Below are 72,089 nucleotides of genomic sequence, written 5' to 3' on the forward strand. Positions count from 1 at the left end.
GCGGCAGACAGCATACACTTTTTACACAATGGCAGACAGCGTGCCCTCGTTACACATAGCGGCAGACAGCGTGCCCTCGTTACACATAGCGGCAGACAGCGTGCACTTTTTACACATTACAGCAGACAGCGTCCCCATTTTACACATTACGGCAGACAGCGTCCCCATTTTACACATTACGGCAGACACCATACACTTTTACACATAACGGCAGATAGCGTGCCCTTTTTACACATTACGGCAGGCAGATTCTACCTTTTTACACATAGCGGCAGGCAGATTCCCCATTTTTATACATAGCGGCAGGCAGATTCCCCATTTTTATACATAGCGGCAGGCAGATTCCCCATTTTTACACATTGCGGCAGGCAGATTCCCCATTTTTACATTGCGGCAGGCAGATTCCCCATTTTTACACATTGCGGCAGGCAGATTCCCCATTTTTACATTGCGGCAGGCAGATTCCCCATTTTTACACATTGCGGCAGGCAGATTCCCCATTTTTACATTGCGGCAGGCAGATTCCCCATTTTTTACATTGCGGCAGGCAGATTCCCCATTTTTTACATTGCGGCAGGCAGATTCCCCATTTTTATACATAGCGGCAGGCAGTCCCCCCTGTTTACACATTGCGGCAGGCAGTCCCAACAAATAAAAAAAGAAAGAGACAGAAAGAAAGAAAGAAAGAAAGAAAGAAAGAAAGAAAGAAAGAAAGAAAGAAAGAAAGAAAGAAAGAAAGAAAGAAAGAAAGAAAGAAGAATTATACTTACCCTCTCTGTTGGCTCAGGCTCCTCGGTGCAGCTTCCCGGGCAGTAGAGAAGAAGAAGGAGGAGGGAGGTGAAGGAGGGAGCCGCAGCAGCGCTGTGTTACTGGTGGAGGCGCTGCTGCTGCTGCCGCCCCTCTGCTTCCCTATAGGCTGTTCTCAGAGACAGCCTATAGTGAAGCAGAGGAGCAGCAGCAGCAGCGCCTCCACCAGTAACAAAGCGCTGCTGCGGCTCTCTCCTTCACTGAGAGACTGTGACCTGTTTGTATATGAGGGAGGGAGGGACGGACCCTCCTCCCTCCTTCGTGTGCGGGTGGCCAGAATCGTTCCTTATGACGGGCGGGTCACGGGAGCGCTGGTGTGCGGCTGCGGCATGACATACAATGAGTCATTGTGACTCATTCATGTAATGCCGGCCGGCGGCTGTGGGCCCTTGAGTGCGGCGGGGCCCCAGTGCAATGCACTGCCTGCCCCGCCAGTAGTTCCGCCCCTGGCAGTTGGGCAAAACCATGTGCACTGCAGGGGGGGGGGGGACAGATATAACATTTGCAGAGAGAGTTAAGGGCCCCATACACTATTGCGACATGTCGGACCCACATGTCGCAGGCGATCACCCCAGCAGCCTCCCGGGCGGCAGGATCGCATAAGATACATTGTATGCGGTCCTTTTGCTTACAATGTATCTTGTGCGATCCCAGCCATGCCTGCGGGTCCGACATATCACGAGTACAGCACATTCAATCTAGGGGATCCGATCCGATGCTCACGGGACAGTGCATCGGATCGGATGTAAAACACATCCAAAATGCCCGATTTCATCCAATATATCGGCCCTAATGGCCGAAATCGGATGAAATTGGGCATTATCATTCTTGTGTATGGGGCTCTTTAGCATACCTCCCAACTTTCTCCTTGGCTAAATTGGGACTCGAAAAAGGGGGCGTGGTCTCGCTTGTGATGGACGTGGCCTTGCTTGAGTGGGTGTGGGCGTGGCCTTGTGAAACTGGTCATTTTTCTGCCTTTTGGGGGCGTGCCCAGCGCTCACCGAGCAGCAGGGCAGTCCCCGCTCCCGTCCTAGCAGTGAATACATGCCGTGCGCGTGCGCACAGCATGTATTCAGTGATCACCGGCTGCTTTGCAGAGCAGAGCAGCAGGTGATCAAAGGCTCTCCCAACTGCCCCCCCCCCCCCCCCCCGCCCGCGGGACACTGCTGCCCGCGGGTGGGGCAGCGGGACAAGGTCCGAATATCGGGAATGTCCTACTGAAAGCAGGACAGTTGGGAGGTATGCCTCTAGATTTGGGTGGGTTATATTGTTTCTGTGCAGGGTAAATACTGGCTGCTTTATTTTTACACTGCAATTTAGCTGTCAGTTTGAACACACCCCACCCAAATCTAATGGGCCCTACACATATCACGATGCGCCGCCGAGGTGCCCGGCGGCCGATACGGCCGACGAGCGACCCGGCGGCGGGGGGGCAGTGACGGGGGGAGTGAAGTTTCTTCACTCCCCCCGTCACGCGGCTGCATTGAAGTGCAGGCAAATATGGACGAGATCGTCCATATTGGCCTGCATGCACAGCCGACGGGAGACCAGCGATGAACGAGCGCGGGGACGCGCATCGTTCATCGCTGGAGTCTCCACACTGAAAGATATGAACGAGTTCTCGTTCATTTATGAACGAGATCGTTCATATCTTTCAGAAAATCGGCCAGTGTGTAGGGCCTATAACTCTCTCTGCACATGTTATATCTGCTCTCTCTTTCCTCCCCTCCCCCCGCAGTGCACATGGTTTTGCCCAACTTCTAATTTACTGCTACGATCAACTTTGAATTAGGCCCTTAGTACATCACATCCCTAGAATAAATGAGAGCATGATGATGGCTCCCCAGTGAGAAGCACTGCACATACTCCTGACGGCCCGCAGAGGGCGCAAGAGGCCTGTTAGTTGTAGCCGCCATTAAACAAAAGGATCCAGATAGAGGAGAGAGCTGAGATCAGGGCGCAGAGCTAGGACAGGCCGAAGCCTGAGCAAAGGAAAAGATCGGGAGAAAGATCGGAGCAGAGCAACGCAGGAGGCCGGGTACAGGAGCGCGGGTTCCGGACGGGGGAGCAGGATACAGTTGGCAGTGAAGATCTATCGTCTGCAGGCCGTGGCTTGGGGTGACGGAGCCTTGGCTGACCAGCAGGAAAGGCTGGGACTGGAAGCACCGAGCCCGGGTTTAAAATCAAGATAGACCAGGGCCAGAGTGGGATATGATGTTTCCTCAAAGCAGCAGCCGCCATTCGGTGAGAACAGGCCCAACATACGTGTCCGTGTGTCCATGTGCCTGTGTGCTTACACAAGCCTGCGTGTGTCTGTAATGTGTATGTGTATATAATATGTGTATTAGACTATATTAATTTAGAATGGGGGTATATGTGTCTCGATTGTAGCGAGATTGACTGTATGTTCCATATGTTGGTGGTCATGTGTCTATATATAGTTGTATATGTTGGTGTGCCTATGTCTGTTTAGCTGTGCATGTAGCTGTGCCAGTTGTGCATATTGGTGCACGTATCTGTATATAGGGCCTAAATCAAAGTTATGTGTAAACCCAATGTTTATATACAGCGCTGGTGTTTTTGGATATGCGCAGAAGTAGCACTGCCCCTGTGCAGGTTTGGGACTGTAATGCCACTCGCAGTGCCCCAAATGGTCCAGTGCGATTGACACGCTGCTTGCGCATAAGGGCGGTGATGGGAAGTGGTACAGAAATGGGGGCGGGCGCGTTGCACCACCGTTTCTCTATCGTCCTAGTGGATGCTGGGGTTCCTGAAAGGACCATGGGGAAATAGCGGCTCCGCAGGAGACAGGGCACAAAAGTAAAGCTTTCCGATCAGGTGGTGTGCACTGGCTCCTCCCCCTATGACCCTCCTCCAAGCCAGTTAGATTTTTGTGCCCGGCCGAGAAGGGTGCAATCTAGGTGGCTCTCCTAAAGAGCTGCTTAGAAAAGTTTAGCTTAGGTTTTTTATTTTACAGTGAGTCCTGCTGGCAACAGGATCACTGCAACGAGGGACTTAGGGGAGAAGAAGTGAACTCACCTGCGTGCAGGATGGATTGGCTTCTTGGCTACTGGACATCAGCTCCAGAGGGACGATCACAGGTACAGCCTGGATGGTCACCGGAGCCTTGCCGCCGGCCCCCTTGCAGATGCTGAAGTAAGAAGAGGTCCAGAATCGTCGGCAGAAGACTCCTCAGTCTTCTAAAGGTAGCGCACAGCACTGCAGCTGTGCGCCATTTTCCTCTCAGCACACTTCACACGGCAGTCACTGAGGGTGCAGGGCGCTGGGAGGGGGGCGCCCTGGGAGGCAAATGAATACCTATTTTGGCTAAAAATACCTCACATATAGCCTCCGGAGGCTATATGGAGATATTTAACCCCTGCCAGAATCCGTTAAGAGCGGGAGACGAGGCCGCCGAAAAAGGGGCGGGGCCTATCTCCTCAGCACACAGCGCCATTTTCCCTCACAGAAAGGCTGGAGGGAAGGCTCCCAGGCTCTCCCCTGCACTGCACTACAGAAACAGGGTTAAAACAGAGAGGGGGGGCACTAATTTGGCGTTAGAAATATATAAAAAAGATGCTATAAGGGAAAACACTTATATAAGGTTGTCCCTATATAATTATAGCGTTTTTGGTGTGTGCTGGTAAACTCTCCCTCTGTCTCTCCAAAGGGCTAGTGGGTCCTGTCCTCTATCAGAGCATTCCCTGTGTGTGTGCTGTGTGTCGGTACGTGTGTGTCGACATGTATGAGGACGATGTTGGTGAGGAGGCGGAGCAATTGCCTGTAATGGTGATGTCACTCTCTAGGGAGTCGACACCGGAATGGATGGCTTATTTAGGGAATTACGTGATAATGTCAACACGCTGCAAGGTCGGTTGACGACGTGAGACGGCCGACAAACAATTAGTACCGGTCCAGACGTCTCAAAAACACCGTCAGGGGTTTTAAAACGCCCGTTTACTTTAGTCGGTCGACACAGACACAGACAGGGACACTGAATCCAGTGTCGACGGTGAATAAACAAACGTATTCCTTATTAGGGCCACACGTTAAAGGCAATGAAGGGGGTGTTACATATTTCTGATACTACAAGTACCACAAAAGAGGGTATTATGTGGGATGTGAAAAAACTACCGTAGTTTTTCCTGAATCAGATAAATTAAATAAAGTGTGTGATGATGCGTGGGTTCCCCCCGATAGAAAATTATGGGCGGTATACCCTTTCCCGCCAGAAGTTAGGGCGCGTTGGGAAACACCCCTTAGGGTGGATAAGGCGCTCACACGCTTATCAAAACAAGTGGCGGTACCGTCTATAGATAGGGCCGTCCTCAAGGACCAGCTGACAGGAGGCTGGAAAATATCATAAAAAGTATATACACACATACTGGTGTTATACTGCGACCAGCGATCGCCTCAGCCTGGATGTGCAGAGCTGGGGTGGCTTGGTCGGATTCCCTGACTAAAAATATTGATACCCTTGACAGGGACAGTATTTTATTGACTATAGAGCATTTAAAGGATGCATTTCTATATATGCGAGATGCACAGAGGGATATTTGCACTCTGGCATCAAGAGTAAATGCGATGTCCATATCTGCCAGAAGATGTTATGGACACGACAGTGGTCAGGTGATGCAGATTCCAAACGGCACAAAGGTGTATTGCCGTATAAAGGAAGAGGAGTTATTTGGGGTCGGTCCATCGGACCTGGTGGCCACGGCAACTGCTGGAAAATCCGCCGTTTTTACCCTAAGTCACATCTCTGCAGAAAAAGACACCGTCTTTTCAGCCTCAGTCCTTTCGTCCCTATAAGATCATATCTGCCCAGGGATAGAGGAAAGGGAAGAAGACTGCAGCAGGCAGCCCATTCCCAGGAACAGAAGCGTTCCACCGCTTCTGACAAGTTCTCAGCATGGCGCTGAGACCGTACAGGACCCCTGGATCCTACAAGTAGTATCCCAGGGGTACAGATTGGAATGTCGAGACGTTTCCCCTTCGCAGGCTCCTGAAGTCTGCTTTACCAAGGTCTCCCTCCGACAAGGAGGCAGTATGGGAAAAAAATTCACAAGCTGTATTCCCAGCAGGTGATAATTAAATTACCCCTCCTACTACAAGAAAAGGGGTATTATTCCACACTATATTGTGGTACTGAAGCCAGAAGGCTAGGTGAGACTTATTCTAAAAAAATTTTTTTGAACACTTACAAAGGTTCAAATCAAGATGGAGTCACTCAGAGCAGTGATAACGAACCAGGAAGAAGGGGACTATATAGTGTCCCGGGACATCAGGGATGCTTACCTCTATGTCCCAAATTTGCCCTTCTCACTAAGGGTACCTCAGGTTCGTGGTGCAGAACTGTCACTATCAGTTTCAGACGCTGCCGTTTGGATTGTCCACGGCACCCCGGGTCTTTACCAAGGTAATGGCCGAAATGATGATTCTTCTTCGAAGAAAAGGCGTCTTAATTATCCCTTACTTGGACGATCTCCTGATAAGGGCATAGTCCAGGGAACAGTTGGAGGTCGGAGTAGCACTATCTCGGATACTGCTACAACAGCACGGGTGGATTCTAAATATTCCAAAATCGCAGCTGATCCCGACGACACGTCTGCTGTGCCTAGGGATGATTCTGGACACAGTCCAGAAAAAGGTGTTTCTCCCGGAAGAGAAAGCCAGGGAGTTATCCGAGCTAGTCAGGAACCTCCTAAAAACAGTGCATCATTGCACAAGGGTCCTGGTAAAAATGGTGGCTTCCTACGAAGCAATTCCATTCGGCAGATTTCACGCAAGAACTTTTCAGTGGGATCTGCTGGACAAATGGTCCGGATCGCATCTTCAGATGCATCAGCGGATAACCCTATATCCAAGGACAAGGGTGTCTCTCCTGTGGTGGTTATAGAGTGCTCATCTTCTAGAGGGCCGCAGATTCGGCATTCAGGATTGGATGCTGGTGACCACGGAGCCCAGCCCGAGAGGCTGGGGAGCAGTCACACAAGGAAAAAATTTCCAGGGAGTGTGATCAAGTCTGGAGACTTTTCTCCACATAAATATACTGGAGCTAAGGGTAAATTTATAATGCTCTAAGCTTAGCAAGACCTCTGCTTCAAGGTCAGCCGGTATTGATCCAGTGGGAAAAAAAAACATCACGGCAGTCGCCCACGTAAACAGACAGGGCGACACAAGAAGCAGGAGGGCAATGGCAAAAACTGCAAGGACTTTTCGCTGGGCGGAAAATCATGTGATAGCACTGTCAGCAGTGTTTCATCCCGGGAATGGAAACTGGGAAGCAGACTTCCTCAGCAGGCACGACCTCCACCCGGGAGAGTGGAAACTTCATCGGGAAGTTTTTTCCACATGATTGTAAACCGTTGGGAAATACCAAAGGTGGACATGATGGCGTCCCGTCTGAACAAAAAACGGGACAGGTATTGCGCCAGGTCAAGAGACCCTCAGGCAATAGCTGTGGACGTTCTGGTAACACCGTGGGTGTACCAGTCGGTGTATGTGTTCCCTCCTCTGCTTCTCATACCTAAGGTGCTGAGAATTATAAGACGTAGAGGAGTAAGAACTATACTCATGGCTCCGGATTGGCCAAGAAGGACTTGGTACCCGGAACTTCAAGAGATGCTTACAGAGGTCTTATGGCCTCTGCCGCTAAGAAGGGACTTGCTTCAGCAAGTACCATGTCTGTTCCAAGACTTACCGCAGCTGCGTTTGTCGGCATGGCGGTGGAAAGCCGGATCCTAAGGGAAAAAGGCATTCCGGAAGAGGTCATTCCTACCCTTGTCAAAGCCAGAAAGGAGGTGACCGCACAACATTATCACCACATGTGGCGAAAATATGTTGCGTGGTGTGAGGCCAGGAAGGCCCCACAAAGAAATTTCAACTCTGTCGTTTCCTGCATTTCCTGCAAACAGGAGTGTCTATGGGCCTCAAATTGGGGTCCATTAAGGTTCAAATTTCGGCCCTGTCGATTTTCTTCCAGAAAGAATTGGCTTCAGTTCCTGAAGTCCAGAAGTTTGTCAAGGGAGTATTGCATATACAACCCCCTTTTTGTGCCTCCAGTGGCACTGTGGGATCTCAACGTAGTTCTGGGATTCCTCAAATCACATTGGTTTAAAACCAGTCAAATCTGTGGATTTGAAGCATCTCACATGAAAAGTGACCATGCTCTTGGCCCTGGCCTGGACCAGGCGAGTGTCAAATTGGTGGTTTTTTCTCAAAAAAGCCCATATCTGTTTGTCCATTCGGACAGGGCAGAGCTGCGGACTCGTCCCCAGTTCTCTCCCTAAGGTGGTGTCAGTGTTTCACCTGAACCAGCTTATTGTGGTGCCTTGCACCTACTAGGGACTTGGAGGACTCCAAGTTGCTAGATGTTGTCAGGGCCCTGAAAATATGTTCCAGGACGGCTGGAGTCAGGAAAACTGACTTGCTGTTATCCTGTATGCACCCAACAAACTGGGTGCTCTTGCTTCTAAGCAGACTATTGCTAGTTGGATGTGTAATACAATTCAGCTTGCACATTCTGTGGCAGGCCTGCCACAGCCAAAATATGTAAATGCCCATTCCACAAGGAAGGTGGGCTCATCTTGGGCGGCTGCCCGAGGGGTCTCGGCTTTACAACTTTGCCGAGCAGCTACTTGGTCAGGGGCAAACACGTTTGCTAAATTCTACAAATTTGATACCCTGGCTAAGGAGGACCTGGAGTTCTCTCATTCGGTGCTGCAGAGTCATCCGCACTCTCCCGCCCGTTTGGGAGCTTTGGTATAATCCCCATGGTCCTTTCAGGAACCCCAGCATCCACTAGGACGATAGAGAAAATAAGAATTTACTTACCGATAATTCTATTTCTCGGAGTCCGTAGTGGATGCTGGGCGCCCATCCCAAGTGCGGATTATCTGCAATACTTGTACATAGTTACAAAAATCGGGTTATTATTGTTGTGAGCCATCTTTTCAGAGGCTCCGCTGTTATCATACTGTTAACTGGGTTTAGATCACAAGTTGTACGGTGTGATTGGTGTGGCTGGTATGAGTCTTACCCGGGATTCAAAATTCCTCCCTTATTGTGTACGCTCGTCCGGGCACAGTACCTAACTGGCTTGGAGGAGGGTCATAGGGGGAGGAGCCAGTGCACACCACCTGATCGGAAAGCTTTACTTTTGTGCCCTGTCTCCTGCGGAGCCGCTATTTCCCCATGGTCCTTTCAGGAACCCCAGCATCCACTACGGACTCCGAGAAATAGAATTATCGGTAAGTAAATTCTTATTTTTTCTCTTATGTCCTAGAGGATACTGGGGTCCACATTAGTACCATGGGGTATAGACGGGTCCACTAGGAGCCATGGGCACTTTAATACCCCTTTCACACCAGAAATGCAGGGACAAAACCCGGGAATTCTGTCACGGGCTCATGCAGGGACATTCCCGGGTTGGCACCATTCACACCAGCATTTTTTGCCGAGACATCCCGGGTCTGCACCATTCATACTGAACCCGGGATGGCCTGTATTTTCTGAAAATGGGCGTCTCAGAAAAACCACAAGACCAGGAAGTGCCCTGAAGAGCCAATCAGCATCAGCAGAGGCAACCCGGGAAGGTGGGACATGTCCCTGCACCATTCACACTGTCCAGGGTCCAATGACGATCCCGGGACCAACCCTGGTCGATTGCAGGGTTGAAATGCAGGGACAGAAATCCCGGGTTTTTGTCCCTGTACCCTTTCACACCAAGAAATTTCCCGGGTTGATGCGCGTTCATGTGTTTTAACCCGGGAAATTTATGGCTGTGTGAAAGGGGTATAAGAAATTGAGAGTGTGGGCTGGCTCCTCCCTCTATGCCCCTCCTACTAGACTCAGTTTAGGCGGAGTCGGTCATGCTTGGGAAGCTCCTGAAAAGTTTTTTCTGCATTTTATTTTTTATTGTTTTCAGGCAGGTGTGCCCTGCACCAGACTGCCTGCTTCGTGGGACTTGAGCTCCTGAGGGTCCTATTCGCAAGCCCCACATAGCGAGCGTACAGACCCGCAGCACGCTGCCACCCCTAACAGAGCCAGAAGTCAGAAGAGTGGTGAGTAGGTGGCTGGCTGTAATGGCGGCACAAGGGTAGGAGCGCAGCGCTGACATGCAGGTTGCGCTCCAGGCATCAGAGACACTGTAGTGATCGCTGTGAGGGGCGAGCTGAAGCCTCTACTGATACCCACACTGGCAGTGCACTACAGGGGTTTTAACCCACTGTAGAACAGAATAATTACCTCAGCCAGTATAAAAAACCTGGGAAGACCGCGCGCCATTAAGGGGGCAGGGCTTCACTCTGAGCGGATCCAGCAGCTCACCAGCGCCATTTCCCTCTGCAGCTATACATAGGCAGATTGACAGGGAAGCACAGCTCCTCCACAAGGACTCCAGAACACCTCAGCGGTACCAGGGGGTCATAGCGGGTGGGGTGTGAAGCAATATTTGGTGTACTAAGCCCTATTAAGGGTACTTAGTTTGTAACCCAGCTAAACTTATTATTTAGCTATAGGGGCGCTGTGTAGTTGGCTCCGTTATACTATGTCTCCCTAGGAGGGCTCTGTGTGGGTTAACTGTGTTTTTAATCTATTTCCGGTGTGTGTGTGTGTGTGTGTGTGTGTGTGTGTGTGTGTGTGTGTGTGTGTTCTTTCACATTTACTATGTCTAAGGAGTGTGTATCATGCACAGCAGAGTGTTTTTCTCAATCTGGGGGATCACTGCTGTGTACTCAGGATAGTACAAATTCTCAGGCTAGTGGATCTGAACCAGTATGGCTAGATTCATTAAAAGGGGTGATTTCAATTATTTTGAATAAATTATCCCGAAATGAGAAGGAGACGCAATGCTTAAGGCAATCTGTAGATGACCTGATCAATAGAGATTCAGTGGTCATTCCAGCGTCTCAGACCCCTGCCATTTGTCCACAGAAGCGTACTCTTATTTTAGTGTGAAAAAGAAATCCTCAGCTACTTTACCTACATCTAAGGAATTAAGGAGCAGATGTGTTAACCTGGAGAAGGCATAAGGAAGTGATAAACCAGTGATATGTGCAAGGTGATAAAGGCACCAGCCAATCAGCTCCATTATGTAAATTAACAGTTAACTGATTGGCTGGTGCCTTTATCACCTTGCACATATCACTGGTTTATCACTTCCTTATGCCTTCTCCAGGTTAAAACATCTGCCCCTAAATTCCCTATTTGAAGTAATTTGGGTAAATCATAACAAGAAGTTTCAGGTCCCAAAATGGTTACTCACATCCTTCCCGTTTCCTCAGGATGATAGGTAAAAATGGGAAAACCCACCGATACTTGACGCATCGGTTTCTAGGCTGTCTCATAAGATAGTTTTACCTGTTCTGGGGCAGCTTCCTTGAAGGATGCTGCAGACCGCAAGATTGAGACCATTCTCAAATCTCTGTACACAGATGCGGGGGTGGCCCAGAGACACACTATAGCTTGAGCATGGATCTCTAGGGCCATTGGTCAGGTAATCTAATTGAAAGGCTAGATTCCTTATCCAGGGGGTAGATAATTTTACTCCTAAAACATATACAGGATACTGCTAACTTTATGGTGGAGGCCATAAAGGAAATTGGTTTACTCAATGCACGCACCACTGCCATGGCAGTGTCAGCACGCATGGGCTTGTGGCTACACCAGTGGACTGCGGACGCGGATTCCGGGATAGGCGTGGAAAGCCTACCTTTCACAGGTGAAGCCCTTTTTGGAGATGAACTTGATACGTGGATATCCAAGGCTACGGCGGGTTAAGTCTACATACTTTCCTTCCGCAGCTCCCCTGGCTAGAAAATCCTGCACTGCTCCAACTCTGCAGTCCTTTCGGACAGCAAAGTTTAAAAACAAAACCAAAGGTTCTTCTACAGCCTTCAAAGGCAATAGAGGTAAACCCAGAAAACCAGCAGCTGCAGGTTCACGGGAAGATAACCCCAGTTCTGCTTCCTCTAAGCCTTCAGCATGACGATGGTCCGCATTGCCTGGAAGACAGGCAGGTGGGAGCCCGTTTGAGATTCTTCAGTCACATATGGGTAACGTCACGCCAGGATCAGTGGGGCAAAGATCTTATAGCCCAGGGTTACAGACTGGAGTTTCAGGAACTCCCACCTCACAGATTCTCCAAATCAGGCTTACCAGCTTCTCAAGAAGCAAGTATGAATTTATAGGAAGCAATTAAAAAACAGGTACAGACTCAGGTCATTGTTTCAGTTCCACTTCAACTGCAAAACCAGTGTTATTATTCCAACCTGTTTGTAGTTCCGAAACCGGGCGGTTCGGTAAGACCCATTTTAAATCTCAAGTCGTTGAAACCATTCTTACGGGTGTTCAAGTAGGAGTCTCTGAGAGCGGTGATCTCGGGTCTGGAAGAGGAGGAATTCTTGGTGTCTCTGTATATCAAGGGTGCATACCTTCATATTCCGATTTGGCCGCCTCATCGGGCTTATCTAAGGTTTGCCTTACAGGACTGTCACTACCAGTTCCAGGCCCTGCCATTTGGCCTCTCTACGGCACCGAGGGTGTTCACCAAGGTAATGGCAGAAATTGTTTCTCCTCAGCAAACAGGGAGTGAACATAATACCGTACCAGGACGATCTGATAAAAGCTCCATCCAGGGAGAGGTTGTTAGTCAACATTGCCCTCTCAACCCGACTACTCCAGGATCACGGGTGGATTCTGAACCTACCAAAATCTCATCTGGAAGCAACATGGAGGCTTCCGTTCCTGGGGATGATACTGAATACGGAGGCACGGAAGGTATTCCTTCCATTGGAAAAGGCATTGGTGATACAGTCAATAGTGCGGGATGTTCTGAGACAAACCAGGATATCGGTGCATCTATGCATTCGCCTTCTGGGAAATATGGTAGTCGCTTACAAGGCGCTGCAGTACGGAAGGTTTCACGCAAGGCCCTTCCAGCAGGATCTGTTGGACAAATGGTCTGGATCGCATCTTCACATGCACCAGAGGATCCGTCTGCTTTTGGCGACATGCACCAGAGGATCCGTCTGTCGCCAAAAGCCAGTGTTTCTCTTCTGTGGTGGCTTTAGACTTCTCACCTGACTGAGGGCCGACGGTTCGGGATTCAAAATTGGATTCTGCTAATCACAGATGCAAGCCTCAAAGGTTGGGGAGCAGTCACCCAGGGGGAACAGTTCCAAGGAAAATGGTCAAGTCAGGAAGCCATTCTTCCAACCAACATTCTGGAACTAAGGGACATATACAATGCCCTTCTACAGGCATTGCATCTTCTTCAAGATCAAGCCATTCAGGTTCAGTCGGACAATGTGACGGCAGTAAAGTACGTAAACCGACAAGGCGGAACGAAGAGCAGGGCAGCAATGTTAGAGGTAACTGATTCTCCTCTGGGCAGAAAGACATGCTGTGGCGTTGTCTGCGATCTTCATTCCGGGAGTAGACAACTGGGAAGCAGACACGACCTCCACCCAGGAGAGTGAGGCCTTCACATGCAGGTGTTCAGGTGCTTGACATGTCGGTGGGGAATGCCACAAATCGACACGATGTCCTCTTATCTCAACAAGAAGCTCAAGCGGTATTGTTCCAGATTGAGGGACCCACAAGCAGTGGCGGCTGCCCGAGGGGTCTCGGCATTACAGTTGTGCCGAGCAGCTACTTGGTCGGGGACAAACACCTTTGCAAAGTTCTATAGGTTTGATACCCTGGCTGAGGAGGACCTCCTGTTTGCTCAATCGGTGCTGCAGAGTCATCACTCTCCCGCCCGTTTGGAAGCTTTGGTATAATCCCCATGGTCCTTACGGAGTCCCAGCATCCTCAAGGACGTTAGAGAAAATAAGATTTTACTTACCGGTAAATCTATTTCTCGTAGTCCGTAGAGGATGCTGGGCGCCCGTCCCAAGTGCGGACTTCTTCTACATGACTTGTATATAGTTATTGCTTACGTAAGGGTTATGTTATAGTTTTCGGTGATACCGTGGCTATGTTGTTTTTCATACTGTTAACTGGGTAAGTTTATCTTAAGTTATACGGTGTGATTGGTGTGGCTGGTATGAATCTCGCCCTTAGATTTACAAAAATCCTTCCTCGTACTGTCCATCTCCTCTGGGCCCAGTTTCCCTAACTGAGGTCTGGAGGAGGGGCATAGAGGGAGGAGCCAGTGCACACCCTGAATCCAAAGCTTTCTTAAAGTGCCCTATCTCCTGCGGAGCCCGTCTATTCCCCATGGTCCTTACGGAGTCCCCAGCATCCTCTACGGACTACGAGAAATAGATTTACCGGTAAGTAAAATCTTATTTTAGAAATACATAGGGGCTTATGATGCAGTGAAACAGTTTTCTGTGCACATTTTTCCTCAGTAGTTTCCACCCCTTTTGCTACCAGCCCTGCATCAGGCCTGTACTGTGTAAAATAAATATGTTGTAAGTATGTCATACTGTTACTATTAATCACTTAATCAGCTTTTCCCATCTTTAATAAATGTATCTTAACACAAGCTCACTTCTTGGAGCCTTCATTTATTTGCAATAAAACTGTTGCCCTTGTGATGTACTGAGGTATACATATGCTCCAGGTTTGGATCACATCGGGTCAGGTTATTTCCATTCCTTGTCACAACAGCGCAATAACAGTGGTACACAGATATGAAGGGAATTGTGCATTGTCTGAAATCTCATCTCTCCTCCCCAGGGCTCCTCTCACCTGCCCCAGCAACTCAAGTTCACAACCTCCGATTCCTGTGATAGGATTAAAGATGAGTTCCAGCTGCTTCAGGCACAATATCACAGGTAGGAAGAGCACATGTATAACCATTAAAATAGCACTTTTCCTTACACACTTCTCTCCGCCACCGCCTGATTAGCTGTTCCTCATACGGTCGGTCACTGTATGGCATTCTGCCTGCACATTCACCAGACCCACAATGTTCTGTTAATCCTCCTGCATCCTGTTTGGCAGTCCATTTTTATATTCATTGTCCTGAACTTTCCACACAGAGTTGTCACCTCGTCCGTATCCTGGCTTGCAGCCATGTTTCTGCTTCTGTAATGAACTATCCTATGGAACTGTCAATGCCTGTCCCTCTGATACTACTGTATCGATCTTACTGTAACGTAGCAAAGAGATGTTTCTGTTTCTTGGTAGTCCTTTAGCGTTTACATGGTTTAAGATGTATTTTTGCCATTACTTTGTGTCTTTTAATCAACATGGATCCTGAAGATCGCATAACGTTATTAATGCTACAACGTTTCAGGTATGCAGCACTATAGTTCTGTGGGTATGGGACTCAGAGTTGACAGTGTGTAGGTCGACACCCATTAGGTCGACAGTTGCTAGGTCGACACAAGAAATAGGTCGACATGAATAAGGTCAACATGAAAAAATTTCGATGTGAGTTTTTCATGTGTGGGTTTTTTTTTTCTCTTGTTTTCTTTGTAAAGTGACCGTGTACCCCAACTAGTGCACAGTGTCCCCTCGCTCCGCTCGCCACAGGTTACTGTTTCCAGTCGTCCATGTGGATCGTAAAGTATGAAAAAGTTCAAAAAAAGGGAAAAACGCATGTCGACCTATTCACTGTCGACCAATGGGTGTTGACCCAGAGTCCGGATACCAGTTCTGTACTAGAGACGGTCAGACTAGAATGATACAAGGATGCTCTCTGGGTTAATGAACCCTAGCACAACCTCCAGTGTTGAGAATGTTACAGGATTTCAAGCACAAGTATTATTATTATTTTTTTTTAAGCAAAAATTTATTGATTATAAACTAAACGATTATTTTTTATATTGTTAAAAACCTATTCCAGTTTATGCAGAATCACACATGCCCAGTAATCAAGGCTACTACCCCAACAGTATAAAGTATATCTAATAAATTCTCATACACACAAAAATAAAGTTTTAAAATGACATTTCGGTGCCACATTATAGAGCATGTGATCCCCTATAGCAGCAGCCTGACATGCCAGCGGTACCGACCTCTTCTAGTACATTATTTATGTTTTTCAGTCTTAAGCTGGAATGTGACAAGTTGGCCAGTGAGAAATCGGAGATGCAGCGGCACTATGTCATGGTAAGTTCTTGGAAGGAAAAGCAATCCTCCGTTTGCATGACCAACACCTTCCCTTCCCAGTATGCAGTGTGACCAAAGTGCAGGATTCATTACTGTCTGTGACTGCAATATAATAACTTGAATGTGCTCTGCTATATTGAGCTAATGAAAATGATCTGCAAAGGAAATATTACTGCATCTATCTCTTTTTGACTGGCCATTTAAGAGGTCCATCTAATGTAGGTTTTATGCCAGAACACCCAACAATAAAGCACATCTGAAATGTTGTTGTGTCACATCTGTATGGCTGCTGCCAGCAAGCTATTGTCATTGTGAGGCTGAAGTGATGATACCACAACAGATTATTATGGCAGAGGAACATTGGCCCTCATTCCGAGTTGATCGCTCGCTAGCTACTTTTAGCAGCCGTGCAAATGCATAGTCGCCGCCCACGGTGGAGTGTATTTTCATTTTGTAGGAGTGCAAAAGCCTGTGCAGCAGAGCGCCTGCAAACACATTTTGTGCAGAACAAGACCAGCCCTGTAGTTACTTATCCTGTGCGATGATTGCTGCGACAAGTGACATGATAATGACATCAGATACACGCCAGGCCACGCCTGCGTTTTCCCAAACACTCCCAGAAAACGGTCAGTTGACACCCAGAAACTACCACTTCCTGTCAATCTCCTTGCGTCCGCCAGTGCGACTGAAAGTGTTGCTAGAACCTGTGCAAAACCAAGGTGCTCGTTGTACCCCACGCGTGCGCATTGCAGTGCATGTGCAGATTTGCCGTTTTTTTAACTGATCGCTACGTAGCGAACAACGGCAGCTAGCGATCAACTAGGAATGACCCCCATAGTACACTAACAGCTACGCAGGAGCCGTGACCCGGTAAACCATATGATTTTCTTTATGGTGCTTCTTGCCAAGTGAAATAAGAGCACACCTATGTTTCATTATAGTCTACCTCAAAGTATTTCTACCTTGAATGGATAACTGTGCATTCATAAGTAGCAGACATGTGAGTATGGGGTCATTGGAAATGATAGCTTCTACTTTTAGGTCTGTTTACATGTGGTATTCTTGTAGTAAAAATGGGATTAGTAGCTGTCACGTCGGCAGTTCCCCTGGCTGTGGACAAATGGGGCTGCACAGTGCCCTATGTGGCTGAGCCTCTGGCTGTTAAAAATGTGTTTCAGGCGCCATTTGCACAATTTTAATATACCTTTGTGCCTAATTAAGAACCAGATTCTCACTCAAGGGTCTTTCCTAATGCCAGGAGTTTTGTCATCAGTTTAGGAGACCTCCCTTATTTTATCCCTTTGGAGAAGCTCTTGACTCCCTCGGTTCAGGACAATTAGGTTTTTAATTCTGTCTCCCAAGATTTGGCTGCAGATGGTTAAGCAGCCAGCAATGCTCCTACTCCATATTAACCCCTGAGGGCAATTACACAAACCTTCCTGTTTGTATTTCGGCTAATGATCTTTCCCTCCTAAAATGCATCTCAGGGGACCATAGTGCCTGGAAGTATAAACAAACAGAGCTTGTGTATAAGCGGTCTGTTTCTGGTTACCTTTTCCGATCCGCCTATGCCACTAGGTGAAAAACGTGTGTGGTATGCTGGGATGGAAGGGGTTCTGCTAGATAGCTAAATCCTTTCCAAGATTTGGAAGCAGGAAAAACTGGAGTTTGAGTAGTGCAGAGTTGTCTGCCAAAAAATAAATCCACCTCCCTCCTGACCTCTTCCAGCCCCCCTTCTTCCCCCCTCTCAGCAGGTCTTCTGGCTTATCCCTCTGTTGTGGGGTTATGCCATTCATTCACTCTTCCAGACAGCTGCTTGTTACAGGATGAGGAGGGGAGAGGGTTAGGGCAGAGTGTAAATCTGCCTAAAAATCTTTCTGGGACTTGTAAGACAAAGAGGTCAGACACTTGGGAGGAGGTGAGGGGGGCAGCTTCCCAGACAGAGGAGAAAATGGATTTGTTATTTAACCGTTTCAGGCCCACAAGTGGCATATGCACATAGTTAATGACAAATTCTGTCATTTCATTTTATTGTAAACTGGACTTCTAGATTAAAAAAAAAAGAAATAAAATTTTACATATAACGTTTATATACTTTGTTCTGCCTTGCCTCTATTTTCTGTGGCTTTGTTTAAAAGCAAATTATAGCGCTCCACACACCCTTTAATGACACATTAGACCAGGGGTATTCACATTCCTGTCATGTAGTAGTAGCACTTTGGTTTATAGCAGGAACCCTCCAGCTGTTGTGGAACTAAACATTCCAGCATGTCCTCCCATTGTTTTAGCATGCCCTAATAGTGGCAAGGCATGTTGGGATGTGTAGATCCACAACAGCTGGAGCGTTCCTGCTATAGACCAAAGTGCTACTACTATAGGACAGGAATGTGAAATAAGGCAGATGTACATGTCGATGCTTACGTGATGCTTAATATGACACAGATGTGTCCTTACACATGTTTTGCACCCTATGGCGCAACTCGCGGTTAGCGATTCCCATGCTGTGTACTTTTTCCTCAGTTTTGCATCTTAGTACACATATAAGGGTTCATTCCGGTGCGGTCCTTCCTGTGCTATCATGTGCAAAGTACCAGGGTTCGGTACTTTACGCATGCGCAGGACCCATTCTGTGCGTGCAGGAACAGTTCCTGCGGCGTCGGACAGAGGCAGACTGACAGTCTGATGCCTTAGAGGGACAGGGAGGGTGCTGCGACGGCCTCCGTTTATGAAACCTGGCCTTCGTGACAGGTAACTTGCGCAGCACGATAGGTGCTGTACACTGCCCAGTCTCCTAGGACGCAGCTCTGATCATTACTGCAGCAGGAAGCGTCTCCGTGTAATAAGACGCCTCCTACTGCATTAAAGCGTAATGGTGTACGTCACAGGTCACTCATATAAAACCTGTCTTTTGCCTTTTAATACAGACTGCGTGCTTTTTCCTCACTTATGCTTCTTACTTTTTGTAAAGTGTAATAAGTACTTAGGGTTAATATTTTTGCTTTTTCCTCCATTGTGTGTCTTAAGGGGCATACACATGATGCGATTCTACCTACGTGGCAGATTTGCACTAAAGCGATTTCCCTTCATCGCCCCAGAGCCAAAATCCACTGATATTGCATACCTCCCAACATGACCTCTCCAGGAGGGACACAATGCTCTGCTTCTGGACTTTCCTCTTAATGTATGATTGCCAGCACCTGTATTGAACAGGTTACTGGATAAGAAAGGTGTTTTAGCACAGGTGATGGCAATCATACATTATACACACTGTGAATTATTATTTTCTCTAACGTCCTAGTGGATGCTGGGGACTCCGAAAGGACCATGGGGAATAGCGGCTCCGCAGGAGACTGGGCACATCTAAAGAAAGCTTTAGGACTAACTGGTGTGCACTGGCTCCTCCCCCTATGACCCTCCTCCAAGCCTCCGTTAGATTTCTGTGCCCGACGAGAAGGGTGCACACTAGGGGCTCTCCTGAGCTTCTTAGTGAAAGTTTTAGTTTAGGTTTGTTATTTTCAGTGAGACCTGCTGGCAACAGGCTCACTGCATCGAGGGACTAAGGGGAGAAGAAGCGAACTCACCTGCGTGCAGAGTGGATTGGGCTTCTTGGCTACTGGACATTAGCTCCAGAGGGACGATCACAGGCCCAGCCATGGATGGGTCCCGGAGCCGCGCCGCCGGCCCCCTTACAGATGCTGAAGCAAGAAGAGGTCCATAAATCGGCGGCAGAAGACTTTCCTGTCTTCATAAGGTAGCGCACAGCACTGCAGCTGTGCGCCATTGCTCTCAGCACACTTCACACTCCGGTCACTGAGGGTGCAGGGCGCTGGGGGGGCGCCCTGAGACGCAATAAAACATACCTTACATGGCAAAAAATACATCACATATAGCTCCTGGGCTATATGGATGCATTTAACCCCTGCCAGAATATACAAAAAACGGGATATAAGGCCGCCGTAAAGGGGGCGGAGCCTATCTCCTCAGCACACTGGCGCCATTTTCCCTCACAGCTCAGTTGGAGGGAAGCTCCCTGCTCTTCCCTGCAGTCACTACACTACAGAAAAAAGAGAGGGGGGCACTAATTAGGCGCAGTATTAAAACATACAGCAGCTATAAGGGGAAAAACACTTATATAAGGTTATCCCTGTATATATGTAGCGCTCTGGTGTGTGCTGGCATACTCTCCCTCTGTCTCCCCAAAGGGCTAGTGGGGTCCTGTCCTCTATCAGAGCATTCTCTGTGTGTGTGCTGTGTGTCGGTACGTTTGTGTCGACATGTATGAGGAGAAAAATGATGTGGAGACGGAGCAGAGTGTCTGTAACAGTGATGTCACCCCCTAGGGGGTCGACACCTGAGTGGATGTACTGTTGAAAATTACGTGACAGTGTCAGCTCTATATAAAAAAACAGTGGTTGACATGAGACAGCCGGCTACTCAGCTTGTGCCTGTCCAGACGTCTCATAGGCCGTCAGGGGCTCTAAAGCTGCCGTTACCTCAGATGGCAGACGCCGACACGGATACTGACTCCTGTGTCGACGGTGAAGAGACAACCGTGATTTCCAGTAGGGCCACACGTTACATGATTGAGACAATGGAAAATGTTTTTATACATTTCCGATAATACGAGTACCACCAAAAAGGGGTATTATGTTCGGTGAGGGAAAAACTACCTGTAGTTTTCCTGAATCTGAGAAATAAAATGAGGTGTGTGATGATGCGTGGGTTTCCCCCCGATAACAAATTTCTTAAGTATTGGCTGCATACCCTTTCCCGCCAGAGGTTAGGGTGCGTTGGGAAACACCCCCTAGGGGGGATAAGGCGCTCACACGCTTGTAAGAACAAGGGCTCTACCCTCTCATGAGATGGCCGCCCTTAAGGATCCTGCTGATAGAAAGCAGGAGGGTATCCAAAAAGGTATTTACACACATACTGGTGTTATACTGCGACCAGCTATCGCCTCAGCCTGGAGGTGCAGTGCTGGGTTGGCATGGTCGGATTCCCTGACTGGAAATATTGATATCCTAGATAAGGATAGTATATTATTGCCTATAGAGCATTTAAAAGATGCATTTCTATATATGCATGATGCACAGCGGAATAATTGCCGACTGGCATCAAGTATAACTGCGTTGTCCAAGTCTACCAGTAAAATGGTCAGGTGATGCGGATTCCAAACGGCATTTGGAAGTATTGCCTTTGAAAAGGACATTTGGGGTCATTTAGACCTGGTAGCCACGGCAACAGCTGGGAAATCCACGTTGGTACCCCAGGTCGCCTCTCAAAATAAGACGCCGTATTATCAGGCGCAGTCCTTTTTTGGCAAGCGGACAAAAGGTTCCTCTTTTCTGCTCGTGACAGAGGGAGAGGAAAAAGGCTGTAGAGATCAGCCAGTTCCCAGGCACGGTGGGGGCCCGTTCTCAATGAATTTCAGTGCGCAGTGGGCTCACTCGCAAGTAGACCCCTGGATCCTTCAGGTAATATCTCAGGGGTACATATTGGAATTCGAGACGTCTCCCCCTCGCCGTTTCCAAAAGTCGGCTTTACCGACGTCTCCCTCTGACAGGGAGGCAGTTTTGGAAGCCATTCACAAGCTGTATTCCCAGCAGGTGATAATCGAGGTACCCCTCCTGCAACAGGGAACGGGGTATTATTCCACACTATTGTGGTACCGAAGCCAGACGGCTCGGTGAGACCGATTCTAAATCTAAAATCTTTGAACACTTACATACAGAGGTTCAAATTCAAGATTGAGTCACTCAGAGCAGTGATTGCGAACCTGGAAGAAGGGGACTACATGATGTCTCGGGACATCAAGGATGCTTACCTTCATGTCAAAATTTACCCTTCTCACCAAGGGTACCTCAGGTTATGGTACAGAACTGTCACTATCAGTTCAGACGCTGCCGTAGGGATGGTCCACGGCACCCCGGGTCTTTACCAAGGTAATGGACGAAATGATATCCCTTAGAAGGAAGGGAATTTTAGTTATCCCTTACTTGGACGATTCCCTGATACGGGTAAGATCCAGGGAACAGTTGGAGGTCGGTGTAGCACTATCTCAGGTAGTGTTGCGGCAGCACGATTGGATTCTCAATACTCCAAAATCGCAGCTGGTTCCGACGACTTGTCCTCTGTTTCCTAGGGATGATCCTGGACACAGTCCAGAAAAAAGGTGTTTCTCCCGGAAGAGAAAGCCAGGGAGTTATCCGAGCTAATCAGGAACCTCCTAAAACCGAACCAAGTCTCAGTGCTTCAATGCACAAGGGTTCTGGGTAAAAATGGTGGCTTACTACGAAGCAATCCCATTCGTTAGATTCCACGCAAGAACTTTCCAGTGGAACCTACTGGACAAATGGTCCGGGTCGCATTTTCAGATGCATCAGCGGATAACCCTGTCGCCAAGGACAAGGGTATCCATCCTGTAGTGGTTGCAGAGTGCTCATCTTCTAGAGGGCCGCAGATTCGGCATTCAGGACTGGGTCCTGGTGACCACGGATGCCAGCCTGCGAGGCTGGGGAGCAGTCACACAGGGAAGGAATATCCAGGGCTTAGGGTCAAGCCTGGATACATCACTTCACATAAATATCCTGAAGCTAAGGGCCATTTACAATGCTCTAAGCTTAGCGAGACCTCTGCTTCAAGGTCAGCCGGTGTTGATCCAGTCGGACAACATCATGGCAGTCACCCACGTAAACAGACAGGGTGGCACAAGAAGCAGGAGGGCAATGGCAGAAGCTGCAAGGATTCTTCGCTGGGCGGAAAATCATGTGATAGCACTGTCAGCAGTATTCATTCCGGAAGTGGACAACTGGGAAGCAGACTTCCTCAGCACGACCTCCACCCGGGAGAGTGGGGACTTCACCCAGAAGTCGTCCATATGATTAAAAAACTCGACAGGTATTGCGCCAGGTCAAGAGACCCTCAGGCAATAGTTGTAGACGCTCTGGTAACACAGTGGGTGTACCAGTCAGTGTATGTGTTCCCTCCTCTGCCTCTCATACCCAAGGTACTGAGATTGATAAGATGGAGAGGAGAAAGCACTATATTCGTGGCTCCGGATTGGCCAAGAAGGACTTGGTAACCGGAACTTCAAGAGAGGCTCACGGAGGATCCGTGGCCTCTACCTCTAAGAAGGGACCTGCTCCAGCAAGGACCCTGTCTGTTCCAAGACTTACCGCGGCTGCGTTTGACAGCATGCCGGTTGAACACCGGATCCTGAAGGAAAAAAGGCACTCCGGATGAAGTTATCCATATCCTGATCTAAAGCCAGGAAGGATGTAACCGCAAAAACATTTTCTCTATCGTCCTAGTGGATGCTGGGGTTCCTGAAAGGACCATGGGGAATAGCGGCTCCGCAGGAGACAGGGCACAAAAAGTAAAGCTTTTCCAGATCAGGTGGTGTGCACTGGCTCCTCCCCCTATGACCCTCCTCCAGACTCCAGTTAGATTTTTGTGCCCGGCCGAGAAGGGTGCAATCTAGGTGGCTCTCCTAAAGAGCTGCTTAGAAAAAGTTTAGCTAGGTTTTTTATTTTACAGTGATTCCTGCTGGCGACAGGATCACTGCAGCGAGGGACTGAGGGGAGAAGGAGTCAACTCACCTGCGTGCAGGATGGATTGGCTTCTTGGCTACTGGACATCAAGCTCCAGAGGGACGATCACAGGTACAGCCTGGATGGTCACCGGAGCCGCGCCGCCGGCCCCCTTGCAGATGCTGAAGTCAGAAGAGGTCCAGAATCGGCGGCTGAAGACTCCTGCAGTCTTCTAAAGGTAGCGCACAGCACTGCAGCTGTGCGCCATTTTCCTCTCAGCACACTTCACACGGCAGTCACTGAGGGTGCAGGGCGCTGGGAGGGGGGCGCCCTGGGAGGCAAATGTAACCTATATAAAGGCTAAAAATACCTCACATATAGCCCCCAGAGGCTATATGGAGATATTTAACCCCTGCCTGATTTCTCTAAATAGCGGGAGACGAGCCCGCCAGAAAAGGGGCGGGGCCTATCTCCTCAGCACACGGCGCCATTTTCCTTACACAGCTCCGCTGGTCAGGACGGCTCCCAAGTCTCTCCCCTGCACTGCACTACAGAAACAGGGTAAAACAGAGAGGGGGGGCAAATTTATGGCGATATTTTGATATAACAAAGCAGCTATAAGGGAGCACTTATAATAAGGCTATCCCTGATATATATATATATATATATATATATATATATAGCGCTTTTGGTGTGTGCTGGCAAACTCTCCCTCTGTCTCCCCAAAGGGCTAGTGGGTCCTGTCTTCGTTAGGAGCATTCCCTGTGTGTCTGCTGTGTGTCGGTACGTGTGTGTCGACATGTATGAGGACGATATTGGCGTGGAGGCGGAGCAATTGCCAAATATGAGGATGTCACCCCCTAGGGAGTCGACATCAGAATGGATGCCTTTATTTATGGAACTACGGGATAGTGTCAACACGCTAAAGCAGTCGTTTGACGACATGAGACGGCCGGACAATCAATTAGTGCCTGTCCAGGCGACTCAAACACCGTCAGGGGCTGTGAAACGCCCTTTGCCTCAGTCGGTCGACACAGACCCAGACACAGGCGATGACTCCAGTGGTGACGGTGACGAATCAACCGTATTTTCCAGTAGGGCCACACGTTATATGATTTTGGCAATGAAGGAGGCGTTACATTTAGCTGATACTATAGGTACCACCAAACAGGGTATTATGTGGGGTGTGAAAAAACTACCTATAGTTTTTCCTGAATCAGAAGAACTAAATGACGTGTGTAATGAAGCGTGGGTTGCCCCTGATAAAAAGCTGATAATTTCAAAGAAATTACTGGCATTATACCCTTTCCCGCCAGAGGTTAGGGAGCGCTGGGAAACACCTCCTAGGGTGGACAAGGCGCTAACACGCTTATCTAAACAAGTGGCGTTACCCTCTCCTGAGACGGCCGCACTTAAAGATCCATCAGATAGGAGGATGGAAAATATCCAAAAAAGTATATACACACATGCAGGTGTTATACTACGACCAGCTATAGCGACTGCCTGGATGTGCAGTGCTGGGGTAGTTTGGTCAGAGTCCCTGATTGAAAATATTGATACCCTGGACAGGGACAATATTTTACTGTCGTTAGAACAAATAAAGGATGCATTTCTTTATATGCGTGATGCACAGAGGGATATCTGCACACTGGCATCACGGGTAAGTGCTATGTCCATTTCGGCCAGAAGAGCTTTATGGACGCGACAGTGGACAGGCGATGCGGATTCAAAACGGCATATGGAAGTTTTGCAGTATAAAGGGGAGGAGTTATTTGGAGTCGGTCTATCAGATTTGGTGGCCACGGCTACAGCCGGGAAATCCACCTTTCTACCTCAAGTCACTCCCCAACAGAAAAAGGCACCGACCTTTCAACCGCAGCCCTTTCGTTCCTTTAAAAATAAGAGAGCAAAGGGCTATTCATATCTGCCACGAGGCAGAGGTCGAGGGAAGAGACAGCAACAGGCAGCTCCTTCCCAGGATCAGAAGCCCTCCCCGGCTTCTACAAAAGCCTCAGCATGACGCTGGGGCTGCTCAAGCGGACTCGGGGACGGTGGGGGGTCGTCTCAAAAATTACAGCGCGCAGTGGGCTCACTCGCAAGTAGATTCCTGGATCCTGCAGATAATATCTCAGGGGTACAGGTTGGAATTAGAGACAGATCCACCTCGCCGTTTCCTGAAGTCTGCTTTACCAACGTCCCCCTCCGAAAGGGAGACGGTTTTGGAAGCCATTCACAAGCTGTACTCTCAGCAGGTGATAGTCAAGGTACCTCTTCTGCAACAAGGGAAGGGGTATTATTCCACTCTTTTTGTGGTACCGAAGCCGGATGGCTCGGTAAGGCCTATTCTAAATCTGAAGTCCTTGAACCTGTACATAAAGAAGTTCAAGTTCAAGATGGAGTCACTCAGAGCAGTGATAGCGAACCTGGAAGAGGGGGACTTTATGGTATCCTTGGACATCAAGGATGCGTATCTCCACGTTCCAATTTACCCCTCACACCAGGGGTACCTCAGGTTCGTTGTACAAAACTGTCACTATCAGTTTCAGACGCTGCCGTTCGGATTGTCCACGGCACCTCGGGTCTTTACAAAGGTAATGGCCGAGATGATAATTCTTCTTCGAAGAAAAGGCGTATTAATTATCCCATACTTGGACGATCTCCTAATAAGGGCAAGGTCCAGAGAACAGCTAGAGAGGGGATTAGCACTGTCTCAAGAAGTGCTAAAACAGCACGGCTGGATTCTGAATATTCCAAAATCCCAGTTAATGCCGACAACTCGTCTGCTGTTCCTAGGGATGATTCTGGACACGGTTCAGAAAAAGGTTTTTCTCCCGGAGGAAAAAGCCAAGGAGTTATCCGAGCTTGTCAGGAACCTCCTAAAACCAGGAAAGGTGTCTGTACATCAATGCACAAGAGTCCTGGGAAAAATGGTGGCTTCTTACGAAGCAATTCCATTCGGCAGATTCCACGCAAGAATTTTCCAAAGGGATCTGTTGGACAAATGGTCAGGGTCGCATCTTCAGATGCACCTACGGATAACCCTGTCTCCAAGGACAAGGGTGTCTCTTCTGTGGTGGTTGCAGAGTCCTCATCTATTGGAGGGCCGCAGATTCGGCATACAGGATTGGATCCTGGTGACCACGGACGCCAGCCTGAGAGGCTGGGGAGCAGTCACACAAGGAAGAAACTTCCAGGGAGTATGGACGAGCCTGGAAACGTCTCTTCACATAAACATTCTGGAACTAAGAGCAATATACAATGCTCTAAGCCAGGCAGAACCTCTGCTTCAAGGAAAACCGGTGTTGATCCAGTCGGACAACATCACGGCAGTCGCCCATGTGAACAGACAGGGCGGCACAAGAAGCAGGAGTGCAATGGCAGAAGCTGCAAGGATTCTTCGCTGGGCAGAGAATCATGTGATAGCACTGTCAGCAGTGTTCATCCCGGGAGTGGACAACTGGGAAGCAGACTTCCTCAGCAGACACGATCTTCACCCGGGAGAGTGGGGACTTCATCCAGAAGTCTTCCACATGCTGGTAACCCGTTGGGAAAGACCAATGGTGGACATGATGGCGTCTCGCCTCAACAAAAAACTGGACAGGTATTGCGCCAGGTCAAGAGATCCGCAGGCAATAGCTGTGGACGCGCTGGTAACGCCTTGGGTGTACCAGTCGGTGTATGTGTTTCCTCCTCTGCCTCTCATACCAAAAGTATTGAGAATTATACGGCAAAGAGGCGTGAGAACGATACTAGTGGTCCCGGATTGGCCAAGAAGGACTTGGTACCCGGAACTTCAAGAGATGATCACGGAAGATCCGTGGCCTCTACCTCTAAGGAGGGACTTGCTTCAGCAGGGTCCCTGTCTGTTTCAAGACTTACCGCGGCTGCGTTTGACGGCATGGCGGTTGAACGCCGGATCCTAAAGGAAAAAGGCATGCCGGAAGAAGTCATTCCTACTTTGATTAAAGCAAGGAAGGAAGGAACCGTGCAACATTATCACCGAATTTGGCGAAAATATGTTGCGTGGTGCGAAGATCGGAGTGCTCCGACGGAGGAATTTCAACTGGGTCGATTCCTACATTTCCTGCAATCAGGATTGTCTATGGGTCTCAAATTGGGATCTATTAAGGTTCAAATTTCGGCCCTGTCGATTTTCTTTCAAAAAGAATTGGCTTCAGTCCCTGAAGTCCAGACCTTTGTTAAAGGAGTGCTGCATATACAGCCTCCTGTGGTGCCTCCAGTGGCACCGTGGGATCTCAATGTGGTTTTGGACTTCCTAAAATCTCATTGGTTTGAACCACTAAAAAAGGTGGATTTGAAATATCTCACATGGAAAGTGACCATGCTTCTAGCCCTGGCTTCGGCCAGGAGAGTGTCAGAACTGGCAGCTTTATCTTACAAAAGCCCATATCTGATTTTCCATTCGGACAGGGCAGAACTGCGGACTCGTCCGCATTTTCTCCCTAAGGTGGTGTCAGCATTTCATCTGAACCAGCCTATTGTTGTGCCTGCGGCTACAAGTGACTTGGAGGACTCCAAGTTACTGGACGTTGTCAGAGCATTAAAAATATATATTGCAAGGACAGCTGGAGTCAGAAAATCTGACTCGTTGTTTATATTGTATGCACCCAACAAGATGGGTGCTCCTGCGTCTAAGCAGACGATTGCTCGTTGGATCTGTAGCACAATCCAACTTGCACATTCTGTGGCAGGCCTGCCACAGCCTAAATCTGTAAAGGCCCACTCCACAAGGAAGGTGGGCTCATCGTGGGCGGCTGCCCGAGGGGTCTCGGCATTACAACTCTGCCGAGCAGCTACGTGGTCAGGGGAGAACACGTTTGTAAAATTTTACAAATTTGATACTCTGGCTAAGGAGGACCTGGAGTTCTCTCATTCGGTGCTGCAGAGTCATCCGCACTCTCCCGCCCGTTTGGGAGCTTTGGTATAATCCCCATGGTCCTTTCAGGAACCCCAGCATCCACTAGGACGATAGAGAAAATAAGATTTTACTTACCGATAAATCTATTTCTCGGAGTCCGTAGTGGATGCTGGGCGCCCATCCCAAGTGCGGATTATCTGCAATAATTGTACATAGTTATTGTTAACTAATTCGGGTTATTGTTGAAGGAAGCCATCTTTCAGAGGCTCCTTTTGTTATCATACTGTTAACTGGGTTTAGATCACAAGTTGTACGGTGTGATTGGTGTGGCTGGTATGAGTCTTACCCGGGATTCAAAATCCTCCCTTATTGTGTACGCTCGTCCGGGCACAGTACCTAACTGGAGTCTGGAGGAGGGTCATAGGGGGAGGAGCCAGTGCACACCACCTGATCTGGAAAAGCTTTACTTTTTGTGCCCTGTCTCCTGCGGAGCCGCTATTCCCCATGGTCCTTTCAGGAACCCCAGCATCCACTACGGACTCCGAGAAATAGATTTATCGGTAAGTAAAATCTTATTATCACCGCAATTGGCGAAAATATGTTGCGTAGTGCGAGGCCAGTAAGGCCCGACGGAGGAAATTCAACTGGGTCGATTCCTACATTTCCTGCAAACAGGAGTGTCTATGGGCCTGAAATTGGGGTCCATTAAGGTTCAGATTTCGGCGCTGTCAATTTTCTTCCAAAAAAGAACTAGCTTCAGTCCCTGAAGTTTAGACGTTTGTAAAAGGGGTACTGCATATACAGCCTCCTTTTGTGCCTCCAGTGGCAATTTGGGATCTCAATGTAGTTTGGTTTCCAAAAGTCACATTGGTTTGAACCACTTAAATCTGTGGAGTTAAACTATCTCACATGGAAAGTGGTCATGCTGTTGGCCCTGGCCTGGGCCAGGCGCGTGTCAGAATTGGCGGCTTTATCCTGTAAAAGCCCTTATCTGATTTTACATTCGGACAGGGCGGAATTGAGGACTCGTCCTCAGTTTCTCCCTAAGGTGGTTCCAGCGTTTTCACCTGAACCAACCTATTGTGGTGCCTGCGGCTACTAGGGACTTGGAGGAATCCAAGTTGCTGGATGTTGTCAGGGCCCTGAAAATATTTCCAGGACGGCTGGAGTTAGGAAATCTGACTCGCTGTTTATCCTGTATGCACCCAACAAGCTGGGTGCTCCTGCTTCTAAGCAGACTATTGCTCGTTGGATTTGTAGTACAATTCAGCTTGCACATTCTGTGGCAGGCCTGCCACAGCTAAAATCTGTAAAAGCCCGTTCCACAAGGAAAGTGGGCTCATCTTGGGCGGCTGCCCGAGGGGTCTCGGCTTTACAACTTTGCCGAGCAGCTACTTGGTCAGGGGCAAACACGTTTGCTAAATTCTACAAATTTGATACCCTGGCTGAGGAGGACCTGGAGTTCTCTCATTCGGTGCTGCAGAGTCATCCGCACTCTCCCGCCCGTTTGGGAGCTTTGGTATAATCCCCATGGTCCTTTCGGAGTCCCCAGCATCCACTAGGACGTTAGAGAAAATAAGAATTTACTTACCGATAATTCTATTTCTCATAGTCCGTAGTGGATGCTGGGCGCCCATCCCAAGTGCGGATTGTCTGCATTACTTGTACATAGTTATTGTTACAAAAATCGAGTTATTGTTGTTGTGAGCCATCTTTTCAGAGGCTCCTTCTGTTATCATGCTGTTAACTGGGTTCAGATCACAAGTTGTACGGTGTGATTGGTGTGGCTGGTATGAGTCTTACCCGGGATTCAAAATCCTTCCTTATTGTGTACGCTCGTCCGGGCACAGTATCCTAACTGAAGCTTGGAGGAGGGTCATAGGGGGAGGAGCCAGTGCACACCAGTTAGTCCTAAAGCTTTCTTTAGATGTGCCCAGTCTCCTGCGGAGCCGCTATTCCCCATGGTCCTTTCGGAGTCCCCAGCATCCACTACGGACTATGAGAAATAGAATTATCGGTAAGTAAATTCTTATTTGTTTTTTTTTTGTTTTGTTTTTTAATTTGCTATGGTCCATTTTGACCATATAAAGTATTAGCTTGTACACTTTATAGTCAAAATTGACCTGCCTGCACAGTCTGTTTCTACTTGTGATGCTGACTGAGCGGGATCCATATCTGTAGTTAAAATTGCACTGTGTGTATGTGGCTTCAGTTTGCTTATAGTGTACTAAGGGGCTAATTCAGACCTGATCATAGTCATGCAATTTTTTGTATGGCTGCGATCAGCCACCCTAACATGGCTAGTCCACCCCGCATGTCTGGCCCTCCCCCCCTGCATATCTGGAACTCCCCCCCCCCCCCCACCGCACGGTGGCGATGCTATTGCACCTAGCGAGTAAGTCCCTACCATTTCTGCGCTGGTAGGTGACTTTTCGCCGCGTCCCAGTGGTTGTGTGTGACATCATGCAGCCACAGCGCCCCCCCCCCCCCCCCCCCGCACAGTCCGGGCACGCCTGTGTTGCCCGGACTGCGCCCCAAAACAGCTGCCAAACGCTGCCGGTCCGCCCAGCGAACGCCTCTGCCTGTCAATCAGGCAGAGGCAATCGCTGGGCTGAGATGCCGATCGCATGCACATGCGCATTGCGATGCATGCACAGTTGAGACCTGATTGCCCGCTGTACGATAACGCACAGCAGCGATCAGGTCTGAATTAGCCACTAAGTACTTGGAATTATTTACAGGCCTGGCTTCTAGCTCTTGGGAAACTACAATTCCCAGCATGCCCTTCCACAGGTTTGCTATTAGGGAATGCTAAAACTGGGCAGGGCATGCTGTGATGTGTAGTTTCACAATTGCTAGAGAGCCACGTGTTGGCCAATGAATGAATCCACGAGTATGCCACTGCCCAGAGCATTCTTGTTACCTAGATGGAAGATCAAAAGTATATCCAGCTTAAACAGTTATTATTATTATTATTATTATTATCCTTTATTTATATGGCGCCACAAGGGTTCCGCAGCGCCCAATTACAGAATACATAAACAAATAATCAAACAGGAAAACAGCAACTTACAGTTGACGACAATATAGGACAAGTACAGTTGCTGCATTTTCTAAAGGATCTAACCACCCATATGTTTAACAGATTACATTTACTGTAAGCACATCAGTTATATATTGAAACAAGCTGAATGGTAAAAATATTATACAAAAAATGTCACGTGTATAAAGTACAGTTTTTTGTTATTTTATCTCAAACACCAGCCTTATTTTAAAGTTTTGGAGATTGATCCAAATAGCTGCAGGGAAACTGCGACAATGGCACCACACTGCACCTGGACTCTCAGATTTTTTTAACTCTGCCCTATGGGTACAAGTTCAGAGCTACCGTGTTGCACTTACTCATGGGTTTAGCTGACTCACCCCTAATTGAATTCCCCCCCTAGGTTTAGGTGTAGTTCTTTTGAATTATGTATTTTTTTCTTTTTCATTAATAATGTATTTTCTTTTAACTGTGTCTCCAGATCATGGGAACAGTCCATTTAGCAATGATGTGTGGTTGCAATGTTCACTTGTGCAAATCCTTAATAGTTGCATGCATTTGTGGAGCAAAGGGCGGGTGGGAGTGTAAAGGGGGATAAGGTCAGAGACGTAAATGGGAGAGGAATGGGTGATGGTTTTGTGAGTGTACGAAGCTTGAATTGAATACAGAAGGGGAGCCAGTGAAAGGATAGTAAGAGGACCGGTAAACGTAGTATATTTAGAGAGAAAGAAAAGGCAAGCAGCACTATTGAGGAAAGATTGGAGTGGAGAGAGGCATTGGCCAAATAGGAGGAGATTACAGTAGTGCAATCTGGAGATAACCAGTGAGAGTTTCTGTAGCATCCGGGTGAGAGGTTCTGATCCTGGAAATATTTTTGAGATGGAAACGCAGGACTGTGAGAGGTACTGAATGTGTGGTTTGAAGGAGAGTGAGGAGTCAAGGATAACTCAAAGACAGCCTACTTGAGGACTAGAGTAGTTGTGCCTTCAATGGATAGTGGAGTTATGGGAGGTGAGGTTATGCATGAAGGTTGGAAGATGATCAGCTCAGTCTTAAGGCCCGTACACACTGGTCGATATATCGGCCGTTCTCTTGAACGGCCGATATATCGCGGGAGCGTCGGCAAGTGTGTACGGCCGATACGTCTGTGAACTCCGTCGTTCACAGACGTATCGCGTCGGCCGCGCAGCACAGCCGACGGCCAATATATCTACCGATATATTGGCGCGTCGCTGTGTGTGTACGGGGCGGTCGGCCGACCACCCGTACACATGCTTCGGCGGCCGGCAGCGATTGAAAGCTGAACTGGGCGGGCGTGTGTACACGCCCGCCCAGTTCATGACGTCAGTCCCCGACGGATCGGGCAGTGTGTATGCTGAACACACTGCCAGATCCGTCCATAGATATATCTGCAGATCAATTGATCTGCAGATATATCTATTAGTGTGTACCCACCTTTAGATATGTTAAGTTTTTGAAAGTGCTGAGACATCCAAGAGATAACAGAGAGACAGCTGGAGATGGGTGTAAAGAGAGAAGGGGGTCAGGGAAGGAAAGGTAGATATAAGTATCATCAGTATAGAGATATTGGGGGTAATTCCAAGTTGATCGCAGCAGGATATTTTTTAGCAGTTGGGCAAAACCATGTGCACTGCAGGGGGGGCAGATATAACATTTGCAGAGAGAGTTAGATTTGGGTGGGTTATTTTGTTTCTGTGCAGGTTAAATACTGGCTGCTTTATTTTTACACTGCAAATTAGATTGCAGATTGAACACACTCCACCCAAATCTAACTCTCTCTGCACATGTTAACTCTGCCTCCCCTGCCGTGCACATGGTTTTGCCCAGTTGCTAACTAAATTCCTGCTGCGATCAACTTGGAATTACCCCCATTATTGGAAGTGGAAAGAGCAAATTAGCTAATTTAAAGAGGACGTATAGAGAGAGAAAAGGCGAGGTCCAAGAACACAACCTTTGGAGACACCAACTGTTAAGGGAAGTGGAAGAGAGGTGGTGGAGTCATGAGAAAAGACAGAAGAAGCTGTCCGAGTGGTAGGAAGACAGCCAGGAGAGGGCATCAGTATCATGCAGACCAGTAGAGTGAAGGATTTGCAGGAGGAGAGGGTGGGCCTCTGTGTGAAAAGCAGCAGAGAAATAAAGGAAAATAAGCAGGGAGTAGTGGCCCTTGGATTTGACAGCATGGAGGTCATTGCAGACTTAGTGAGGGCATTTTCAGTGGAGTGGAGAGAACAGAAGCCAGTCTGGAATGAGTCAAACAGTGAATGGGAGGAAAGAAAGGCGGTTGTATACAATACGCTGAAGGAGTTTGGAGTTAAAAGGGAGGAGAAAGATTGGTCGGTAGTTGGAGAGAGTGGTAGGCTCTAGGGTAGGTTATTTAAGAATAGGGAAACAAGGGCATGCTTGAAGGCAGAGGGGACCGTGCCGAATGATCTTACTGTGCAATATTTGTATGTGTGAGGTGCCAGTGTTCAGACTGTTCCTGAAGAACCTTGCGGCCTTCGCCGCTGACTGAAACTGAAGTGCGTTGTGCATTAATTTAATGAACCGGATGTTTTACATGTACAGACTATCATTAGTAATTAATATTCTGTTTTCATCCAAACCTCCAGGTAATGTACCTGTAGTATATATTTACATGTCTCTCTTGTGTATGTATATTTATTTATATTTGATTTTAACCTAATTACTTTTTTCCCTCAGTATTATGAAATGTCCTATGGACTGAACATTGAAATGCACAAACAGGTGAGTATTTGCACCCAATGCAGTGTTGTAGCTAACATTTTATTAACGTCATTTTTCCCTCTATTTTAAGAAGAAAAAAAAATTAAACTTTAGATAAAAATTTGCTATGTTTGAATTAGAGAGATGCGGGTTTGGAGTTATTCAGTTCTTAACGTCATAATTAACGCGAGTTTGGATTTATCTGGATATTTCGTATTGGCTACCCAAAACACTTGACATCAGAGAGCCAATAAAATGCCATTTTAAGATTCAGGTAAATCTGAACCCGCACATATCTAGTTTAAATGGTTTTGTTTTAGTTTACAACATTTCAGTGCACGCATACTAATGTCGTTCTGCCCTACATTCTAAAGTAGTAGCATATTTTAGGGTTACAAAATAATATTTTCTGAGTATATCAGTCATGGGACAAGTACATACGGGAGGGTCTTTAAAGTGTATTAATGCACCTTGATGTAGATGTACACACATCCTGGAATGCGATTGCTTTGTATTGTGTCCATTTAGAACTAAATATTCATGGGACACACTGCTGCAGTGGAAATATTATACTCTGGATTGGTTGGAGTTGAACCCATGACCAATGAATGTGGCGTTCTATACTCCCCATGCTTGTGTTGGTTTTCACCCAAAAGGTTACATTGGTTGCAGACAAAATGGGCCCTAGTGTGCATTTGTGTGACAGAGAATTTAGCCTAAGCTCCTATGGCATAGGGACTAAAAAGAATGCTTAAATATTATCTTTAGCGCACTGCGTCATATTGTGGCTCTGTATAGTGAATAAAGAAAGCTCTTCTAGGTATTTTGTGTTCTAGACCTGCTCTTTGTTTCTGACATACTGTATCCTAATTACAGGCATAGGGACCTACACTACAGTCATAGAGTAAGCTGAAAGCCATTTTACTATATCATGGCTGCACAGCTGTCATGTGTTGGTGACTCTAGATAGAATAAGTGTACAGGCTTTTTCATTCAGCCTAAGATTTGGCACGTATCCTCCTGTGTGTGCAATTTGAGGCCTATCTACATAAAGTCCAAGTGTTTCTGAAGAATAAATAACATTCCAACTTCCATACTTCCAAACTAGTCCGTAGAGCAGAGATTTTCAACCTTTTACAACTCGCGGCACACTGAACAAGATTTACATATTGCCAAGGCACACTCAGATATAATGGTGATGCATGGTGCAGTTGCGTGTCCTAGGATTGTCATGTTACAGCTTCTCCATAGGTAACGCCTGAGCCACATCTGAGAAAGCCAGAAGAGCCCAACACTGCTTGAGCCTAAAATTAGAACTGGCTCTGCAATTACTAAACCCACCAGTATTGATCGTTCCAGGGCCTCAGCTGCAAAATACTGACGGGCCTGGCTCTGCTTCTATGGCGGCACACCTGGAGACTGCTCAGGGGACACTAGTGTGCCACGGCACAGTGGTTGAAAAAACTGCCCTAGAGTGACAAGTCCTGCAACCTTTTCCTGTAGATGGTCACTCATATTGCTGTTCTCTCTCTCTCTCTCTCTCTCTCTCTCTCTCTCTCTCTCTCTCTCTCTCTCTCTCTCTCTCTCTCTCTCTCTCTCTCTCTCTCTCTCTCTCTCTCTCTCTCTCTCTCTCTCTCTCTCTCTCTCTCTCTCATATATATATTCCTATATTCCTTGAATGGAAAATAGCAAACGTAAATCTTTCCCTAGGCAGCCTGATCACTGATATCCTTCTTTTTGTTATTCATGCAGCATGAACTGTAATGTAAGAATATTGATTCTCATGACAGGAAATTTAAAAGTGTAATAAATTTTGCTGATGCGATATTTAAAAATAAAAAAATACTAGACCTTCTCAGTAGGGCTAATCCTTGTTGCAAGTTGCTTAGTAGTTCCATGTTCAATGTTGTAATCTAAACGTTTTACTTTCTACCAGGCTGAAATAGTGAAGAGGTTGAATGGAATCTGTGCTCAGGTGTTGCCTTATCTCTCTCAGGAGGTATGTTCATCCACACTAGTGAGGGAAGGATCGAAGCATAAAATAACAACTTAAACCTATAAAATCTAATGTTTCTTTTCTTGTTGCTTACGTCCCATTGGTTTGCAATTAATTCTCTGTCACAAACCTTTATGTCTTGTTATGTGTGTAAGTAGTTTATAGACCTAGAAGATAGCCCCGTAAGTTGTGGCAAAGTTCTTAACATATTAGTACTGGTACATTTATCTCATAAATGTTAACCCCCCTTCCCCCCCAATCTCTCCTTGTAGCACCAGCAACAGGTCCTGGGAGCCATCGAGCGAGCAAAGCAAGTGACTGCTCCGGAGCTGAATTCCATTATCCGTGTACGTGACAATTCTGTTGGGGTTGTTAGAAGAAATTGGTAGATGGGGCTCTATGCTTGACCCATTTTAAGGTGTGTTTGACAAGGGTCAGAGCACCTTTTTTGCTTTCAGTATTCAAATTGTAGACATATGTATATGCCAGAGATGAAGTAGACAATGAGACCATCACAACATGCCCCGTAGTACATAGATTGTTAGGAAAGAAATATAGAAGTGTGTAAAGCTGGGTACATACACTGGAGCGATATTGGCTTGATATTTCGAATTGGAAGGACACATTGGGCATATAGGTCAGTGTGTATGCCAAGTGATGCGTGCTCCTGCGGTTGCTAGTGACGACGTGCTGCACATAAAACCTGACTATATTGCTCGTGTCCTGTAGTATGCTAATTAAGAATGGAATATGATCATTCCGTCCTTCATTAACATCGCTTCCGTGTGTACCCAGCTTAAGGGGTAGTGCCGCAGAAAGAGGGTAAGATAATAGAAGGAGCAGGGTCCCCCAACAGCAAAGATCAGTGATGTGGGCAGATTATAGTGACGACCCCATGTCTGCCGGAGACACTGTTCATACATCTAGCATGTTCTTTCACTTGCTGTGCAGTCCTGAGTTGGAAGTTCTGTGCAGATGTCACGTAATTCCCTTCTAGCCATATGAGTATGAGGTGCCTGCAAGCCTTAAGCTAGCATCACAGAATAAGATTGCCTAATGTACCCTCAGAATTTTAGAGCAATGTCTCTTTGTAATAACATTTCTAGTCATCTGTAATTGTAATTATTTCTTAACGCTGGAATATATTTGAATGTATTTGAAAATGAACACAAACCGCTTTAAACTGGAAGATGAGGCTGCTAAATCAGTAGTCATTGTGAAATGGCAGCTCAGTAACTGGTATTGTTTTATCATCGATTCCACATACATGTCCCTTGACCTGAAGCAGCAGACCCATACCATGCCAGCATGATGAGTATGGCGTGGGACATGAATCGGTAGGGGTTCATTCTGCTGACTGTTTCTCCTTTTTAATATTCTCCATATTTTCCGGTTTCTGCCAGTGTTGACTGACATGTTTCTGCATTTCTCTCCCCTTCTCTACAGCAGCAGCTTCAAGTGCACCAGCTGTCCCAGCTTCAAGCTCTCGCCCTCCCTCTTACCCCTCTACCTGTGGGACTGCAGGCACCTTCTCTGCCCGTCAGTGCCAGCAGTGGCCTGCTCTCCCTGTCTGCACTGGGTTCTCAAGGACACCTTCCCAAGGAAGACAAGAATGGTCATGATGGGGATCCACGGCCTGACGATGAGGGTGACAAGTCAGATTAAGCATGGAGGAAACTTAGATGGATAAAGGTGCAGCGCAGTAGTAACTCTTAGCACTGCCAGGTGGAGTTACATTGTAGAGCATTATCCCATCATGCACTGGAACAACCCCTTGTATCCAAGGGTTTATGAAAGCAGGAGACTGGCAAGGGGGTTAATGCATACATTTTTTGGATTGTATATGTAAATTGGCTGATAATACTTTTAATGAAAGCACAACCCCCCTCCCCATGATTTTATACAGCATTCACCGTCCTATAATAATGCATTAGTGTAGTCTTTATGGTAACACTGATTACAGCCACAATGAGCAGTTTGGAGGCTGTAGTGGGGCTCACCCGCAGAGTTGGCTAGCCCTAATGTACCACTGTGCTACTGCTTGTCATTCCCTCCACCTCACACCTATCAGTTGGCAACAGGAGGCTGTTCCATATAAGTGTGGAGACCATTTTAAAGTACATCCAACACCTACACTGTTGAGGTGGCCATTTTGTGGAGTGTTTATGAGCTCCTACCACCTCATGAAAACCATCCTTGTTCAATTGCTAGGCTGTGTTCTAAGCATATTTCCCCAACCCAGAAAATGTCTGCCTCTATTATGTATAAGTGATGCTTTTCACAGCATTCCTACTTCTTTTCCAGACAGGCATATTTGGCGTATTAAAAGGAAGGCCAATTTTATTTCCTTAATACTCTCTACCAGATGCAAGCTATGCTTCCCAATTGAATGATTGCAGACTGATATCTGTACTTGTTCAATGCATTATTTTCTTTTGGATCTGTATTACCCTGTTCCATCCTTTTTACTATCTAATGAAATACTTGTTTGGAGAGAGCTTTTTTCAGGTAATCCTCCACCTTTTAATTGCATTGTGTAACTTCCAATCCTAGTGTTACACAGATAACCTATTTACCAACTGCTGATCTGAGTTTTGTTGCAAAAGATGTTCTTTTGTCCCCAAAAATCACCACAGCAACTAATCGGCCATCAACTTTCATTGATCTCGTGTTAATTAGACAATGAGTGCAAGTGTGATTTGTTGCCATGGGTAACTGCACATCTGTATTTTTCCACTTAACCTCCTAATGTAAAATGAAATCTGCGTCCAAATAAAAGTGAACAAAGGCGTCAATTAGCCTGCTGTAAGAATATATTGTTGATAGGTTCAATAACGCTATTCGCTATACTGCCCTCTATGGTTATGAGGGTATAGTTTCCAATAAATGGTAGCATTTTGTCTTGAGTGAATCCTCCTATTCACCCTCCTTTGAAAGGTAATACTGTCAGTTCTAGACCTCTGAACCCTGTGTTCTGGAAAGAGTTAAAAGCTCCTCAATCTCTGCATAATAGCGCTGCATCTTTAATCCAGTTATTGGAAGGAGGGGGGAATATAAAAAAATATATATATAATTTTAACCCTCTGTCTGCCAAGCCATTGCGTGGCATTGTAAGAGGTTAAAAGACATTCAGAAGCGGACACCCCTCCATATATTTGTAAGGTAGCGTGTACCCAGACCAGGTGTGTGCTCTGTACATAGTCCTGTAGAAATGCTCAAAATGCCTCCTTTAATCCTTGAGGTTTTTTTTTCCTCTTCTTTTTTTGTGTCTGATCACTGACCATGTTGATATTCTGTGTGGAGGGTGTAACTGTGCCTTTTACAATAAATTGTTTCAATGCCTGCTCAAATTATATTGTTCTCGTTGTCTGTTGGTTTAGGAATCGGCTTAACAAGAACTCTGAAAAGCAGTGGCTTGTCCCCCACCATAATATAGGTGGACAATAGGATTTTGGACTCCTCCCACCTATGGTTTTCAAGTAGTTTGAAAAACTTTATTAATTCAACCGTTCAGAGCAAAGGCATAACCCTTTCTCTTGTCAGTGTGAGGGTGGGTGTATGCTATGCCTCTGAAACATAATTGCTGAAAACCCTGTGTGCAGTGGATATAATAATTGTGCAGTGATAGAGGTACATGGTACCTTGTCATGTACAGTATGTACTCAATACACCTTGCTGACACAGAACTATGAGGTATAATAGTTGCCTGGCATAGTAATCCCAGCTGGTGTTTGCAGGGGGTGTTCAGTGTAATAAAGTTTATTGAAGTGAAAGAGAAAAAAACAAATGCAGAAATGGAGACTCGCATCACCAGAGCAAGCTGACGATATCGTAAAAAGGTAAGATGGAACGGTCTTTCACAAAGACCGTTCATACATTGGCTGGTATTTATAGATGGCAGTGCCGGTAATGACAGGGGTGCTGCAGTAATACATGGGGGAGAAGCAGTATCTGTGCACATAACATGCGCTGATGCAACTACTCCCCCATAACGCTGTTTATTATATCTACCCCATGAAACAAATTTTGACATCAAAACACTGGAGCTTTATCCATGGTGAGACTCCAGTGGAACAGTGCTCCTATAGAAAAAATGGGGTAGATGTATTAAACAGCCTTATGGGGAGAAGTGGTATCAGAGCATGTTAGGTACACTAATACCGCTTCTCCCCCATCTATTACTGCGGCGCCCCTGTCATTCCCGACAGTGCTATCTATAAGATGGCTCGCTGAAGTCCCAGCCAATGTATGAACGGTCTCTGTGAAAGACCATTCCATCTTTTACCTTTAGTGATATCCTCAGCTTGCTCTGGTGATGTGCGCCTCCATTCCTGGGTTTTGGTTTATTTTGGTCGGGGGTTCTTTCACTTCAATAAATGTTATCGCTCAGAACACCCCCTGCAGATGCCAACCGGGATTACTATGCTGAGCAGCGCATGCTGACACAATCCCCAATGGTACTGATGGGAGGAGAAACAGCAGCGCATGCACATAAAGGGCCGGGATCGAGATAAATGGAACCCGAAGAGGGAGAGTGAACAGCAAAAGACAGGTACTTGAACATACTCCCTCTTCGGCATAGTAGGCATTAATACATTCTGCCGATACAGGAACCTGCTACACCACTAAAAGGGCAAAGCAGGTTCTTGGCAAATAACTGCACATACGTCCCAGATAATACATCTGCCCCAAAGTATATACCTAAAGTAAGAAGGACATCCCTTGAAACATCTTTTCTATCCTTATATCATAGACCTAACACTTAGGCTGTGTACACACTGAATGTATAGTGCACAATGTGATATATTGTTCATGGCTACATTCAGCAGCAAGATGTCAGCCGCCAGTTCGTCCCATTGGCCATGCACCACAGCAGAATGGATGACTAAGATGTCGTCAGGCTGGAGCACACGGTAATGGGTACACACTACCCAATGTGCAGTCCGATCCTCAGGATTAGACAACATATTGCTTATTGCTTACTATGCCTTGGTGATGAAACCCATACTGTTTAGCCTTTAAACACTTTTTTTCCCATTTATATTATGTAGGAAGCTAGACAATTGCGCTTGATCTATCCTGTTCCTTTGAAATTGGTTTTCCGACATCTCAATAGCTCTCGGGCAAATAACTGGCACATGGGTACACGTCTGAGTTTGGTGAGGCAAAGAAATGAGAACTACAGTCTGCACATAGTTACATGTTTGTGGAGAACACCTTTAACCACTTGTCGCATCTGATACAACCAGTCAGAAAGCCTCTGATAGCGGCAGCTGCTAAGGGCACAGAGGGAACTCCCAGGTCCCTCTGCTTCCTGATTACCTTCCCCATTGCCTGCTGTGCTGCCAATCGGGCAGCTTGGTGGTACCCTCCATTCCACAGGTGTAGAGGTTAGCAGTCGCTGGGAAAAGTTAAAAAGCAGCCCCTCGCCTTCTGTGTGGCTACCCGATGCTGCAGGGAGGAGTAGCCACTGAGAAGATCTACTACAATAGTACTACAGAGGGAGAGGCACACATCACTAGGATTGAGTTCCAGGCTTTGGGTGTCAACCCATTGGAAAATACATGATGCTTATCTATAATTTTCTCTAACGTCCTAGTGGATGCTGGGGACTCCGAAAGGACCATGGGGAATAGCGGCTCCGCAGGAGACTGGGCACAAAGTAAAAGCTTTAGGACTAGCTGGTGTGCACTGGCTCCTCCCCCTATGACCCTCCTCCAAGCCTCAGTTAAGATTTTGTGCCCGAACGAGATGATCACGGCAATGAAGGAGGTTTTGCACATCTCTGATACTGCAAGTACCACAAAAAGGGGTATTATGTGGGGTGTGAAAAAACTACCCGTAGTTTTTCCTGAATCAGATGAATTGAATGAAGTGTGTGATGAAGCGTGGGTTACCCCTGACAAAAAACTGCTAATTTCTAAAAAATTATTGGCACTATATCCCTTCCCACCAGAGGTTAGGGCTCGTTGGGAAACACCACCTAGGGTGGATAAGGCGCTCACACGCTTATCAAAACAAGTGGCGTTACCGTCTCCAGAAACGGCCGCCCTTAAGGAGCCAGCAGATAGGAGGCTGGAAAATATCCTTAAAAGTATATACACTCATACTGGTGTTATACTGCGACCAGCAATCGCCTCAGCCTGGATGTGCAGTGCTGGGGTGGCTTGGTCGGATTCCCTGACTGAAAATATTGATACCCTGGACAGGGACAATATATTATTGACTATAGAGCATTTAAAGGATGCATTCCTATATATGCGAGATGCACAGAGAGACATTTGCACTCTGGCATCAAGAGTAAGTGCGATGTCCATTTCTGCCAAAAGAGGATTATGGACGCGACAGTGGTCAGGGGATGCGGATTCCAAACGGCATATGGAAGTATTGCCGTATAAAGGGGAGGAGTTATTTGGGGGCGGTCTATCGGACCTGGTGGCCACGGCAACGGCTGGGAAATCCACCTTTTTACCCCAAGTCACCTCGCAGCAGAAAAAGATACCGTCTTTTCAGGCTCAGTCCTTTCGTCCCCATAAGGGCAAGCGGGCAAAAGGCCACTCATATCTGCCCCGGGGCAGAGGAAGGGGAAAAAGACTGCAACAGACAGCTTCTTCCCACGAACAGAAGCCCTCCCCCGCTTCTGCCAAGTCCTCAGCATGACGCTGGGGCCTTACAAGCGGACTCAGGCACGGTGGGGGCCCGTCTCAAGAATTTCAGCGCGCAGTGGGCTCACTCGCAAGTGGACCCCTGGATCCTGCAGGTAGTATCTCAGGGGTACAAATTGGAATTCGAGACGTCTCCCCCTCGCCGGTTCCTGAAGTCTGCTTTACCAACGTCTACCCCCGACAGGGAGGCGGTATTGGAAGCCATTCACAAGCTGTATTCCCAGCAAGTGATAATCAAGGTACCCCTCCTACAACAGGGAAAGGGGTATTACTCCACGCTGTTTGTGGTACCGAAGCCGGACGGCTCGGTGAGACCCATTTTAAATCTGAAAGCCTTGAACACTTACATAAAAAGGTTCAAGTTCAAGATGGAGTCACTCAGAGCAGTGATAGCGAACCTGGAAGAAGGGGACTACATGGTGTCTCTGGACATCAAGGATGCTAACCTCCATGTCCCAATTTGCCCTTCTCACCAAGGGTACCTCAGGTTTGTGGTACAGAACTGTCACTATCCGTTTCAGACGCTGCCGTTTGGATTGTCCACGGCACCCCGGGTCTTTACCAAGGTAATGGCCGAAATTATGATTCTTCTTCGAAGAAAAGGTGTCTTAATTATCCCTTACTTGGACGCTCTCCTGATAAGGGCACGGTCCAGAGAACAGTTAGAGGTCGGAGTAGCACTATCTCAAATAGTACTACGACAGCACGGATGGATTCTAAATATTCCAAAATCGCAGCTGATTCCGACGACACGTCTGCTGTTCCTAGGGATGATTCTGGACACAGTACAGAAAAAGGTGTTTCTCCCGGAAGAGAAAGCCAGGGAGTTATCCGACCTAGTCAGGAAACTCCTAAGACCAGGCCAGGTGTCAGTGCATCAGTGCACAAGGGTCCTGGGAAAGATGGTGGCTTCTTACGAAGCGATTCCATTCGGCAGATTCCACGCAAGAACTTTTCAGTTGGATCTGCTAGACAAATGGTCCGGATCGCATCTTCAAATGCATCAGCGGATAACCCTGTCTCCAAGGACAAGGGTGTCTCTCCTGTGGTGGTTACAGAGTGCTCATCTCCTAGAGGGCCGCAGATTCGGCATTCAGGATTGGGTCCTGGTGACCACGGATGCCTGCCTGAGAGGCTGGGGAGCAGTCACACAGGGAAAAAATTTCCAGGGCTTGTGGTCAAGCATGGAAACGTCACTTCACATAAATATCCTGGAACTAAGGGCCATTTACAATGCCCTAAGTCAGGCAAGGCCTCTGTTTCAGGGTCAGCCAGTATTGATCCAGTCGGACAACATCACGGCAGTCGCCCACGTAAACAGACAGGGCGGCACAAGAAGCAGGAGGGCAATGACGGAAGTGGCAAGGATTCTTCGCTGGGCGGAAAATCATGTGATAGCACTGTCAGCAGTGTTCATTCCGGGAGTGGACAACTGGGAAGCAGACTTCCTCAGCAGACACGATCTTCACCCGGGGGAGTGGGGACTTCACCCAGAAGTCTTCCACATGATTGTAAACCGTTGGGAAAAACCAAAGGTGGACATGATGGCGTCTCGCCTCAACAAAAAACTGGACAGATATTGCTCCAGGTCAAGGGACCCTCAGGCAATAGCTGTGGACGCTCTGGTAACACCGTGGGTGTACCGGTCAGTGTATGTGTTCCCTCCTCTTCCTCTCATACCAAAAGTACTGAGAATCATAAGAAGGAGAGGAGTAAAGACTATACTCGTGGCTCCGGATTGGCCAAGAAGGACTTGGTACCCGGAAATTCAAGAGATGCTCACGGAAGACCCGTGGCCTCTACCTCTAAGACAGGACCTGCTCCAGCAGGGACCATGTCTGTTCCAAGACTTACCGCGGCTGCGTTTGACGGCATGGCGGTTGAACGCCGGATCCTGAAGGAAAAAGGCATTCCGGATGAAGTCATCCCTACCCTGATCAAAGCCAGGAAGGATGTAACCGTACAACATTATCACCGTATTTGGCGTAAATATGTTGCGTGGTGCGAGGCCAGGAAGGCCCCTACGGAGGAATTTCAACTGGGTCGATTCCTGCATTTCCTGCAAACAGGTCTGTCTATGGGCCTCAAATTAGGGTCCATTAAGGTTCAAATTTCGGCCCTGTCGATATTCTTCCAAAAAGAACTAGCTTCTGTTCCTGAAGTTCAGACGTTTGTCAAGGGAGTACTGCATATACAGCCTCCTTTTGTGCCTCCAGTGGCACCTTGGGATCTCAATGTAGTGTTGGGATTCCTAAAATCACATTGGTTTGAACCACTCACCACTGTGGACTTGAAATATCTCACATGGAAAGTGGTAATGCTGTTAGCCCTGGCTTCAGCCAGGCGTGTATCAGAATTGGCGGCTTTATCCTATAAAAGCCCTTACCTAATTTTTCATACGGACAGGGCAGAATTGAGGACTCGTCCTCAATTTCTCCCTAAGGTGGTTTCAGCATTTCACTTAAACCAACCTATTGTGGTGCCTGCGGCTACTAGGGACTTGGAGGATTCCAAGTTGCTGGACGTAGTCAGGGCCCTGAAAATATATGTTTCCAGGACGGCTGGAGTCAGAAAATCTGACTCGCTGTTTATCCTGTATGCACCCAACAAGCTGGGTGCTCCTGCTTCTAAGCAGACGATTGCTCGTTGGATTTGTAGTACAATTCAGCTTGCACATTCTGTGGCAGGCCTGCCACAGCCAAAATCTGTAAAAGCCCATTCCACACGGAAAGTGGGCTCATCTTGGGCGGCTGCCCGAGGGGTCTCGGCTTTACAACTTTGCCGAGCAGCTACTTGGTCAGGGGCAAACACGTTTGCTAAATTCTACAAATTTGATACCCTGGCTGAGGAGGACCTGGAGTTCTCTCATTCGGTGCTGCAGAGTCATCCGCACTCTCCCGCCCGTTTGGGAGCTTTGGTATAATCACCATGGTCCTTTCGGAGTCCCCAGCATCCACTAGGACGTTAGAGAAAATAAGAATTTACTTACCGATAATTCTATTTCTCATAGTCCGTAGTGGATGCTGGGCGCCCATCCCAAGTGCGGATTGTCTGCATTACTTGTACATAGTTATTGTTACAAAAATCGGGTTATTGTTGTTGTGAGCCATCTTTTCAGAGGCTCCTTCTGTTATCATGCTGTTAACTGGGTTCAGATCACAAGTTGTACGGTGTGATTGGTGTGGCTGGTATGAGTCTTACCCGGGATTCAAAATCCTTCCTTATTGTGTACGCTCGTCCGGGCACAGGATCCTAACTGAGGCTTGGAGGAGGGTCATAGGGGGAGGAGCCAGTGCACACCAGCTAGTCCTAAAGCTTTTACTTTGTGCCCAGTCTCCTGCGGAGCCGCTATTCCCCATGGTCCTTTCGGAGTCCCCAGCATCCACTACGGACTATGAGAAATAGAATTATCGGTAAGTAAATTCTTATTTTCTCTGACGTCCTAGTGGATGCTGGGAACTCTAAGGACCATGGGGAATAGACGGACTCTGCAGGAGACTGGGCACTCTAAAAGAAAGATTAGGTACTATCTGGTGTGCACTGGCTCCTCCCTCTATGCCCCTCCTCCAGACCTCAGTTAGAATCTGTGCCCGGCCAGAGCTGGGTGCTCCTAGTGGGCTCTCCTGAGCTTGCTAGAAAGAAAGTATTTGTTAGGTTTTTTATTTTCAGTGAGATCTGCTGGCAACAGACTCACTGCTACGTGGGACTGAGGGGAGAGAAGCAAACCTACCTGCGTGCAGCTAGCTTGTGCTTCTTAGGCTACTGGACACCATTCGCTCCAGAGGGTTGAAACACAGGGCCTGACCTCGATCGTCCGTTCCCGGAGCCGCGCCGCCGTCCCCCTTGCAGAGCCAGAAGACAGAAGAAGGAGATGAAATCGGCGGCAGAAGACTCCGGTCTTCATTAAGGTAGCGCACAGCACTGCAGCTGTGTGCCATTGCTCCCACAGCACACCACACACTCCGGTCACTGTAGGGTGCAGGGCGCTGGGGGGGGGGGCGCCCTGGGCAGCAATTATATTACCTTTTGGCTAAATATACACATAATACAGTCAGCTAACTGTATATGTGTAAAAAACCCCGCCATTAAGTTAAAGAAAACGCGGGACAGAAGCCCGCCGCTGAGGGGGCGGGGCCTTCTTCCTCAGCACACCACCGCCATTTTCCCTTCACAGCTCCGCTGGAAGCACGCTCCCCAGGCTCTCCCCTGCAGTATCCAGGTACAAGACGGGTTAAAAAGAGAGGGGGGGCACATAAATTTAGGCGCAAATCGATAAAAACAAGCAGCTATTGGGAAAATCACTTATTAGCAGTGTAAATCCCTGTGTTATATAGCGCTGTGGTGTGTGCTGGCATACTCTCTCTCTGTCTCCCCAAAGGACTTTGTGGGGTCCTGTCCTCAGTCTGAGCATTCCCTGTGTGTGTGCGGTGTGTCGGTACAGCTGTGTCGACATGTTTGATGAGGAGGGTTACGTGGAGGCGGAGCAGGGGCAGGTACATGTGGTGTCGCCCCGACGGGGCCGACACCTGATTGGATGGATATGTGGAAGGTCTTAACCGACAGTGTCAACTCCTTACATAAAAGGTTTGATGACGCAGCAGCCTTGGGACAGCCGGGGTCTCAGCCCGCGCCTGCCCAGGCGACTCAGAAGCCGTCAGGGGCTCATAAACGCCCGCTAGCTCTGATGGTAGACACAGATGTCGACACGGAGTCCGACTCCAGTGTGGATGAGGATGAGACAAATATACAGTCTACAAAAGCCATCCGATGCATGATTACTGCAATGAAAGATGTATTGCACATTTCTGATATTAACCCGGTTACCACCAAAAGGGGTATTATGTTTGGGGAGAAAAAGCAGCCAGTGACTTTTCCCCCATCTGATGAATTAAATGATTTGTGTGAAGAAGCGTGGAGTTCCCCTGATAAGAAACTAGTGATTTCTAAGAGGTTACTGATGGCGTACCCTTTCCCGCCAACGGATAGGTTACGTTGGGAAACATCCCCTAGGGTGGACAAGGCGCTAACACGCTTATCTAAAAGGGTGGCACTGCCGTCTCAGGATACGGCCGCCCTAAAGGATCCTGCGGATAGAAAGCAGGAAGCTATCCTGAAGTCTGTGTATACACACTCTGGTACTCTACTGAGACCTGCTATTGCTTCAGCCTGGATGTTGTAGTGCTGCTGCAGCATGGACTGATACCCTGTCAGACAACATTGATTCCCTCGACAGGGATACTATTTTGCTAACCATAGAACATATAAAAGACGTCGTCTTATATATGCGGGATGCACAGAGGGACATTTGCCTGCTGGCATCTAGAATTAATGCAATGTCCATTTCTGCCAGGAGAGTATTATGGACTCGGCAGTGGACAGGTGATGCAGATTCTAAAAAACACATGGAGGTTTTGCCTTATAAGGGTGAGGAACTATTTGGGGACTGTCTCTCGGACCTCGTATCCACAGCAACTGCTGGGAAGTCGACTTTTTTGCCTCAGGTTCCCTCACAGCCTAAGAAAGCACTGTATTATCAAATGCAGTCCTTTCGGCCTCAGAAAGGCAAGCGGGTCAGAGGAGCATCCTTTCTGGCCAGAGGCAAGGGTAGAGGAAGGAAGCTGCACCAGGCAGCCAGTTCCCAGGAACAAAAATCCTCCCCTGCTTCCACTAAGTCCACCGCATGACGTTGGGGCCCCACAGGCGGAACCAGGTGCGGTGGGGGGCGCGTCTCCGAAACTTCAGCAACCAGTGGGTTCGCTCACAAGTGGATCTATGGGTTGTACAAATTGTACAAATTGTATCTCAGGGATACAAGCTGGAGTTCGAGGTGATTCCCCCTCGCCGTTACCTCAAATCAGCCTTGCCAGCTGCTCCCAGGGAAAGGGAGGTAGTACTGGCGGCAATTCACAAGCTGTACCTCCAGCAGGTGATAATCAAGGTCCCCCTCCTTCAACAGGGCAGGGGTTACTATTGCACAATGTTTGTGGTACCGAAACCGGACGGTTCGGTGAGACCCATCCTGAATTTAAAATCCTTGAACACTTATATAAAGAAGTTCAAGTTCAAAATGGAATCGCTCAGGGCGGTTATTGCAAGCCTGGAAGAGGGGGATTTTATGGTGTCGCTGGACATCAAGGATGCTTACTTGCATGTCCCCATTTACCCACCTCACCAGGAGTACCTCAGATTTGTGGTACAGGACTGTCTTTACCAATTCCAAACGTTGCCGTTTGGTCTCTCCACGGCTCCGAGAATATTTACCAAGGTAATGGCCGAAATGATGATACTCCTTCGAAGAAAGGGAGTTAGAATTATCCCGTACTTGGACGATCTCCTCATAAAGGTGAGGTCCAAAGAGCAGTTGTTGGTCAGCGTAGCACTCTCTCAGGAAGTGTTGCAACAGCACGGCTGGATTCTGAATATCCCAAAGTCGCAGCTGATCCCTACGACGCGTCTGCTTTTCCTGGGAATGATTCTGGACACAGAACAGAAGGTGGTGTTTCTCCCGGAGGAGAAGGCCCAGGAATTGTCATCTCTGGTCAGGGACCTCCTGAAACCAAAACAGGTGTCGGTGCATCACTGCACACGAGTCCTGGGAAAGATGGTGGCTTCTTACGAAGCAATTCCCTTCGGCAGGTTCCATGCAAGGATCTTTCAGTGGGATCTGTTGGACAAATGGTCCGGATCGCATCTTTAGATGCATCGGTTGATCACCCTGTCCCCAAGGGCCAGGGTGTCTCTGCTGTGGTGGCTGCAGAGTGCTCATCTTCTCGAGGGACGCAGGTTCGGCATACAGGACTGGATCCTGGTGACCACGGATGCAAGCCTCCGAGGATGGGGGGCAGTCACTCGGGGAAGAAACTTCCAGGGACAGTGGTCAAGTCTGGAGACTTCTCTACACATAAATATATTGGAACTAAGGGCCATCTACAACGCCCTGAGTCAAGCAGAGCCCCTGCTTCAAAACCAATCTGTACTGATTCAGTCAGACAACATCACGGCGGTCGCCCATGTAAACCGCCAGGGCGGCACAAGAAGCAGGATGGCAATGGCAGAAGCCACAAGGATTCTTCGATGGGCGGAGAATCACGTGCTAGCACTGTCATCAGTGTTCATTCCGGGAGTGGACAACTGGGAAGCAGACTTCCTCAGCAGGCACGACCTCCACCCGGGAGAGTGGGGACTTCATCAAGAAGTCTTCACACAGATTGTAAATCGTTGGGAACTGCCACGGGTGGACATGATGGCGTCCCGCCTCAACAAAAAGCTAAAAAAAATAAATAAATATTGCGCCAGGTCACGGGACCCTCAGGCGATAGCTGTGGACGCACTAGTGACACTGTGGGTGAACCAGTCGGTTTATGTGTTCCCTCCTCTTCCTCTCATACCCAAGGTACTGAGGATAGTAAGAAAGAGAGGAGTAAGAACTATACTCATCGTTCCGGATTGGCCAAGAGGAACTTGGTACCCAGAACTACAAGAAATGATCTCAGAGGACCCATGGCCTCTGCCTCTCAGACAGGACCTGTTACAGCAGGGGCCCTGTCTGTTCCAAGACTTACCGCGGCTGCGTTTGACGGCATGGCGGTTGAACGCCGGATCCTAGCGGAAAAGGGCATTCCGGATGAAGTTATTCCTACGCTGATAAAGGCTAGGAAAGACGTGACAGCAAAACATTATCACCGTATATGGCGAAAATATGTTGCTTGGTGTGAGGCCAGGAAGGCCCCTACAGAGGAATTCCAGCTGGGTCGATTCCTGCACTTCCTACAGTCAGGAGTGACTATGGGCCTAAAATTAGGATCCATAAAGGTCCAGATTTCGGCTCTATCTATTTTCTTTCAAAAAGAACTGGCTTCACTGCCTGAAGTTCAGACGTTTGTTAAGGGAGTGCTGCATATTCAGCCCCCTTTTGTGCCTCCAGTGGCACCTTGGGATCTTAACGTTGTGTTGGATTTCCTGAAATCACACTGGTTTGAGCCACTTAAGACCGTGGAGCTAAAGTATCTCACGTGGAAGGTGGTCATGCTGTTGGCCTTGGCTTCAGCTAGGCGTGTGTCAGAATTGGCGGCTTTGTCATGTAAAAGCCCGTATCTGATCTTCCATATGGACAGGGCAGAATTGAGGACTCGTCCCCAATTTCTCCCAAAGGTGGTATCAGCGTTTCATTTGAACCAACCTATTGTGGTGCCTGCGGCTACTCGGGACTTGGAGGCTTCCAAGTTGCTGGACGTAGTCAGGGCTTTGAAAATCTATGTAGCCAGGACGGCTGGAGTCAGGAAAACTGACTCGCTGTTTATCCTGCATGCACCCAACAAACTGGGTGCTCCGGCTTCAAAGCAAACTATTGCGCGCTGGATCTGTAACACGATTCCGCAAGCTCATTCTGCGGCAGGGTTACCGCATCCTAAATCGGTAAAAGCCCATTCCACAAGGAAGGTGGGCTCTTCTTGGGCGGCTGCCCGAGGGGTCTCGGCTTTACAGCTTTGCCGAGCTGCTACTTGGTCGGGTTCAAACACATTTGCTAAGTTCTACAAGTTTGATACCCTGGCTGAGGAGGACATTGCCTTTGCTCATTCGGTGCTGCAGAGTCATCCGCACTCTCCCGCCCGTTTGGGAGCTTTGGTATAATCCCCATGGTCCTTACGGAGTTCCCAGCATCCACTACGACGTCGGAGAAAATAAGAATTTACTCACCGGTAATTCTATTTCTCGTAGTCCGTAGTGGATGCTGGGCGCCCGTCCCAAGTGCGGACTCTCTGCAATACATGTATATAGTTATTGTTTAACTAAAGGGTTATTGTTATGAGCCATCTGTTACTGAGGCTCAGTTGTTGTTCATACTGTTAACTGGGTGTAGTTATCACAAGTTGTACAGTGTGATTGGTGTGGCTGGTATGAGTTTTACCCTGGATTCCAAATCCTTTCCTTGTTGTGTCAGCTCTTCCGGGCACAGTTTCCTTAACTGAGGTCTGGAGGAGGGGCATAGAGGGAGGAGCCAGTGCACACCAGATAGTACCTAATCTTTCTTTTAGAGTGCCCAGTCTCCTGCGGAGCCCGTCTATTCCCCATGGTCCTTACGGAGTTCCCAGCATCCACTACGGACTACGAGAAATAGAATTACCGGTGAGTAAATTCTTATTTATACTCCTATGTGGACTCATTTGGCATCACAAAAGTTGATCTAGGGTCGTCTTCGTAACAGCCTGCATCACTTGTGGGGGAAACTCACCTACGAGCTCATACCCGCAAGGGTGAGGCGATAATCCACTTCATACCCTCCATGTTTGGGCAGGTTTATATGTTACTGTTGTCAATACAAAATTATTGTATTGTAATCCATGTGAAATTATTATACACCTCTGTCTGTATAACAATAATAAATGTGTTTTAGGCGCCTAAGTGTCAATAGTATACATTTTTAATATTTGAGTGACTTAGGTGTGTCTTGAGAAAGGGGTGCACAACATGACCAGTTATTTCATCTGCTAAAACTGCCTCTCAAGGGCCATCATTCACCCTCTTTTGGTGTACGTGTATGTATGTATGTATGTATGTATGTGTGTATGTATGTATGTGTGTATGTGTATATAATAAATATATTATTGCTCAAAAAAATAAAGGGAACACTAAAATAACACATCCTAGATCTGAATGAATGAAATATTCTTATTAAATACTTTGTTCTTTACATAGTTGAATGTGCTGACAACAAAATCACACACACATTATCAATGGAAATCAAATTTATTAACCCATGGAGGTCTGGATTTGGAGTCAAAATTAAAGTGGAAAAACACACTACAGGCTGATCCAACTTTGATGTAATGTCCTTAAAACAAGTCAAAATGAGGCTCAGTAGTGTTTGTGGCCTCCACGTGCCTGTATGACCTCCCTACAATGCCTGGGCATGCTCCTGATGAGGTGGCGGATGGTCTCCTGAGGTATCTCCTCCCAGACCTGGACTAAAGCATCCGCCAACTCCTGGACAGTCTGTGGTGCAACGTGGCGCTGGTGGATAGCGCAAGACATGATGTCCCAGATGTGCTCAATTGGATTCAGGTCTGGGGAACGGGCAGGCCAGTCCATAGCATCAATGCCTTCGTCTTGCAGGAACTGCTGACACACTCCAGCCACATGAGGTCTAGCATTGTCTTGCATTAGGAGGAACCCAGGGCCAACCGCACCAGCATATGGTCTCACAAGGGGTCTGTGGATCTCATCTCGGTACCTAATGGCAGTCAGGCTACCTCTGGCGAGCACATGGAGGGCTGTGCGGCCCCCCAAAGAAATGCCACACCATTACTCACCCACTGCCAAACCGGTCATGCTGGAGGATGTTGCAGGCAGCAGAACGTTCTCCTTGGTGTCTCCAGACTCTGTCACGTCTGTCACATGTGCTCAGTGAGAACCTGCTTTCATTTGTCAAGAGCACAGGTCGAATTTGCCAATCTTTGTGTTCTCTGGCAAATGCCAAACGTCCTGCACGGTGTTGGGCTGTAAGCACAACCCCCACCTGTGGACGTCGGGCCCTCATACCACCCTCATGGAGTCTGTTTCTGATCGTTTGAGTAGACACATGCACATTTGTGGCTTGCTGGAGGTCATTTTGCAGGGATCTGGCAGTGCTCCTCCTGTTCCTCCTTGCACAAAGGCGGAGGTAGCGGTTCTGCTGCTGGGTTGTTGCCCTCCTACGGCCTCCTCCACGTCTCCTGATGTACTGGCCTGTCTCCTGGTAGCGCCTCCATGCTCTGGACACTACGCTGACAGACACGCAAACCTTCTTGCCACAGCTCACATTGATGTGCCATCCTGGATGAGCTGCACTACCTGAGCCACTTGTGTGGGTTGTAGACTCCGTCTCATGCTACCACTAGAGTGAAAGCACCGCCAGCTTTCAAAAGTGACCAAAACATCAGGCAGAAAGCATAGGAGCTGAGAAGTGGTCTGTGGTCACAACCTGCAGAACAACTCCTTTATTGGGGGTGCCTTGCTAATTGCCTATAATTCCCACCTGTTGTCTATTCCATTTGCACAACAGCATGTGAAATTGATTGTCAATCAGTGTTGCTTCCTAAGTGGACAGTTTGATTTCACAGAAGTGTGAGTGACTTGGAGTTACATTGTGTTGTTTAAGTGTTCCCTTTATTTTTTTGAGCAGTATATGTGTGTGTATATAATATAACTGTGTGTATGTATATATATATATATATATATATATATATATATATATATATATATATATATAAATCCACAATCAGAGGTTCTGAAACGCGGCCCACAAGGCACACCAACAGTCCAGGTTTTAAGTATATCCATGTTTGGCCATAGGTGATATTATTAGAACCTCAGTCAATTTGATTTAGCTATCTGATTTTTTATATATATATATATATATATATATATATATATATATATATATATATATATATAATATAATTTTTTTTTTTTTTCAATCAAAGAGCATAGGGGTCCGGCTCTCTCTCCAATTAACTTACTGCGCAGGGTGCCCGCAAACAATATTAGTTATACAGCAAGATGAAACAGCACTCCTGGCGACTGGATAAACAACTCTTAGCACACAGTTTCCATAGGCAACGTTTCTGTGCCGTTTAATGGAGTGGCACTTTCGTCATGTATCAGAATTACAATATACAAACACTTACCTATATAGGACAATACACCCGTGACACGTGCCGTTCCGCTGGCGGGACAGACTCAATTGTATATTGTCATTTTGATACCTGGCCACTATGCCACTATGGCAGTAAGTTAATTGGAGAGAGAGCCGGACCCCTCTGCTCTTTTCTTTATGTGAGCTGTACACCCTGCACAGGTGAATCGCTCTGGTCAAGGCTCCTCCACATACATATACTGCTTTATATGCCAGTGACTTTTCTTCCCCAGGATTTTTATCCCAGGCAGTGATCACTGCTGCTGGGAATGTGTATTTAACCCTGAGCAGTTGTTATCTTAGCGCTTGGGAATTTCACTTGATTTTAAGTGCACTATTAGGATTTGGACTGTGTCCCCTATATTGAGTGCATGATGACGGAACAGCGACTGCAGGAGGATACCAGTGGCTACACACATATGGTATACCCATTGGGAGATATCCATGGCTATTCAGAGGCTGAAGGTATTGATAATGTCGATCTTATCTTAGACCGCAAAGCTATACCTCTAAATACTCTATTACCGTGGAGCTGCTATGGCCGCTAGACTGAATACACGTGCTACGCACTTTGTATGCTATTTGCGTACAGAGGCCCGCATGTGGTACGTACTTGGCGTACACACGCCGCGCTGAGTGTACGGAGTACGCTCAGCGTGCGCACACACAATGGATAACGTTTAAACCTTGTTAATGATACAATGTAATGATATGCTTACACTTTAAACCCTTAACAGTAAAGTACTGCAATGATGTTATACCTTTAAACCTTAAGTAGCGCTGACGGTATAAAGTATCCGCAGTGCGTACACCTTATCAATGCTTATACACCTTATACAGATAAATCTACTTTAAAGCCCATGTAGGAAAATGAAAACACAACACTGATTTGTAATTGAAACCACCGGGTTCTAAGGCCACAGTGGATTGATTCCAAAAGATAAAACAATACAATTTATACACTACAGGCTAACAAGTAAATCTAAACAGAATAATGGCTACAGCGAATGTACATACGTGAGAATGTTTCGCAAGCGCAACCCGGCTCGGTCCTCCGCTGGTCATACAGATAGCGTTTAGAGTCTTCTGACCGGCCAGGCAACAATGGTCCTTTTATACACAACATGCATACACAATACAATGGTCACTGTAATCTCATTGTCCATTGGACACAGGAATGTGTCTTAACATTACAGAAGAGGTCTTAGGTGGATTTGAAAGGGTGGGCGATGTCTTTCCCCAACTGCTCTTGTGGGTGGTATCCTCTGGATTCCCGCCGCATACATAAAATACAGTAAATACAGTTTAAGTTCATATTCTACTTTTGTACATAACTATACGCAGGAATAAGCGATCTTTCTCTAACCAACACCGGAATGTTACCCTCAAAATACCCTACAGCTGGATACTAGACATCACCTTCCAACCTTTATCTGACCCTTCCTATCATGCAAAGGCGAATCCCTCCGTCCAGGGACTGTTTAAACTATTAATACACGCTGACATGGTAAAAGGGAACTATGGGTACAAAATGCACTATTTGGGTTAAATATGTAATGTTCTAATAACCCGCTACGCGCTCACAAACTCCGCCGTAAATACCCATATCATGCGCATGATCGCCGTAGCGATCCTACGCAAATTGCGGATATGTCCACGCACGGTGGACTGAGTGCACAAGCAGCGGGCATGTGCATGGGGTTAGTACAAGGCATATGCATTATGATATTTTTCGACTTTGACAGTATTCTTTACAAAGAAGGGTTGAATGAGCAAGTCCATCGTAATCTATTAAAATGGAAACAAAAGGAGACTGATTTTTATTACCACTGTTTATCGCTGAGTGATTATTATCGCTGTAAGAAAATACCATGGGGGCTACGAATGAGGAATTCCCTGACCATCGGGCACAATGATCCAAGCTTCTGCCGTAAATGGGTTGGAATTATGAATAGATGCTCAATGGACTTGATGAATCTCCTTAAGGATAAAATAGCAGCATTAGAGACTATTCACAAGCCAAACCTGGAAGCAGATACTGCCAACAACTGGTATGAAAAACTCAATAATCAGATTCAATCCTATAAATGTGATTTTATAATTTAAAAATGAAAAAAAGCACAAGGTTGATATGGATTACGAACATAATAATGTCTACAGGTGGAATGACAATCAGCCTAGAAGGGAGGCAAAAAAATTTTTTTTAGGCGACGTATGCAACGTAACGAGACTTGGAGTCATCTCATGACCATACACCAACTAGCAGTGATTCAGATAATCTACAAAATCCCCAAGGTAGCCGGGGCCCTTTAGGGGTAGCCACACGTGCTCAGGGACGCGACGACGGTGAGCCTATACCCGACGAGGACATTAGTGGCAAAGAAAAAAAGCGAGTAGGGAGTCCACCGAAAAATCAGAAAACCAATTGATTCATTTGTCAGACTACGAACTTAATCCAATTGAGGAACGGATTCTATCAAAAGGCCTATCCTTTGTGCCAACAAATAAAATGGATTCACTGCATATAAAGACCGAGCAGTATAAGTTGAATCGACAACTAAAATTAAAGGAGTACTTTTCAAAAAATTCAGCTGCATCGGGACCGAATAGGACTGCTATACATACACAATTACAGAGAATTTTGCCCAGGTCATTTTTTGAGCCGCAGTCTAATAATGCCTCGATTAAGACCTCCATGCGACTCCTAGAAAAGGAGACAGATGAATTGCTCTATAAAACAACTAAACCACGATACAATTTGTCAAAAGTTGAAGTTCAGGCATTAGATCAACTGGCGGCTAATAGAGAGTTAGTGTTCAGACCGGCGGATAAAGGTGGAGCCCTAGTCAATCAGAATTTATGTGACTATAAAGCTGAAATCTACCATCAGTTGAGTGACACTGAGACTTATCGGCCCTTGCCGAAAGATCCTACTACTATATATACTAAAGAGTTATCGGATTACTTAGATCAGGCAGTTATGTGTGGTATTATTAATGATACTTTGCGTAAAGCATTGATACCTAGTTATCCTCTGGTCCCATTATAATACACAACTCCAAAAATACATAAATCAATGGACCGGCCACCGGCCGACCAATAATATCAGCCAGACAATCCCTCTTTCAGCCCACCTCACTGTACTTAGACTCACTCTTTCAACCCAGTATTCAGAGTCTTCCTAGATACCTACGTGACACCAGTACGTTACTAAGGAAAATTAATGATTTACCTATTATCAAGACCAACACTACTTTGTAGTGTAGATGTACAAAGCCTCTATACAATAATCCCACATGATATGGGTCTGGCGGCTGCCAAGAAATTTTTGAGTAATAGTATATTATATACTGGCCCTAATTTGGATTTTTGTAAAGAGTTGCTTCAGATGACTTTAACTAAAATTTCTTTTTATTCGATGGTAAATTCTACTTGCAGTGTAGAGGTTGTGTGATGGGGTCCAGTGTGGCTCCATCGTACTCTAACATGTACATGTTCGAGGTGGAGCAAGATGTATTTTTCGATGATCCGGTGATGTGCGACAAGATCGCGTTTTATTACCGCTATATCGATGACCTGCTTATTTTTTGGCAAGGAACCAAAGAATCCTTTATGGAATTTATTAACAACCATAATAGTAAACAGCATCCAGTCAGGTTTACTTACACTATCAGTGAAGATTTCATTCACTTCTTAGATGTGCAGATCAATTTATCCAATGGCCAAATCTCTACCTCTCTATATTCAAAACCCACTGATAGAAATAACCTTTTGCACTATCAAAGCTGTCACCCTGAGTCGTTGAAATGGGGGCTCCCGTATTCACAGCTCTTACGTATTAGACGTATTACGTCTGATCCTGTACTAGCTGAGGCACAAATGGATGCCATGCTGTCTAAATTCAGTGAGCGAGGGTATAATTCTGATATTTTGCAAGCAGCTAAAACTAAAGCATTAGCTATGGACGGCCAACAACTATTGGCATCCACTAAGAATAAAGAATCTGATGACATCATGCCATGGGTTAACCAATATAACCCATTTAGTAGAGGCATCCAACAGACGGCACATAGGCTCTGGCCTATAGTGCAGTCGGATGGAGATATTAGCCTTAAACAGACTAGGATTATGTGCTGTTATACTAGAAGTAGGAATCTGAGAGAGAGACATGTTAAGGCTGACGTTTACAGTACTAGAGATGCCGTAACCTTTCTTAGCAACAGAAAAGGATGCATAACATGTACATGTACCACGTGCCAATACCTTATAGCGGGTGATCAATTTCAACATCCACTAACGGGTAGAACTCTCTACATTAGACATAGATTAACATGCTGTTCTAGATTTGTGGTTTACCAACTGATAAGTCCCTGTGGGCTGTCATACGTGGGTAAAACTTAACGGATCTTCAAGGAACGTATGGCAGCCCACAGATCATCCATTAAAGCAGCCCTCAATACGGGACAAGGTGATCCGCCGTCGCTAGACATTTTGCGGCGGCTAGACACCCCCTGGTCTCTTTGAGATACCGTATGATTGAACATCTGCCCCCCTCATTACGGGGTGGAAATAGAGGTCTCAAGTTACTTAAATTAGAAACTCGCTGGATACATCAGCTAGGCACCCTGACCCCTAGAGGTTTGAATGACCATCTTGGTTTTAGCTGCTATTTATAGATGTATTTGTATATGGGGTTTCTCTCCCGGTAAGATATACAAATTGTGGTTGGGATTAATATAGTCCTCCCTGTTCAATTTTATAATGCCCTTTAGACTCTTCTTATGTAGTAGTTTGATAATAATGGATTATGTATATCTGTATGATGTCTACTAATTGGAAAGCTGTATTGGTTTTATCATACCCTGCTATGTTTCTGATATTTGTTTTCATGTAGCCATGGTGACAGGGAGCATAGTGATGAGTCATCGATGTATGACATCACTACAACTGCGCCAGCCGTCCGGGAGTCTGTCCCGCCAACGGAACGGCGCGTGTCACGGGTGTATGGTCCTATATAGGTAAGTGTTTGTATATTGTAATTTTGATACCTGACGAAAGTGCCACTCCATTAAACGGCACTGAAACATTGCCTATGGACACTGTGTGCTAAGAGTTGTTTATCCAGTCGCCAGGAGGGCTGCATCTTGCTGTGTGTATATATATATATAAATAAGCACTGACTATGGTGGTCATTCTGACCCGTTCACACGTGCAGTTCTTCGTTGCGGTGCGAACGGCGGATGCATTGCGCACGTGCGTAGCTGCCCGTCGCCTGCAGGAAAAGTGATCGCAGCGGCGATCGCAAGAAGACGGACTGGCGAGAGGCATACCGGGGCAGATACTCACTGTTTTCCAGTCGTAGTGAGGCGAACGCAGGCGGATCCAGTCGTTTGGAGGGCGGATGTCTGATGTCAATTCCTGGACCTTTGTCGCTGGATCCATCGCATAGGGTAAGTAACTAATACCCTGGTCTTGTTTTACATGAAACTTTTTTAGCATAGCAAGGCTGCACAAGCGATCGCAGCTCTGCTATGCTAAAATACACTCCCCCATAGGCGGCGTCAAGTTGATCACATGAGCAGCAAAACGTTGCTACGTGCAATCAACTCGTAATGACCACCACTACCAGTGGATGGTTAAGTTATTGGTATATATACATGAGTTTAGTCAGTGGTAGAGAAAGAAGAGAGAAGGAGTTGGAGGGATAAGGAGAGAAGATGTGGAGTTAAGAAGCTAAGGCCCTTATTCCGAGTTGATCGCACGCTGCAACTTTTTGCAGCCTGTGCGATCAACTAGACGCCGCCTACGGGGGAGTGTATTTTTGCATAGCAAGGCTGCGATCGCTTGTGCAGCCGAGCTATGCAAAAACATTTTGTGCAGTTTAGGAGTAGGTCTGGACTTACCCACTGCGATGACTTCAGCGCCTCCGGTCCCGGAATTGACGTCAGACACCCGCCCTGCAAACGCCTGGACATGCCTGCATTCGGATCACCTCTCCCCGAAAATGGTCAGTTGCCACCCTGGAAGCCTTACTCCTGTCAATCACGTTGCGATCGCGGCAGTGACGCACCTGTGCATTGCGGCCGCTGCACATGTGCATTCCGGACCCGTTCGCACGGCTGCGAAAAAAGCAGCGTGAGAACGGGTCAGAATGACCCCCTAAGTGCGGGAGGAGGAATGAGGGATGTTCCTAGGATTATTTATTAACAGTGTCTTATATAGCGCAGCAAATTCCGTTGCGCTTTACAATTGGAAGTAGTAACTACAGGTTGAGTATCCCATATCCAAATATTCCGAAATATGGCCTTTTTTGAGTGAGACTGAGATAGTGAAACCTTTGTTTTCTGATGGCTCAATGTACACAAACTTTGTTTAATACACAGTTATTAAAAAATATTGTATTAAATGACCTTCAGGCTGTGTGTATAAGGTGTATATGAAATAAATGAATTGTGTGAATGTACACACACTTTGTGTAATGCACAAAGTTACAAAAAATATTGGCTAAAATGACCTTCAGGCTGTATGTATAAGGTGTATATGTAACATAAATGCATTCTGTGCTTAGACTTGGGTCCTATCACCATGATCTCTCATTATGGTATGCAATTATTCCAAAATACGGAAAAATCCGATATCCAAAATACCTCTGGTCCCAAGCATTTTGGATATGGGATACTCAACCTGTATATACTTGCAAGCATAAACTTTGTTAGTAATTGTCTAAGTTTGTGACACGGTGTTTTGTTATGTTTGTTCTATAATTAAGGAAGCATAAATATTAGTATATATGTCACCACTGTGTATATCTTATTCTGTATGATTGATTTCTCTTACGTCCTAGAGGATGCTGGGGTCCACATTAGTACCATGGGGTATAGACGGGTCCACCAGGAGCCATTGGCACTTTAAGAGTTTGAGAGTGTGGGCTGGCTCCTCCCTCTATGCCCCTCCTACCAGACTCAGTCTAGAAAATGTGTCTGGAGGAGCCCGTCACAGCTAGGGGAGCTCTACAGAGTTTCTCTAGTAAAGCTGTTTTTTTTAGAGTTTATTATTTTACAGGGAGGCTGCTGGCAACAGCCTCCCTGCTTCGTGGGACTCGGGGGGGGGGGGGGGGAGTAGTGTCTGCCCTGCGGGGTCTGAGTAGTGTCTGCCCTGCGGGGTCTGAGCCACTATCTCCGCTGACAGGACACTGAGCTCCTGAGGGGATCGCTCACCCCGGCAGCATGCCGCCACCCCTTTACAGAGCCAGAAGATCAGTGGCGAGTCAGTCACCGGCCCCCTTAGCAAGTGGGGAGCCGGTGTGAAGATGGCGGCAACAGGGTATGGAGTGCAGTACTAACCGCTCCAGGGCTCAGCAGTACATAGTGCGGCACTGTGAGGGGCGCCCTGAGTCAGTGCCTACACCCTACACTGACCTCCAAGCCTGTCAGGGTCCCAGGATCGCTGCCAGCATGATTCCTCAGGCCAGTATGATCTCCAGAAGAGCGGGAAGACAGCGCCATTAAGGGGGCGGAGCTTCTCCTCTGAGCGGACCCAGCAGCGCTCAGCGCCATTTTCCTGCCTGCAGAAACGCTGTCAGCGAGAGCAGTCCCTCCATATCAACTCCAGCTATCTCTTACGGTACCAGGGGGTTGTAGAAGGGGGGGGGGGGAGGCTGTGTACAGACTGTGTAACCTATTAAGGTGCACAGTCAGCGCTGGTTGGGGGTCTCCCTATACCTTAAAAGCGCTGTGTGTGGGTTGGCTCCAATCTCTGTGTCTTTCTTGCCATTCTTGGGGGTGAAACTCTGTCTGTCCTCCCCTGTGTGTGTGTGGAGTGTCTGTGGTCTCCATTTAGCTATGTCATATGCTGCAGAGGATATGTCCTCTCAGGATGATCTCGTTCCATGTAATCCGGATTGCACTGTTTTAGCGCAGATACCAGCAAGGGAGCCTGAATGGTTATCCTCTATCAAATCTATGTTTTCTCAGATTTCTACTAGGGTTGCACAGAATTAATCTGCAACTCAGGTATTACAGAACTCTTTGGCAATTTGATCCGGTTTGTTACATCAGGGCCCCCCTCTATAACTTCCCACAAACGTGCTCTTGCCCAGATTATGCATGATGACACGGCAGACAGTGATGGGGATGTGCTCAGTGGGGCCGCATCTCTTGCTAAAGGGGTGCAGTTGATGATAGAGGCTATTAGAGATTTGTTGAATATTGCTCAAACAACACCTGAGCAGGTTGATGAGGCTTCACTGACAATAAGAGAGCCTCGCTAACCTTCCCTGCGTCCAAAGAATTAAATGCTATTTTTTAGAAAGCCTGGGAAAACCCAGAGAAAAAATTCCAGATCCCTAGAAGGGTTCTGGTTGCTTTTCCCTCCCCTGAGGATAGGAAAAAAATGGGAAAACCCACCCATAGTAGACGCGTCTGTATCCAGACTCTCGAAAAAGGTGGTTTTATCTGTTCCATGATCTACCGCCATAAAAGAGCCGGCTGATCACAAAATTGATACTATGCTCAAATCCATATATACGGCTTCAGGGGCGATTCTACGTCCCACTATTGCCTGTGCATGGATTTCCAAAGCTATAGTAAAGTGGTCAGGCACGTTACTTGAGGATTTGGATACAATGGATAAAAGGGATGTTGATTTGTTTTTATGTAACAGTCAGGATTCTGCAGGTTTTATGGTGGAATCCATGAAAGACCTGGGTTCAGTGGCTGCAGGGATGTCTTCCATGTCTGTCTCAGCTCATAGGGGACTTTGGCTGCGCCAGTGGTCTGCCGACGCGGAATCTAGGAGAGGTGTGGAGACCCTACCCTACACAGGTCAGACTCTCTTTGAGGAAGCGCTGGATGCGTGGATCTCCACGGCTACAGCGGGTAAGTCACCTTTTCTTCCCTCAGCTGCACCTGCTACGAAGAAACCTTTTTCTTCAGCTGCATCACAGTCCTTTCGGGTTGCTAAAACAAGAAAGGCCAAACCGTCCAACACCTTCTTTAGAGGAGGTCGACCAAAATCCAAGAAACCTGCTGCTGCGGGTTCCCAGGAACAGAAGCCTGCTTCAGGTACGCCAAAGTTCTCAGCATGATGGTGGACCGCGCGGCCTGGAGGTGGGGCCGGTGGGGGCGAGAATCAGGCATTTCAGTCACATCTGGGTGTCGTCCGACCTGGATCCCTGGGTGCAAGATATTGTGTCCCAGGGGTACCGGCTGGAATTTCAAGATCTCCCTCCTCACCGGTTCTTCAAATCAGGCTTGCCAGCTTTGCTGGCAGACAGGGCTATCCTACAGGGAGCCATCCAGAAGTTGGTGGAGGCACAGGTTATTGTACCAGTTCCTCTCCAGATGCAAAACAAAGGTTACTATTCGAACATTTTCGTGGTACTGAAACTGGATGGTTTGTTCAGGCCCATTCTGAACTTAAAATCACTAAACCCCTTCTTGAGGGAGTTCAAGTTCAAAATTAAGTCTCTAAGGGCGGTGATATCAGGTCTGGAGGAGGGGGAATTCCTGGTATCCCTGGATATCAAGGATGTGTACCTCCACATTCCGATTTGGCCACCGCATCAAGCTTATCTCCGATCCGCACTGTTGGACGGTCATTTTTAATTCCAGGCCCAGCCATTCGGCCTCTCCACAGCACCGAGGGTATTCACCAAGGTGATGGTGGAAATAATGGTTCTCCGCAGACAGAGGGTGAACATAATTCCATATCTGGATGATCTGCTGATAAAGGCATCATCCAAGGAGAAGCTGTTACAGTCCATAGCTCCCATGACCCAGCTTCTCAGGGAACATGGTTGGATCCTGAATCTTCCAAAATCACATTTAGAACCAACCAGGAGGTTGTAATTTTTGGGAATGATCCTTGACACGGATGTGCAGAGGGTGTTTTTTCCAGAGGAAAAAGCGTTGGTGATGCAAACAATGGTCCGGGATGTCCTGAAGCCAGCCCGGGTGTCGGTTCATCAGTGCTTTCGCCTTCTGGGGAAGATGGTGGCCTCTTACGAGGCTCTGCAGTATGGGAGATTTCATGCTCGGTCCTTCCAACTGGATCTTCTGGACAAATGGTCGGGATCTCATCTACACATGCACCAGAGAATACATCTGTCGCCAAAGGCCACGATCTCACTCCTCTGGTGGCTCCAAATGCCTCACCTTCTGGAGGGCTGCAGGTTCGGGATTCAGGACTGGATCCTTCTAACAACGGATGCAAGTCTCCGGGGCTGGGGCGCAGTCACTCAAGGGGAAACCTTCCAAGGAAGGTGGTCAAGTCTGGAAGCCGGCCTACTGACAAACATTCTGGAACTAAGAGCTGTCTACAATGGTCTTCTCCAAGCGGCCCATCTTCTGAGAAATCGGGCCATTCAAGTGCAGTTGGTCAATGTAACGATAGTGGCTTACGTAAACCGACAGGGCGGAACGAAGAGCAGAGCTGCAATGTCAGAGGTAACAAGAATCATCCTTGGTGGAAAAACACGCGTTGGCTCTGTCGGCAATCTTCAATCCGGGAGTAGACAACTGGGAAGCGGACTTCCTCAGCAGACATGACCTCCATCGAGGAGAGTGGGGTCTCCATCCGGAGGTGTTCAAGGAGGTAACAGATCTTTGGGGCGTACCCAAAATAGACATGATGGCCTCTTGTTTCAACAAAAAGCTTCGGCGATATTGTTCTAAGTCGAGGGACCCGCAAGCAGTGGCGGTGGACGCCCTAGTGACTCCATGGGTGTTCTAGTCAGTGTACGTGTTTCCTCCACTTCCACTCATTCCAAGAGTTCTAAAACTCATAAGGAGAACAAGAGTTCAGGCAGTCCTCATTGCTCCGGACTGCCCAAGAAGGGCTTGGTTTGCGGATCTTCTGAATCTACTGCTAGAAGAGCCGAGGCCTCTTCCTCTTCGGGAGGACCTGCTGCAACAGGGGCCGTTCGCTTATCAGGACTTACCGCGGCTACGTTTGACGGCATGGAGGTTGAACGCCAGATATTAGCTCGGAAGGGCATTCCGAACAAGGTTATTCCAACCCTGATACAGGCTAGGAAAGGAGTAACGTCAAAGCATTACCATCGCATTTGGAAAAAGTATGTGTCTTGGTGTGAATCCAAGAAGTTTCCTACGGTGGAGTTTCAACTTGGATGGTTTCTTCTCTTCCTCCAAGCAGGTGTGGATATGGGCCTGAGATTAGGTTCCGTAAAGGTCCAGATTTCGTCCCTATCCATTTTCTTCCAGAAACAGTTGGCTGCCCTCCCGGAGGTTTAGACTTTTTTGAAGGGAGTTCTGAACATCCAACCTTCCTTTGTACCGCCTACGGCGCCCTGGGATCTTAACGTGGTGTTGCAGTTCCTGGTTTGAGCCTCTACCAGAGGTTGAGGTCAAGTTTCTCACGTGGAAGGCTGTCGCTTTGTTGGCCTTAGCTTCTGCTAGACGTGTGTCGGAGTTGGGGGCTTTGTACTGTAGAAGCCCATACTTGATCTTCCATGAAGATAGGGCTGAGCTTCGGACACGTCAGCAGTTCCTTCCGAAGGTTGTGTCTGCATTTCATATCAACCAACCTATTGTGGTGTCAGTTGCTACTGACTCCTCAATTTCATCAAAGTCCTTTGATGTTGTAAGGGCTCTGGAAATCTATGTGAGGAGGACTGCTCGTCACAGAAAATCTGACTTTTTTTTGTCCTGTATGATCCCAAGAAACTTGGGTGGCCTACTTCTAAGCAGACAATCTCTCGCTGGATCAGGTTCACTATCCAGCATGCGTATTCTACGGCAGGATTGCCGTGTCCTACGTCTGTTAAGGACCACTCTACTCGTATGGTGGGTTCTTCCTGGGCGGCTGCCCGGGGGGTCTTGGCTTTACAGCTTTGCCGAGCGGCTACTTGGCCGGGGTCAAACACGTTTGCAAAGTTCTACAAGTTCGATACCTTGGCCGCTGAGGACTGAAGTTTGGTCAATCAGTTCTGCAGGAGCCTCCGCGCTCTCCCTCCCGTTCTGGGAGCTTTGGTACATCCCCATGGTACTAATGTGGACCCCAGCATCCTCTAGGACGTAAGAGAAAATAGGATTTTAATTACCTACCGGTAAATCCTTTTCTTGTAGTCCGTAGAGGATGCTGGGCGCCTTCCCAGCGCTTTGTTTTCCTGGAACCGTTATCTGGTTCAGAACAACTTTGGTTTTTAGTTACGTACTGCATTGTTACTTGGTAAGTAATGTTTCAGCGGTTGCTGAGTTTCAAGCTGGTTCGTTTGTTTTGCCTTGTGTGTGAGCTGGTATGAATCTCGCCACTATCTGTGTTAAATCCTACTCTCGAAGATGTCCGTCTCCTCGGGCACAGTTTCTTGACTGAGTCTGGTAGGAGGGGCATAGAGGGAGGAGCCAGCCCACACTCTCAAACTCTTAAAGTGCCAATGGCTCCTAGTGGACCCATCTATACCCCATGTGGACCCCAGCATCCTACACGGACTACGAAAAAAAGATTTACCGGTAGGTAATTAACATCCTTTTTTTGCCTGTAAATAAACAATCAGATGATAAGAGCGGTGATCTCAAGTCTGAACTCTCTTTAAGGAATCATAACTTCATAATTTCGTAAGTCATATGTAGGACTGCATGCATTTATCAGCCACTTAGTTTGTAAGCCTGACATAATATATTTGCAGATATATATGATAAACGCATATTAATTAAAATATATCTACATATCAATAATCATATACCGTATGATATATTACATATTCATATAATTTATAAATATGATTCCATAAATCAACACTGCCAACATAGTGGCCAATTTGGTAAGCACACACTCTTGCCAATCGGCCGCTCGATATGTCTGTGCAGACATCACAATCTGGTGGGCAAAGGAATTTGCCTGCCCAGTTGTGATATCAGTCCCTGCAGTCCATGTATGGGTGGTTGGCGGGTCGCCCGTACACACAGCAAGATGAGCTGATATATATATATATATATATATGCAAGATATACAGTCCTGCATAGGTTGTGCTGCAGAGCCATTGCAAAACATCTGTGAACGTCGTTTGTACATACTCGCCGGGCTACTACAGATATATCACTCATTCAATGGAACTACAGTATATATATATATATATATATATATATATATATATATATATTTATTTTGTGTACCCAGCTTAAGTGTGGCTGTGGAATGAATGTTGGTGCCAGATGGGGTGGTTTTAGTATCTCTGCAACTGCTAATCACCCAATATTTTAGTGCACAACAGTCTCTAAGTTTACAGAATTGTACGCAAAATACATTTAAAACCATCAGCAGTTGTGTGTGTATGATGAGTTCAGAGGAGGATGATCTGTATGGTACAAGTAGACGGGCACCATGCTTTACTACAGTGGTATGCAGAAAAGCATATCTGAATAAGAAAACACCGGGTTCCACTCCTGTCAGCTTCATAGGCTCACTTAATCTGGACAGCTGAAAACTGGGAAAATGTTGCCATGCGTGACTTATTGTGGCATGCAGTTGGTAGGATCAGAATTTGGTTTAACAAGGTGAATGCTTGGTTCCATCCTGCCTTGGGTCATTCAGTCTCACAGTTGGTAATGAAGGTATAACATACCTCCCAACAGGTCCGGTATTTAATGGAATCCCAACTGCCGTAATGCTGGCGGCGAGTGCAGCGTGTCCCTTCCCGGACTCGCTGCGCTCGCCAAGCTTCGGGCCTGGTGGCGTGCTTCCACACTATTATATTCCCCCTTGGTTGGTGACATGAACCACCACCCGAGTGGGAATTCTGGGCTCTGGTCAGGCTTCCAACCAGCGGCATTTCGCAGACTGGGGGTAATTCCAAGTTGATCGCAGCAGGAATTTTGTTAGCAGTTGGGCAAAACCATGTGCACTGCAGGGGGGGCAGATATAACATGTGCAGAGAGTTAGATTCGGGGTGGGGTGTGCTCAATCTGCAATCTAAATTGCAGTGTAAAAATAAAGCAAACAGTATTTACCCTGCACAGAAACAAAATAACCCACCTAAATCTAACTCTCTCTACACGTTATATCTGCCTCCCCTGCAGTGCACATGGTTTTGCCATGCCAACTGCTAACAAAATTCCTGCTGCGATCAACATGGAATTACCCCCACTGTCAGGATTCCGGCATCCGGTAAATTAACTGCATCCCCTCCCAACATGACCTCTCTTAAATTAAGAGTAAAGTCCAGAAGCAGAGCATTTTATCCCTTCCGGAGAGGGTCATGTTGGGAGGTATAGTATAATGATTTGGAGAATGTTTTGTAGGCACACATTAGGCCCTTAATGAGCACCAAATTGCACTACCTATCGTTGCTGACAATGTGCTTCCCTTTATTGCTTGTCCGCCCTTCTGTTAATGGCTACTTCAAGACTGATAATGCACCATGTCCTAAAACACCATCATCTCAAACAAGGTAAAGAACATAAGTGAGTTCACTATACTCCAATGACAGTCACCAGATCTCAGAACAATAGAGCACTTGTGGGATGTGCTGTAACAGGAGACTAGCAGCATCAATGTGCAGCTGACACATCTGCAGCAACTGTGTGATGCTATCGTGTCAGCATGGACCAGAATCATTGAGGAATGTTTTTCTAGCACCATGTGAAATTCATGCTACAAAGGATTCAGGCTGTTGCAGGTGCAAAGGGGGTCAAACACAGTATGAGAAAGGTGTGTCTAATAAGGTGCCCACTGAGTGCAGGGCCAGTTTCAATCACATTAAAACCATTCCAAGAGCAATGTGCTTCCTAGATATGATTTATTATAATAACAGCTGACAGTTCCTTTAATATTGCTTATGAAGGTCCCTCAATGACCCTTAGTTATACAGGGTAACCTGATGACAGAGTATAAACATAGCCTGGTCATTCTGAGAGTTTACTCTGCTCATGTACTTATCATAAGGGCGGGTAAGCTTTGTATGTGCTGCCAGCTCATTGCCTAAAGCCTTCCCGCATCTATTCCTCCCTATTTTTTATCTCAGGTTCACAGCTTTCTTGGAGGGTGGAATTCAGATCCTGCCCAACTCACAGCCTTGGCTGGCAGACTAGAACCATTAAACCATAAAACTGTGCCAAGGAATCCTCAGAGGGCTGGCATTGCCTTCCAAATCTGCCTGATTAAGCTTTCACAGGAAGAGACAAATACATTAACCCTTTAGCTACTGACGGAAGTGGGAATGGTTACAACTTTACAGGCTTTTCTGCAGGTGTCATTAATACTACCGAGGTCTATAGTTTTCATATATTGTCCCTCTAGAAAATGCCAACAGAAGACATACATGTACTTGCAGTGATGTAGCAAGTACATGTATGTAGCAATCTGGTAACATAATATACACAGATGTATGCAATTGAAAATAAACATGTTGCTGAGGTTTGTTGACCCTGGGGGTCGCCTTCATTCTATACCTATACAATATATATATATATATATATATATATATATATATACACACCAACAAATATAAAACCACAGCACTCACCACTCAGTGTCTGCACTCACCACTCATAGGGTGGGGTGCATGTAGCCCATGGCCACCTACTTAAAAATATACAAACAGAAAGTTCAGCACTCACCAAAGCAAGCTCACTTATTTTCACAACATCAATAAACAAATGATGGGGGTTTAGTTAGTGAATTGGCCAATGCACGGAAGCCTGCAAACCGCTCGCCAAGGTACCCCATCTTCATGCAGGTCCTACACTATCACAGAGTCCCAAAAAATTAAAACCTAGCAACTGTATCACATAATATAACTGTAAATATGCCCACTTGGTTTACTGTGTATCTGCCAAATACTCCATGGCTTTTAAAGGTACACTAGTCACCTGACACTGGCTGATAAATTACTAAAGAACAGCTGACTCAGGTTTAAGATAATTGGGCTTGCATAGGGGTGCATGAACAAAGCTTGTGGCCACAGTTAATATGAGTTAACCAAAGATTAACCCTACAATATACCAACAAAGCGAGCGGTTTGCAGGCTTCCGTGCATTAACCAAAGGGTTAATCTTTGGTTAACTCATGGCGGTACGTATGGCGGTACGGCGTACCGGTAAGAAATTTCCAGCCGGTATGCCGTACCTCCGGGCCATCCACCATACCTGCCTCCCGCTAGCTTCTGTATGAGAAGAGCGCAGCGCCTCTCCTCAATTCTCGGTGATGTCCGCGGGCTGCGGCGGGGTGAATATCAATAAGGCACCGGTTTGCTAGCCAATAAGAGCTCGCGGACCGGCATCCTGATTGGCTGCCGGTCCGCGAGCTCTGATTGGCTAACGAACCGGCGCCTCATTTGAGATACCCGCCGCCAGAGAGGAGACTGGTGGGGTATGCGTGTATCTGGTACTGTAGGGGCATTTGTGTATCTGGTACTGTGGGGGCATTTGTGTATCTGGCACTGTGGGGGCATTTGTGTATCTGGCACTGTGGGGGCATTTGTGTATCTGGTACTGTGGGGGCATTTGTGTATCTGGCACTGTGGGGGCATTTGTGTATATGGTACTGTGGGGGCATTTGTGTATCTGGCACTGTAGGGGCATTTGTGTATCTGGCACTGTGGGGCAATGTATATCTGACACTGGGGCATTTGTGTATCTGACACTGGGGCATTTGTGTATCTGGCACTGTGGGGGCATTTGTGTATCTGGCACTCTGGGGCAACGTGTATCTGGCACTATTGGGGTCATATGTGTATGTGGCCCCCCATATGTGTATAACGCCCCCGTTTTTATTGGCCACATCCCATGTGGCATTTGGCCACACCCATTTGCGTGCACACAGTACCCATAACACATTTTTTCTACTTGCACCACTGTATATGTGGGTGTGTATATATATAAACACACACACACACAGTCTTCAAACGTTCCCTGAAAGCTCACCTCTTCAGGCTAGCTTATCACATTCCAGAACCGCTCACTCAACTTCCATAAGCTTTCCTATCCGATTATATCCCCACAGTACAGTCCACACATATCCTCCACATCTTTTCTCTCTTCACTTTCCCTTCTTTCTGACCATGGTTCATCATTGCTGTGATGTGATATCATGCAAAGCACCTAGAACCTTTGCAATACAGTGGACAAATATGCAATAGTGCCTATCCTTGTGTATCAGTGCCTATTCCCCTATAGATTGTACGCTTGAGAGCAGGGCCTTCCTACCTCTATGACTGTTTGTTTATTACCCAGTTTTGTTGTATCATTGTGTCCAATTGTAAAGCGCAACAGAATTTTCTGCGCTATATTAGAAACTGTTAATAAATAATTAAATAATACATATGCTGTATATAATTTGTGTATCTATATACACACGTTTAACGGAGCAGGTATATACTGGTTCACCTCATTCTTGACTGCCATACTTGGCTCTCACCCCTCTCTGGAAACCCCCCTCTGCAAATCCTGCGTTTACCCCTGGCTTGGAACTCAGAAGGGACGTGAGAAACCCTGCTGTAAATAAGGGCATTAACTCCAGCTCTCATGTGTCCCACAGCTGCTTTTCTAGGCCTTGCTGCAGGAACCTTTTCTGACAGAAGCTGTAATAGATCAGCGATAGGGTCACTGTCTTTACATTACTGTATGGCTGTACGCACATGACGTCAGAATAGTAACTCTGGTCATTAATGATCACACTTTGCTTCTTTAGTGTTCTATGAACCTTTGTAAGCATGTTGCACCTGAC

The 72,089-nt window shown here is 47.1% G+C and overlaps 1 protein-coding gene across 2 annotated transcripts; it reads left to right on the top strand.

Moving 5' to 3' along the window:
* Nucleotides 1-2,595: 2,595 nt before the first annotated feature.
* On the top strand, nucleotides 2,596-39,418 carry TLE5 (TLE family member 5, transcriptional modulator). Of its 2 annotated transcripts, none has more exons than XM_063914454.1 (7): nucleotides 2,596-3,051; nucleotides 14,497-14,594; nucleotides 15,813-15,876; nucleotides 34,049-34,093; nucleotides 36,009-36,071; nucleotides 36,341-36,415; nucleotides 37,515-39,418. In XM_063914454.1, the coding sequence occupies exons 1-7, from the start codon at nucleotides 3,019-3,021 to the stop codon at nucleotides 37,731-37,733; spliced, it is 597 nt and encodes a 198-aa protein (XP_063770524.1). In that variant the 5' UTR covers nucleotides 2,596-3,018; the 3' UTR covers nucleotides 37,734-39,418. The 2 variants fall into 2 exon arrangements, with proteins under 2 accessions (XP_063770524.1, XP_063770525.1); XM_063914455.1 differs by having other exon boundaries at nucleotides 37,518-39,418.
* Nucleotides 39,419-72,089: the final 32,671 nt, after the last annotated feature.

This window comes from Pseudophryne corroboree, chromosome 1 (assembly GCF_028390025.1).
Source record: "Pseudophryne corroboree isolate aPseCor3 chromosome 1, aPseCor3.hap2, whole genome shotgun sequence".
Classification (NCBI taxonomy): Eukaryota; Metazoa; Chordata; class Amphibia; order Anura; family Myobatrachidae; genus Pseudophryne; species Pseudophryne corroboree.

What these genes read in the sequence shown, in the direction of transcription:
- TLE5 (XM_063914454.1), top strand. Translation starts at nt 3,019, where the DNA reads ATGATGTTTCCTCAAAGCAGCAGCCGCCATTCG. An exon ending in CTTCAGGCACAATATCACAG is followed by an intron (nt 14,595 to 15,812) that starts GTAGGAAGAGCA and finishes TATGTTTTTCAG; the next exon opens with TCTTAAGCTGGAATGTGACA. An exon ending in TGCAGCGGCACTATGTCATG is followed by an intron (nt 15,877 to 34,048) that starts GTAAGTTCTTGG and finishes TTTTTCCCTCAG; the next exon opens with TATTATGAAATGTCCTATGG.